The sequence below is a fragment of the Momordica charantia genome (assembly GCF_013281855.1).
Source record: "Momordica charantia cultivar OHB3-1 chromosome 6 unlocalized genomic scaffold, Mcharantia_2.0 BLBB01000006.1, whole genome shotgun sequence".
Classification (NCBI taxonomy): Eukaryota; Viridiplantae; Streptophyta; class Magnoliopsida; order Cucurbitales; family Cucurbitaceae; genus Momordica; species Momordica charantia.
This window is the reverse complement of record NW_028275164.1, coordinates 23,906,789-23,977,188: the sequence shown is the minus strand read 5'-3', so window position 1 is coordinate 23,977,188 and position 70,400 is coordinate 23,906,789. Positions and strand designations below refer to the sequence as shown.

The following is a 70,400-nucleotide window of genomic DNA, read 5'->3' as shown; positions in this document are numbered from 1 at the left end:
CGCCTGGAGCATGTCGTCCTTCTCCTTCAGGAGCTGGAACTTCTCCTTCTCCAAGCCCCTGGTGATAGCGTGGGCAGCTCGGAGTTGGGCCTTGCACCTGTCCTCTTCCTTCTTCAGCAGCTCGGCCTGGGACTCCACCTCGGCCTTCAAAATCTCCACCTCAGAGTGAGTCTTCAGCAGCTCATCCTCCGTGGTGGAGGAAGCAACCTCCAAGGCAGCAAAGAACTCCTCTTTCTCCCTCGCTGCCAGAACTTCCCTCCCATCCAGCTCGGCCTTTACAGCTAGAGCCGATTGAATGGAAGCAACGAACGCCTGAGAAACGGTACAAGGAAAAAGTTAGACCGAGTTACCTGTTAGGCGAAATTAAGCAAAAATGGGGACACTAGTCTTACCTCGGCGGCGTAGTCGATGGTCCTCTGCAGAACGGACCCAGGGTCGCTCACAAATTTGGACGCCCTCCTTAGGTAGCGGTCCAAACTTGCAGCTGAGATGCGGGACACCTGGTCCCTCACCCCGGAACTTGACGGTTCAACTCTGAACCGTGCCTCACGTCGGACGTCCCGCCCATCCTGGCCGCAGGGTCGTCCGCCCGATCTGCGAAACTTGCAGGCAAGACCCTGCAAGCTCCGACCTCCGAGGGGGAGGTCGCCTTCTTTTTCTTCCTTCTTCGCTTCAGAGGGGCTTCCTCCCTCACCTCCTCGCCCAAAGGCGGGGCGTCCACCGCCTCGGTCTAATCCCTGGGGCGCTTCTCCCTCGAGGGACCCTCAGAAGACTCCAGCTCGATCACTGGGGCTGGATCTTCCGAGGCAGGCCCTGCCACGGCAGGGGTGGTAGGTTCCGAACTCTGAGCGGCCTCAAGAGCATGGGCTTGGCCCTTGGACTTGCGCTTCACGCTGCTTGCAAATCCGCAAACCATGGCTGCAAAATAAAAACAGGGGTCATCGCAAGGTTAGAAGGAAAAGGGCTGAGGCAAGCTCGGCATACCAAGTTCAGAGTTCGGCCTTGAGGATTCAATGGAACGAACTGCAGGGTTGTAATCTAGCAGCCCGGACTCAAGCAGCAGCTCGTCGGTGACCAGGGTTCCGACCTTCTTACCCCTCGGAAAGCGCTCCTTGTAGTATTTCAGCGTGTCGAAGGAGGCTTGCGTAAGCTCGGGGACTGGTCGGATTGAAACTGTACAAAGACAAAACTTGAGTTAGTCCTGAACGACAGAAAAGAAAATTACAAAAAAGCAAGAACTACTCCGTACCTAGGTTCCCAAACCTAGTGGGGACGTCAAAGAAGGAACGACCTGACTCGTCCTTTGCGAGCCATTCCCCAGAAGCGTAGAACCACTTCCTCACCCATCCCTTGATGGAGGTCGGCCCCTTAACTATACCGCCAGCGCCTTTCCTTGCGCACATATAAAAACGACCAGGCTTCTTAGCTATCCTTTTCGCTTCGAAGCACGCGAGGAGCTGGTCTACGTCCAACAGCTCGGCCTCCTCACTATCCCGAGCTCGTAGCCAAAAAAGGATGGCCAAAGCGAAAATGACACCCCACCCATTGGGGGCCACTTGAGCCGGAGCCAACCCAGTCCGGAAGAGAAATTCTTGGACAAAAGGGTGAAGGGGAAGCCTGAGGCCGTACTCAAACATTTTGAAGTAGAGAGTGACCCATCCTTCTGGAGGATTGTCAGCTCTCTCCCCCTCCTCCGAAAGCCTGAGGAGGATGTTCTCAGGGATGGCGAACCCCCTACGAAGGGATCCGAGGTAGTGCTCAGGTATCTTAGAAGGGTATTCCAAGCCCTGACCTGAAGTGGAGGCGTCACTATCCTCCCCGTCATCGGAGAATCTAAAGTTTTCTATCTCCTCGAGCTCGGACTCTAACCTACGAGCTAAGTCCTCATCGGATCCTAAGTTACTGCTAAAAGAGGACGACATGGCAACTACGTTAGAAAGAGAAAGTGAGGGAAGAGACCGACCTACCAAGGGTTCGAGCTGCCTTCAGATCGAACTCCAAGAATTCAGGGAACGTAAGGTATGACCTGAAGGATTGGGGGCATTTATAGCCCGTCGGAAGAATTTCCCCACCGTACACGTGTAATCAACGAGCGGCTAGGATCCTCCCTGAGATCCGAAGCGTCGGAATATTTGAATATTCCGACAATAAATCTTCCGCGACGGTTATATTTCCCCACGAATAGAAAGTCGCCACGTGTCCAAAGCAAGTCGAATGAACTTCTCTGCCAGGTCGAGATCGGACCAGACAGAGAGGGGGCCAATGTTTGGGGAAGGGAATACCCTGGACACGTGGAGGACCCCTATTGGTGCTCCAAGATGGCTCATGAGTCACGCCCAGCTCGGATAGCCGAGATGGCCGCCACTAAACGTCGGAAACTGTTAAGTATGAGGGCCGAGGTGAACCTGGCCCAGGTCCGGCCTACTGGGGAGCTCGGTAGGGGCTGATGTGAGCAACTGTCAGCGGCGTGATTATCGGGCGTAACCGTCGGTCCCGAGATTACCGGGTGTAACCGACGGTCCCGAGATTATCGAATGTAACCGTCGCGAGATTAGCGGGACCACCACTCATAAGTAGAGGGCCACACTCCACGATCAGGTACGATGATTTCTAACCTCGAACTAAACTGGGAATCCGACCTATACTGACTTGATCGTCGGAGTGCTCACCTTTTTGTGCAGGTCCGCCCAAGTATCCAGATCGGTCCGGAGGCCGAGTTCGAGCTGCAATCTGAAATACAATGTTGTGCATATCTTTGGATAAACAAATAATATAACAATAAAATAAATTAAAAATTTTGTTATTGTAATTAAAAAAAAGTAGCAGTAATAACAAAATATTTCTAATTGCAAGAGCAATCCAGGATCTAACTAATATTTTTCCCCTTCTACGATTATGAGCAAGTCACAGTTCTATTAATGAAATAAAAGAAATACGAGATAGAGATAGAAACAAACACTAGAAAATATATTGGTTCACTCCAAGCTTGTAGCTACGTCCAGTCTTCTACGATATGCAGGTTCCACTATAATGGAAAGATTATAATAAGTCTCACTTTCACTAAAACGCTCTCTAGATACTAAAACAATAGTCACCTAGTTTCTAAATACTACAACAATAGTTACTTAGAAATACAGAATGAAAAATCTCACAAGAATCGTGAAAATGGACTATCGACGACACCCAGATCTCGTTTTTCTCTCTTCCTCTGCTGGCAAAAATTGCCGCCACCAACCTCCCTCTTTTGCTTCTGTTTTTCTCTCGGGTGAAAACTAAAAAGTCTTAGTTCCTGTATATAATAATGGAGGTAAATATTTAACAAAGAAGCCAAACAAAAAGTTGGTCTTTGAAAAAGGATTTTTCTTGGTTTAATAACCTGTGCAGCATTTATTACCTCCATTTTTTTGTCTCCACTTTTCCTAACATAGTTGGTAGACGAACGTTGTGGTCTCAGTAGGTAAGTTAGGGGCAAGCAATGGTTAAATATTCGAGAATAATTAAGAAAGATAAAACGTGAATAATTTTTATAATTTAGCATTGAAGGAAAATACTTAAATTATTACCGATAAAAATATATCTTTACTAACTACCATTAAATATTGGGGAATAATTAAGAAAGATATGCACAAATAAATTTTTTTTTTCTGAAAAAATAATGAGTTTTCTTACTAATAAAAGAACTATGTATTTTTCAAGATTGAAGACCATAAATTGGCCAATTACTACCTCTCTCTCTCTCTATATTTTTTTGACAATTACTACCTATATAATTTGGTAAACATTAAATACTTGGAATTAGTCAACTACTTGTATAATTTTGGTAAACATTAAATAACATTGAAATTAGCTAACTACTATATGAGAAGATATATATTTTTGTCAAAACAAGTACAGTTCTGTGATAATTGACATATATCCATAACTAGTTCAGGTATACTTTTAACATGTTACTTTAAGATGATAGCTATTTTTCGCTCACTATTTTTAGTACCATATCAGTTTCATCTCAAAATCAACTCGAAATAAATGAGCAACAAGTAGAAGTTGTTAGTATAGTTTTTCTTAATGAAAATTATTGATATCGAAAGGAAACACTTAGGGTACAATTACTAAAGGTAAATCACACCTTCAACTTCAAGCTACTGATAGAGAGATAAGTCAGCCAATCTTGGCGTGGGAATTGCAACAAGAGGCGTCTTCTTCTTCAACACAGTCCCAAAATTCTCGAAAATATCCATATTCTCCCCTCTTTCCAATTTCCAATCGAACGAGTGCAACATCGTAGCAACCAAATACAGAACCATCCTCTCGGCCATGGCCGTCCCTGCACACATTCTTCTGCCGTATCCGAACGGAATGTAAGAGAGATCACTCCCATTGTAATCCCAATTATTGTTCAGAAACCTCTCTGGCTTGAACTCCAATGGCTTCTCCCATGAGTACGGGTCTCGGTGAATCGCCCACGCGTTGATTAAAACTTGAGATCCCTTTGGGATTGTGTAGCCGGAGACGACGGTGCTCTTGCTGGGGCTGTGGGGGGCGAGCAGCGGCAACGCCGGGTGAATGCGTAGGGTTTCTTTCATTATGGCTCGGAGATATGGTAGATTTTGGATGTGGGATTCTTCTACAACATTCTCTTCTCCAACCACAGCAGATAATTCTTGTTGAGCCTTTTTTAGAACTTGCGGGTTCTTCATTATCTCTGCCATTGCAAACTCTATTGTACTTGACGGTGCATCTGTCCCGCCGAAAATCATGTCCTGTCCGCATTGTAGAATTGTATCATTCATTGTATGAAGTTAACCAAGTGGTAATTGATAGACCTATTTTGAATCTCTCTCTCTACCTGCTGAAAAAAAAATACATTTTTTATATATATATCTTTTTCAATATTTCTCTCATGTCAAAAAAAAATATATATATAATAAGTAATTTTAGGTAACATTGTAAAACAATTTTTCAGACGGTAAATGATTAAATTTATCTAATGCATAGACTTTAAACTTTTAGGTTCGTTAGTGATTTAACATGTTCGTAAAATGGTACAAGAGTAGTGAATCGAGATTCTAGTTTAATTTGACTATTACTCTTTTCGTGAATTAGTAATTTTGATATCAACTCTTATAATTTTGATACAGTTTTACTTTTTATTGCGTTTGGAAGGAAAATAAAATGAAACATAATAGTCACTTACCTACCTAGATTAAAATTATGTTAAAAAATACATATCTTAAAGATGAATAAATCACTATTCAACCCCTCTCCTCTAAAATAGAGACATGACGTGATACCATCTCATCTTAAGATGAATAAACCACCATCCATCCAAAATCCAAAAATTTAAGCTTATGGATTGGATAAATTTAATTCATGAATATCTCAGCGAACATATAATCTCTTAAGTTTCATTTAGTTGTTGAATAACAATTTAATTCCTATATTTTAAAATTAAAAACAATTTAGTCTCTATCGTTAAATATTCGGTTAGACCTGATAGAAATCTGAACTCGCTGCTACCTAAACTGACTTGAATACTAATGTCATGAAAAAAAATCATAATTCACTTTAAAAATTCCATGGGTCACAATTTATCTTTCTCAATTTTTTAAAAACTTCCAATTATGATGTGTATTGATTACCATGAGCAGAGCTTTGAGATGGTTGATCGTGAACGGCACTTTGAAATCCCCTTCATCTTTGTGCTGGAGCAAGAACTGCAAGGAATCATTTTTCTCTCCATTTCCATTGTCAATTTCCAGTCTTTTATCGATCAAATTATCAAAGAATTCGTCAAATCTTTGGCAGTACTCTCGCATTCGCTTCTCTATGCCTTGAAAATCAAAGCGTGCCAATTTGGGAAAAAAATCGGAGATATTGGGCACCATCAATAGGTGTACCATCTCCGCCGCCGTCTCTCTCAGCTCCGCCGCGCCGGCACCAATGCTCTCCCTCGATTCTCCGTCCACCGCCGCCCCGCCCCACATCATGGCGGTGATGACATTGAGTATCGTCACGAAACCTTGCTCTCCCACATCGACGGAAGACCCAACTTGAGTATACAAGTAACGCACCCTGTTTCTGACCTCTCTTCGCCGGATTTCATAGGCGGCGACGGCGTCCAAGGCGGCGGTTCCAAGCATTTTGAGAACACTTATTTTGCGCAACATCCGCCACTCGGCTCCATATGGACTCCAAAGTATGTCACGGCCACCGTACGAGGAGGCCTTGCCAGCGATGGGAACGTCACGGTTGGCGAATGTGACGTCATGGTCCTTGAGAACCTCACGTGCCACGCTGGCCGAGTTGATGACTATGCAGATTTTGTGGCCGAGTTGGAGCTTTACGATTGGGCGTACTTTTGACCGAGCTCGGTGAAGTAAGTGTGAAGCTGTGGTTTCATAGAAGGGAGATTTCCGAGTAGTGGAACGCCACGTGGACCCGGCGGAAGAGGGAAGCGCCGCGGCCGCCGTCGAATTTTGAGGAACAAAAGAAGTAGAAAAGCTGCGATGAAGAAGGTGGAAAGAAGGCGCGGTTGGTGTTGGTTATCTCCATTATTGATATTGTTAATCCACCGCCATGGGAGCAAGAAATTCAGAGAATCTATGGGATTTTGAAGGAAATTGGAGCTGGGTTCCATGGTGGCACTATGGCACTTTATCTTATATATAGGCATTCAATAGATATTTGGAGACGAAGAAACATGTGGCTGCGCACTGGACAGCAGGGCGTACTTGGTGTGAATAATTGCAAATATATATATATATATTTGGATAGAATTGTGAATATCTTTTCAAGAAAATACTTGGCTGATTAATTATATTGTATTGAAATTTTTTTTATAAAAAGTCTGTTTTTCATTAATCTCTTGAGTGCCAAATATTCAATAAATTTTACTGCATCTCAATTTTCTAACAACTAGAGTTTTGATAGGAGAAAAATGAAGAATGAAGGATATTATATATATATATATATATATATATGACAAGTAAAGAGATGTCTTTTTTTCCTTAGTAATGGTCAGTTGTACGATGGATGTTGACTTACTTAGATTATGTCCTATCTTATATGTATTGTCATTGGAAAATTGACCCTTCGTTATTTTTATTTTTAAAAATGATTTATTAATTGTAGAACATTTTTTTTACAATTGTACCTACTATTATTTTATTATAAAAATTAAGTCCATTTTTTTTTTTGGGTACGTTTCACAATCTTTCCCCGTTTGCAACTACTAGAATGAGTTCGAAGCCCTAAAGGTAGAGATTGCATTAAAAGTTTCTGCCACCTTTTTTAGGGGAACGATGAGAAATACTTAGAGTTAGTTCGGTAACGTCTTTGTTTTTTTTTTTTTTCAATTTTATTGGGGGCAAAAATATATATGATCTAACACGTGACAAGATATGACCAATCTACTAAGGCTACCTACCACTAAGCTCATGAGCTCAACCATGATTAAGCTCCTAAGCTCATTCATCACCGTGCTACTAAGCTCATCCATATGAAAGGATGAATAGTCGACCTCAATCATTGTTGACCTATGACCTGACAGTTCGTAATCATCCAACCGATTTGTTGTAACGTTCATAACTGACGTGTGCCTTTACTCTACCTATAAAAGGACCTTCATTCCTCTTACTCAAGTATGCAATTATGCTCCAAGAACGACCACCTACTTGAGCTCGCGCCTATACTGACTTGAGTGTCGAAGTGTTTGTTTTTTTTTTTTTAAGTCCTTCCTTGCATGAGCTTGCACCTCATTAGCTCGGCTAGTTGCCACATAGTCAGTCTCGGTAGCTTGAAAAAATTTTGCATCAACAGTTGGCACCGCCTATGAGGATCGAAAATTTTTATGTCATTCATACCAAACAAAGCTACATAATTTCTCAAAACTCTAGTACTCCTGGCAATCATTGGACCTCCAAAGCTCCTCAAGATCTTCCTGTTTAAGATCTTCCCAATAGAAAGACCTTGTCATCGCGAATGATTTTTCCCTTTGTTGGGTGTGGTTGCCATAAACTCGTAGTTTGTATTTATGTAAAAACAAATTTATATTCAATCAGTTTGTTGTTGAATTCATAACATTGCAATTATCTAATCCAATAAACTAAACATCCAAGTTTATTGTCATGTAACTGGGACAGTATATGTATTGGGTATATATTTTATATACTCTTGATATACAAGTGGATAATGTATACATTTGATATAGCCCCGATCCAGATCGTTCATGTGGAGACATGTGAGTGGGGGTATCCTATACAATGAGTTTGTATAAGACCGGACCACAAAATAGCCAATCTTTAGATGTAGCACCACTGACTCACAGATTGCTATTTTATAGAATAACCAGACAACTCATTCTCAATCCTGAGTGAGTTATGGCTCTTGTCCATGATGACTCGTTCTTTGATCTTTATGGGTGAGAATGGCCTGAGTCGCCGACTCAACATTCCTACCATTTTGGGGACGAGACTGAGTGTGGAGCTGGGAACATAACTTCATAATATGGAATTCACTCCTCCCCGACTTTAAGGGATCGAAGTAGATGAGTGTTCTCTTAAATGCTGACTCCGGGACTTGAACAAGGGGTCTCACCCTCTCACTGGCCCAAGAGGGACTTCCGATTATTGGTCAGACCATAATTGGGTTGTTCATTAGAGAAGCAGTGATATTTAAGGAGTAAGATGTAACTTAGGGATAAAACGGTAATTTGACCCAGCTTGAGTTATGAGCACTCGTGAAGGATTGACTTGACATTAATGGTCGTATATCCGTGGACATGAAAACATTCTACAGCGAGAAGAGTGCAGCTGCGGGTCATTAGTGGAGTGACCCGTAGTTAACGAATGTTGATTAACTCGGTTAATGAGTTTAACCGATTAATCTCGTATCGTTAGAGCTTCTGATATGTAGGTCCATTAGGTCCCCTTGCTAGCTCACAATAAGCAAAACGAGGTTCAAGTTTTTTTTGAAGAATTTGGAATGTTCAAATTAATCAAGGGATGAAGTATATATATGTATATGTTGATACATTATAATATATAGTTAATTCTAATTAAAACTATATATTATGAGATAAATTATTTGAATGAGATTCAAATAAAAGTACTATAAATATGATTCATATTAAAACAATAGGTTAAAAATAATGTGCATAGAATGTACATTACAACTATAGGTTATACGAAAGAAATGCTTTTAGAATATGATTCTATTTTGATAATAGATAATTAAGTATTAATTAATTATTTAGTTAATATATATATATAATTATTAATTAGATTATTTATTTATTAATCAATAAGATTAATTAATTGATTATATATATTAATTATTGATATTATTATAATTAATATAATATTACAATTAAAACACTCCCCAGCAATTGTGCAGGGAGGGGAGAAGTTTAATGATACCCCACGTCATGTTGGTTTGTTTTGGTTGCAGAATTGTTCTACAAAAGAAAAACAAAACAAAAAAATTATTTCTAAGCTTCTCTCTTATTGAAAAATCTCTCTCTCACACAATCCCTTTTTCGGTTTCCTTTACTCCGACAAGCAAGATCTTCGTTCCCAGAGAATAACGGGAAGATCGATGGTGCTAAAACGGATTGGTGTTCGTTGGTGACTCCTTGAAGAACAGTTCTTCAAAAATGAGTTTTTATTTTTCCCTGTATTTCTCTTTTTCTCTAGTGGTTTTGTTCTTAAAAATTCAAGAACAAAATTGTCATTTCTGCCGTGGGATTTACATCCCATCACCCTCGAGGATGATCTTCCCCTCAAGGAAGACTTTGACAGGATGACTATTATCATTTCAAGGATGACCTTCTTTTGGGACTTCCCCTTAACGATTTTTCCTCCAAGAAGACCTACTCCAAGAGAAATATTTTATTATTTTATTATCGCAGATGACCTTTCTCTCGAGGAAGACTTTCCCTCTTAAAACTAATTAAAATCATGAGTTTAGGGGCTAAGAGTCAAGCAAGGACATACAGACTTGATTCTGTTTCCACAATCGGTTGAGAGTTGTGGAGGAGGAGGAATCGTCGAGAGAGAAAAAACTGAAAAAAAAGTATCTAGCGACATTTTGTCGACATGTCGACATTTTCCCCACTTTGTCGACGTCGACCCCCCTGACACGTCGACATTAACGTGTCGATCGACTTTCCGTACCCTAATTATAACATTTATTTTTTAAGAAAGTTTAAAATCATTTTAAATTTATTTTTAAGATTCCACTTGACAGATTTTGGAAAATCAACTATGCTTAAAATATTTTTTCAAAATCCCTATTTGGACCATGACCCCTGACATAATCTTAAATTACTTTTTAAAAGTTATTCTTCGTACACCATGAGTCCTAACGGGAAAATTTGCCACCGTATGAAAAGTTTCCCTACTCCCTCCCTTTAAAGTGTGCCATGTGTCTATTATTATACAAATAAAAATTATATATTTTTGTAAGTGGGGTCTACATATTTATATCTAAATTACTCTACACCATTCTAGTTCTCTCCCCTGTTTAATAAAACATTATATCTTATTTATTATGAATTCTTATTTTTTTTCAATATTTTATATTTCATTATTCTCCCTTCAAAACAGGTATTTTTTTCTTCGTTTTCCTTTTTTCATTATTAATATTTAAATTTTTGGGGACATTTCCACTTTCTTCTCTTCCTTTAAACCATTAAAATTTGTACTTGAACAAATTTTAATTTTATATAGTATATCTCTAAAATAAGGAAAAATGTTTATTTATTTTATTTGTAATTTTAATTTTTAAATAATTAAATAATTATTTTCTCACATTTAATCGATTGTAATTAGATTTTATTTGTATCATGCAGAGTAATTTAGTTATAAATATTTAGACCCCACTTAAAAATAAATAAATACATATATATATATATATAATCTCTATTGGTATAATAATAGACACATAACACACTCTAAATGGAGGGAGTAAGAAATTTACATACTAGAAGAGAGAATAGGAAATTTTTCCTTCCTAAACTAATAATAATAAATGAGATTTTGCCAAACACGTAATATCGAGGAGAGAGAACCCGAATAAATGTGAGAAAGAAAATAGAGATATTAGAAGCTAAGGATTTTTACGCCATATTTAATAGATACCTAGGAAAGAAAAGTTAAAAGGGTTGAATTTTAGTAGGTGTAATTGTAACCATTATTATAGTTGATGACTGGTGTGTGAAATTTTCTTTTAGTTTAATTGTTAAATTTCATAGAAAGAAGCAAAAGATAGGACTAATAAATCATATAGTTAGGTTAAAACTTAGGAGTAACGACACATATACCAAAAATTTGGACGTATTGGGAGGATAATTGGATGGAAGCTTTTGAACTTGCCACATTTACTTACAAGAAATCAAAATGAGAACTAATTGCAATGAAAATCAATTGAAATGAAATCAATCGAAATAAAAATGTTATTTACTAAAAATTTGTTGGAATTGGATACATAAATTGTTTGATGTTGTTTACTAAAGTTGGTTGGAATCTAAACATGAATTAGATACGTATATAAGAATAATTACGGTATTACTCATTCCTTCTTTTTAGCTAATTAAAAATATATTATTGTGCTAATTTTTTAATTAAAATAATAATAAATTTTAATTTATTTTATTACTATTTTATTAATATTAATATTTTTTTATAACATTTTATTTAATATTAACAAATAATAAATAACTAAAATTAAATTAAATTAACTAAAATAATTATTTATTAGAAGAACTATCCTTTAATATAAAATATTAATACAATTCTTTATTATAATATTTAATAATAATGATTTAAAAAACATGTTGATATTGATTAATAATAACAAAGTAAAATTAATTAATTAAAAAATTAACTATAAATTTATAATATTTTATAATAAAATTTCCTCAACTAATAAAAGTCGTATAAAATTTTATTAGAAGAAAAATTGTTATTGGTATAGAAACAATAAAAATGTAAAATAATTAGTTAAAAGTAATGAGTCTCATTAACAGTTGAGAGAAAGGATAAAAGTTGTAAATTAATCATTATAAACCCAGGAGTAAGAGAGGAATGAGATTACATTCTTGAAATTACAAAATTTGAGGTAGATCATATTAACATTCATTGGGTTCCATATCAAAATCAATTGGCAATGAGAGGAGTAGTCCAGGAGTATTATGATTATTATAAACCCATCCTTGTTAAGTCCCTTTTCTTTTCAATGTAGGATCCTTAACATGCCCCCTCAAGATCGTGGCTCTTTTGGCTCATGGATCTTAGCTGGATCTCATTTTTAGACCGGTTGCTCGTTTGAGCGTTTTGGGCTCTGAACCATATTAACAGTCATGGGTTCCATCTCAAAATCAATTGGTAATGAGAGGAGTAGTCCATGACTATTATGACTATTATAAACCTACCCTTGTTAAGTCTATTTTCTTTTCAATGTGGGATCCTTAATAGATCCTATCAATTCATTTCATTAATACCATTTAGTAAATACGAGGGAATAAAATTTTGATTTCCATATTCCCTAATGTAAAATACTTTGCAGTAAACGGACCTCCCTCGTATAAGTTTTTGTAATTCAAGGAATGTGTTTAATTTTTAGTGACTACAAAGCTTATTACATAAAACCACATACGAAAGTAGATAGAAGTTTATTTCCTAATGAAAATTATTGTAACTAGTGATAATTCATCATGCAATTGATCCAACTTAAAAGGAACATTGTATATAGTATTGAAGGATTGATTAAATTTAGTGGCACCATAATTGGTGGCACTAATTAGAAAGTGAGATAATGGATAGTGGCACAAATTATGGTGGCACTAAGTTAGTGGGATGATGAATTCTAAATTTAGGGAACACTACATTAGTGGAGTTAGTGGCATGTTATTTTTGTTATGATTGTAATCCTATATAAAAGCACAACATCATCCTTTTTCACAGGAATCAAACTAAGCATTTGATATTCTTATCGTATTAGTTTGCCTCTGTTTCTATTTTGTGCATAGTTGTTCCAATCTTTGTTCCAAACAAATTTGGTATCAGAACTAGGTTTGAGAGAGTGAGTCGAGTGTAAACACGTGAGTTAGAGTGTAAACACAAAGAGAGGTCGATGGGCAGCATACGACAATGCAATAAATGCGGCACAACCACTCATTCCCATCTTCAAAGGAGAATGATACGAATTCTGGAGCATTTGTATGAAGACTCTACTCAAATCTCAAGACTTATGGGAGTTGGTGGAATAAGGCTATGCAGATCCCGACGACGATCAAGGCAGGTTGCGGGAGAACAGGAAGAAGGATTCTAAGGCGTTGGTCATCATTCAACAGGTGGTCCATGACAACGTCTTCTCAAGAATCGCAGCGGCAGCAACGTCGAAGCAGGCGTTGTCTATTTTGTAGAAGAAGTTTCAAGGCAATTCGAAAGTCCTTGTGGTGAGATTGCAATAACTCAGGTGTGACTCTGAGGCCTTGATGATGAAGAATGGAGAATTGGTCGCTGATTTTTTGTCAAGAGCAACGAAAATAGTCAGTCAAATGCGGTCCTATGGCAAAACGATTATTGACCAGACCATTGTTGAAAAGGTACTTAAAAGTTTGACTCCAAAAATTGATCATGTAGTAGCTGCCATAAAAGAATCAATGGATTTGTCGGTTTTTACATTTGGTGAACTAATGAGGTCTCTTCAAGCTCATGAGTCGAGGATTAACAGATCGCTAGATAAAACCGAAGAAAAAGCATTTCAGATGAAAGAGGCAGCCTTCAAATTCAGAGAAGGTGATCATTCAGTGAATTGAGGCCGCAGAAGAGGCGGATTTCGTGGTCGAGGTCGTGGTTTCGGAAGAGGCAAAGGAAGATTCGAAGGACAAAGGCAGTTCTACGAGCAAACAAGCAACAAAAATGTAGTTCGGTGTTACCACTGAAAAAGATATGGGCACATAAAGGCAAACTGTTGGTACAATAATCAGAAAGCCAATTTTGCAGAGAATGAAATATCGACGAATACTGGAGATAGTAAGCTTTTTATGACTCATGTAGAAACTAACCAAAAGACAAGTGATATCTGGGTTGTAGATAGTGGTTGCTCAAATCACATGACAGGCACAAAAGTCTTCAGAGAACTTGATGAGGCAGAAAAGATGAAGGTGCAACTCGGAAACGGCAAGGATCTACAAGTTGAAGGCAAAGGTACGGTTGGTATTGAAATTAGCCATGGTAAACTCAAGCTCCTTCATAATGTTCAATTTGTACCCGATTTAGGATACAGTTTATTGAGTGTTGGACAACTGATGACTAGTAGATATTCCATAATATTTGATGATGATGCCTGTGTAATCAAAGATAAGCAGACAGGTCAAGAGATGGTTCAGGTTAAGATGACCCAAAGCAAAATTTTTTCATTGGAAGTCTCAAAGTTTTGTTCTTGTTGCTAAAGGAAAAGATGACTCGAAGTTATGGAACTTGCTGTTGAGAAAAAAATGCAACCTACACTTAAAAGGATTAAATAAAATAATCGAAAACTTCTAAGTAACAAGAACGATAAATAGATTAGGGAGAAGAAAATTAAACGCCGGATTTATACTGGTTCACCCAATGTGGGCTATGTCCAGTTCTCTGCTACCGTTGCAGGTTCTACTAAAATGTCAAAAAGAATCTCTCAAAGAGTTTACAAGCCCCTTACAATGATTTCTCTCAGTTTTCCCTCACATAGAAAACACTCACGAATCACTCTACAAGTCTTTCAAACTCTCGAACGGATACACAAGTATTTAGCTCTCAAATTCTCTCTTCTTGGAGAATTTCACACGACTCTCTATTTGTGCACAACAATCAAATGACTTATCTATCTCTATTTATAATAGATGGTATGACAAAAACTAAAAGGGAATGGGAAAATAAAAAAGCCCAAACTAAATAGGACAAGGAAAAATTTAAATGGACCTTTTCCTTATAGAAAAAAAAATTTCTTCTTGGTTTGGCTCCATAATCCCAATAATCACCCACTTGGAGACAAAACAAGCAGTATGCCTCTTCTGCAACGGTAGCGACTCCTCTCTAGTCGTGGAAAAGTTCAACTGAAGTTGCACACAACTTCAATTTATCAACAGGAACGACCTTGGTAAACATATCCGCTGGATTCTGACAACTTAGAATCTTTTCAAGTAACAACATTCCTTCTTCCAAAGCTGATATGATAAAATGGTATCTTATTTGTATGTGTTTCGTTCTCGAATGAAACACTGGATTCTTTGCTAAATGAATAGCGCTCTGACTGTCACAATGCAAAGTCATTTTTCTCAATCTCAAGCCAAGTTCTTCCAAGAGAGACTGAAGTCATATCATTTCTTTTCTTTGCTTTCTTTGCTTGAGACCTAGCTAATCGCAGTATTACCCAACGTAAAAACATACCCGGTAGTACTCTTTCTACAATCTGTATCCCCTGCCATATCTACATCTACATATCCCTACAGTTTAAAATCTGATCTTTTAAAGTGCAGAGCATAATCAGTCGTCTTCTTCAAGTATCTGAATATCCACTTTACAGCCTCCCAATGTTGCTTTCCTAGGTTACTCATATACTTGTTGACAACTCCCACTGCATGTGCAATATCGGGTCTTGTACAAACCATGACATACATCAAGCTTCCTATAGCTGAAGCATATGACACTCTAGCCATATGATCTCTTTCTTGCTCAGTAGTTGGTGAGTGCTCTTTAGATAATTTAAAATGACTAGCTAAAGGAGTACTTACAGGTTTTGCATTTCCCATGTTAAACTTGTTCAATACTTTATTAACATACTCTTTGTGTGACAGTGTCAAAATACCATTTTTCTTTCTATCCTCATCCCTAGGATTTCTTTAGTAGCTCCCAAATCTTTCATGTCAAATTCTTTAGATAATTCAGCCTTTATCTTCAAAATTTCCTCTTTGTTTGGTCTTGCTATTAACATGTCATCAACATATAACAATAAAATGATGAATGAGTTACCCTGAGTTTTTATGTAACAACAATGATCTGCGTGACACTTCTGAAATCCACTGCTACACGTAAAACTGTCAAACTTCTTATACCATTGCCTGAGAACTTGTTTGAGACTATACAGGCTTCTCTGAAGTTTGCATACCATTTTCTCTTGCCCATGTACTATAAATCCCTGTGGATGCACCATGTAAATTTCTTCCTCCAAATCACCATGAAGAAAAACTGTTTTTACATCCATTTGTTCCATCAACAAATCTTCTTCTGCCACTATCTATAGAACAGTCCTAATAGTAGTTAATTTAACTACAGGAGAGAAAATCTCATTAAAGTCAATACTTTCCTTTTGTTGAAAGCCTTTGACTACAAGCCTTGCTTTGTACCTTTTGCTGCCGTCGGGCTCTTGTTTGATTCTATATACCTATTTATTCTGCAAAACTTTCTTACCTATTGGTAACTCAGCAAGTTGTCATGTCTGATTGATCATTAGAGAATTCATTTCATCTTTCATGACTAACTCTCATTTAACATAGTCTTCCAGCTGAATCGCCTCTTCATAACATTCAGGTTCACCTCTGTCAGTCAGTAAAATGTAATTCAATGTAGGGGAATACCTCTGTGGTGGTCTGATTGTTCTGCTAAATCTTCTAACTGTTGGTCGTGGTGTTCTATGAACCTGATCAGTTTCCACAATTGGTTCATCAGATCCTACAGCTGTTTCTTCAGGAGTAATTGTATTCTGATCTTCAATCTCTGTTGTTTTAGTCTCAACCCAGAAGGACTTATATACTGAGTATTCTCTGTGCTTCCATCTAACTCTTTCTTTCCTGAATCAACTTTATTTCTGTCTTTGTATAAGACTTTCTCATTGAAGATCACGTTCTTGCTTCTGATAATCTTCTTGTTTTGGTCATCCCAAAATCTGTAACCTATCTCAACTCCATCATACCCAATAAAGAAATATTTCTTAGATTTGACATCTAATTTACTTCGGTCTACAACATCAATGTGTAGGTAAGATACACAGCCAAAAACCTTTAGATGGGAAAGGTTTACCGGTTTACCAGTCTGGACTTCTTCGGGCAATTTGAAGTCTAGTGATGTGGTCGGGCTCCTATTGATCAGATAGGTCGCACAATTGATTGCCTCTGTCCAAAACATCTTAGGCAATTCTGCATGTATTCTCATGCTTCTAGCACGCTCATTCAGCGTCCTGTTCATTCTCTCTGCCACACCGTTCTGCTGTGGTGTCCCTGGAAGAGTCTTTACCATCACAATTCCACTGTCTTCACAATATTTCTTGAATTCCCTACTAACATACTCACCACCATTATCTGACCTCAAACTTTTGATTTTCAGGCTTGTCTCATTCTCTACCATAGCCTTCCATGTTTTGAAAACAGAAAACACATCAGACTTATGTTTAATAAAATAAGTTCATACCTTCCTGCTTGAGTCGTCTATGAAAGTTACATAGTATCTAGAACCTCCAATGGAAGAAACTTTAGAAGGCCTCCACACATCAGTGTGAACCAACTCCAATTTTGTAAACTTTGGCGTTGAACCTGTCTTTAAGAAACTGACACGACTCTGTTTCCCAAATATGCATCCTTCGCATAACTTGTGTTCCACTGCCTTAAGTCCTTCTAGCTTCCCTATAGAGTGAAGAATTTTCTCACTCATATGTCCCAGCCTACTGTGCCATAATTGGGTTTGACTCGAATGATCTACAACAACTATCATATCTTTGTCGTTGTCGTTAACATACAAAGTTCCTAACTTTCTTCCTCGAGCAATCACCATCGAACCCTTTGTAACTTTCTAGTTTCCTTGACCGAAGGATATTTCACATCCTTCATTATCTAGCTGCCCCACAGAAATCAGGTTCTTCATCATATTCTGAACATGACGTACCTTGCGAATATTCCAGACTGAACCGTTCGCCATTTTTAAATTAACGTCACCAATCCCAATGATGTCCAAAGGCTCTCCATCAGCAGGATACACCTTTCCATGATTTCCTACAACATAATTCTCAAGAATGTCACGTTGTCCTATAATGTGAAAAATGCACCTGAATCCACCACCCATGTGTTATGAGCGCCCTCAAATGCAAGAACTAGAGCATCATGTATTTCTTCAGCAACAACATTTGCACCAGCTTCTTTCCCCTCAGCTCTCTTTGGAGCTTTGCAGTTCCTCTTCAGATGTTCTGTCTTACCACAATTCCAACATTCTAGTCTGTTGTTTCTAGACTTGCTTCTGTTGTTTCTTGACTTTCCACGTTTTTCGTGGTCTTTATTATTATTTCTTCCTCTGTCCACATTCAATCTTGTACCAGAAGTAGACGCAATACCAGAATCCTTTCTGCGAATCTCCTCTCCAAGAGTTGCATCTCTGACATCTGCGAAGTTTAAACTCTACAGGATCATCAAACGAATCACCGTCAAGAAGTTTAGATCCTTGTCTGACATTTATGAATCTTGTCAGTTTGCTTTGATGATTTCAGATCCAATGTGCTATGAAGAAGCAACAGAAAAGAAAGAATGGCAGAAAGCGATGGTGGAAGAATTGGCATCGATTAAGAAGAATGCAACTTGGGAGATGGTGAACTTACCGGAAGGAAAAAGTGCAATTGGCTTGAACTGGGTGTTTAAGACAAAGTTCGTCGTAGATGGAAGCATCCAGAAGCACAAAGCACGACTTGTGGCTAAAGGATATGCGCAGAAACACGGTATTGACTTTGAAGAATCTTTTTCTCCGATAGGTCGGTTTGAAACTGTGAGAATAGTTCTAGCATTGGCGGCACAACTGCAGTGGCCGGTTTATCAGTTTGATGTGAAGTCAGCATACCTAAATGGAGATTTACAAGAAGAGGTCTAAGTGGTGCAACCATAAGGTTTCATAAAAGAAGGCAAAGAAGAGAAGGTGTACAAGTTGAAGAAGGCTTTGTACGTGTTGAAGCAAGCTCCTCGGGTGTGGTATAGCAGGATTCATGGTTATTTTCAACAAAATGGGTTCATAAGAAGTGCAAACGAGCCCACCTTGTATGTGAAAAAGTGAGGTAAAAATGACTTCATCATTGTTTGTCTTTACCTTGATGATATCATTTATACTAGTTCCTCTGGATCCCTTATCGTTGAATTTAAGTCACATATGAAGAATGAGTTCGAGATGTCAGATATGGGTTTATTGTACTTCTTTCTTTGTCTTGAAGTTCATCAAGTTGAAGGAGGAATTTTCATCTCGCAAAGAAAGTATGCCAAGGATCTTCTCAACAAGTTCAGTATGCTTAATTGCAAGCCTGCAAATACACCGATGAATATGGAGCTGAGATGACAGAAGCTACAAAATTCAGGAGTCTCATTGGAGGCTTAATTTATCTTACCCACACTCGACTCGATATTGCATTTTCTGTTGGTGTTATTTCCAGGTTTATGAAACACCCATCAAAGAATCACTTTGGAACAGCGAAACGAGTTCTTCGATACATTGCTGGAACAATGGAGTATACAATTTGGTACTCAGTACTCAATTTAAAGCTATGCAGATTCATGGATAGCGATTAGACGAGTTCATTGGATGACAGGCGAAGCGTATCAGCAAATGTGTTTACTCTAGGATCGGGAGTAATCACCTGGAGTTCAAAGAAACAAGTCACGGCGGCATTGTCGTCTTCGGAAGCAGAGTACGTCGCAGCAACTTCAGCCGCAGGTCAAGAAATTTGGCTAAGAAGAATATTAGTGGAGCTTCAACAGGAGCAAGAGGGAGCAACAAAGATATTCTGAGACAACAAAGCAACGATCTCAATGACGAAGAATCCAACATTTCATAGCAGGACAAAGCACATTGATATACGTTTCCATTTCATCCATGATTAGTTACGAAGGGAGACATTGCTCTGAAGTATTGTAGCACGTACGAACAATGGGTCGACATACTTACGAAGTCTTTGTCAAAGGAGAAATTTTGTTACTTTAGAGTGTTGCTTGGAGTTTGCAAATTTGAATCAAGAAGGAGTATTGAAGGATTGACTCAAATTTAGTGGCACTAATTGGGAAGTGAGATAATGGATAGTGGCACAAATTATGGTGGCACTAAGTTAGTGGGATGATGGATTCTAAGTTTAGGGAACACTACATTAGTGGAGTTAGTGGCATGCTATTTTTGTGATGGTTATAAGCCTATATAAAGACACAACATCATCCCTTTTCACAGGAATCAAACTATGCATTTGGTATTCTCATTGTATTAGTTTGCCTCTATTTTTATTTTGTGCATAGTTGTTCCATTCTTTGTTCCCAATATATAGGGATAGAAGCGAACCAAATCACACCAACCTGGACTTATATCAGCAGTAATTGAGATTTGTTTCTGTCTTTTATTAAGACGTCGTGAGTTGGAATTCTTCGACCTTACTTGTAGCCAAATCACGTAATCTACTTATAGGGAGACAAGTCAGCAAATCTCTGCGTCGGAACGGCAACAAGGGCGTCTTCTTCTTCAAAACAATTCCAAACTTTTCAGAAACATCCATTTTCTCACCTTCTTTCAGCTTCCAATCAAATGAATGCAATAGCGTAGTAAGAAAATACAAAACCATCATTTTCGCTTGGCAATCCCTGCACTTATTCTTCTGCCAGATCCGAATGGAATGTAAAAGAGATCACCCCCACTATAATCCCAATCGTTGTTAAGAGACCTCTCTGGCTTGAACTCTAATGACATCTCCCAATAGCACGAGTCCTGATGAATTGCCCACGTGTTGATTACAACTCGAGACTCCTTTGGGATTGTGTAGTTGTAAATGGCAGTGGGCTCGCTGGGGCTATGAGGCGTGAGCAACGACAGAGCAGGATGCAAACACAGAGTTTCTTTCACTATGGCTTGGAGATATGACAAACTATGTACGTGAGATCCTTCGACGATATCTCTTCTCCCACTATGGTATATCTAGTTCTTGTTGTGCTTGCTTTAGAACTTATGGGTTCTTCATCATCTCCGCCATAGCAAACTCTATGGTGTTTGACGATGCGTCAGTCTCACCAATCACCATATCCTGTTAACAATCAGCATTTCATAATTTATCAATTTTGGAAACTTGAGTAAACTTTCAATTCTTAACTATGCTATGGTGTTGACTTGTTGAAAGTATTTTTCGAACTCAATTCAAACAATACACTTATTTAAATTAATGAACCAAACCCACTCCAATCGAATCTTGAAATATTTGAGCTGGATCATTCATTCAAAATATTGTGTAACAGAAAAGAAAAGAAAAAAAAAAGTAAATGCTAATGTGACACCTGAGTAGAGAAGATGGGTACATGAATGGATCAGTACAATCATGAGATCATGGAAGCATGATTAAGAAAGGTTTAAAAAAATGATAGATGTACTATACTACCCATACATGCACCTTACTTTTCAATGACTCATCTTATAAACTTTCAAGTTAAGTGTGCTTGGCTTAGTAAAGCAATATTAGGTTGAGTGACCTCCTAAAAAATTTTCATTTATTTCAATACAACCTAATCCAATCAAGTTTATTGTAACCTAACTCAAAGTAGTTTGTACGAGTCAAGTCAAGTTAGGTTGGTTGAGTTTCTTGCGTCATCAGGTATTTTCAACACTCGTGATCCATGCAATTCATTAATTATTACATGGAAAAATACTTGGCTTCTTAACTTGTCATCACCTTATTGAAAAATTGACAACTCATTAATTTTTATAAAAATGATCTATTTTTATATTTTTCTCTAGAAAATATTTAACTCCCTGGTGAAACCAATGAAAATTTAACAACTCATTGTTTTTTAAAGAAGTCCATGCTTTTCTTATAATATTTGATTTTGCAAACAACAATTTTGTAAGATTATGTTGTTGATTGGTTACCATGAGCAAGACTTTAAGATGGTTGATTGTGAAAGGTATTTCAGAATCCCGTTCGTGGTCTTCCAACTCGAGCATAAATTGCAAGAAATCCATTTTTTGATCATCGGCAGCTTCTAATAGTCTTTGATCAATGATTCTACTAAATATTTTGTCAAACCTTCGTACCAGCTTATTCATTTGCCTCCTTATGCCTTGGATATCAAAGCTGACCAATCTCAGAAAGAAATCATAAATATTGGGCACCATCAGTAGGCGTAACATCTCCGCCGCCACCTCTCTCAACTTCGCCCCTTCTCCCTCCACCGCCGTTCCACCCCACAACATGGCAGTGATCACATTCAGAACCGTCACAAAACCTTGGTCTCCCACGTCAATGGCAGATCTAGCTTCAACTTGGATATACAAGTAACGCACCGCGTTTCTCACCTCTCTCCGACGAAATTCATAGACTGGAGTTTAGGGCGGCGCCGCCCAGCATCTTGAGCTTGCTTATTTTTCTCAACATCTGCAACTCGACTCCATACGGCGTCTAGGCAATATCGTAGCCGTCGTACGCGGAGGCTTTGGTGGAGAAAGAAATGTCACGGTTTGCGAACGTGACATCATGGTCCTTGAGCACCTCGCGTGCCATGTTGGCTGAGTTGATGACTATGCCAATTTTTTTGCCCAGTTGGAGGTTTACGATTTGGCCGTATTTTTTGCCCCAGCTCTGCAAAGTGTGGAGCTATGATTTTATAAAAGGAAGATTTTCGAGTACTAGAATGCCACGTGGACCCGGCGGAAGCCGGGAGCGCCACGGAAGTTGGAAGTACATAACGAGTAGGAAAGCGAGGAAAAAGGTGAAAAGAAAGTGCGGTTGGTGTTGATCCACCGCCATGGGAGCAAGAAATTCACAGAATTCATGAGAGATTGAAGGCAATTGGAAGTGGATTCCATGGCTGAGCCTTCAATTGAATTATGGTGTGTGACTTTCATATGTATATAAAAGAAACATGTGGTGTGGTCGGAGATGATAAGAAATACGTGGTCGAGTATTAAACACCCAGATGTATATATTTCTTACTCAATTAAGCTTTATTCGAGTTGAATGGTATATCTTTTAATTTAAGTCAAAGCGAGCACTCAGCTATAATTAGTATATATCTCTAATTAAGAGATTGTGAGTTGAATCTTCCATCCCCACATGTTGTATTAAAAAAAATGAGACTGTTTTCTTTACTTTTTCTTTTGGATAATCATTTTCAAGGGCATAAATTATTAAAATAAATTTTTTATATTTTAATAATCTATCAAGTGTTTTTTTTTTTAAATTAGCAACTAGGAGAATGTTTCCAAAGCTCGTAAAGGGAAAGATTAGATTGGAGTTGTCATTTTTTGTTTCAAATTCTGGTTGGAATTACGAGAGTAACGTTTAAGATTTAAGTCTTAATTTGTAGTGTAATGGTAGCAATTTTGAAAGAAAGTAGATGTCTTTACCGAGCGACACTTGCACAAAAAGCCAATAATTTCAACGTATTGCCAATTTGCTATTGCCCAAAAGTTGTATAGATATGGATATGAAAACTGAAACCAGCGTAAACCGACAAGTGTTTTTCGTTTCCAAAAAATTAATAATTATTCGAAACATTATAAAAAATAGATGTCCAATTTTAGGTGTAAAAAAGAAAGATACATTAATAAGTCCTAACTCATGGGAAAATGACATAAATAACCCTCCTAAAGAAACTTGTTGCTCAAATAACCCCGCCTAAAAAATTGTTTTGAATGACCCACCATATTATTTTAATAAACTTTAAAAATGATAAAATTACGTTTATGCCCTCAATTAAAAAACAACCGTTGTGCTTCTAAGTTTCCCTCTCTTCATCTTTCTCATGCTTTTCAACTTCTTCCCCTTCTTCCTCTCTTCATCTTTCTTGGCCATGCCACTTCAAGTTCTTCTTCCTTCTTCCTCCCTCTCTTCATCTTTCTAGATCGTGCGCTTCTTCCTTTTTCGTTTCCCCCTTTTTCTCTTATTGTGCGTGCGATTCAACACCTTCTTCGTGGATTGTTTAACGCCTTCGCCTGCGCCTCGCCCGCAAAATCAAGGTTAGGATTTCACTAAACTTACACGTAATCACTGTGGTGTTCTTGTTTAATTTCTTTGTGGAGTTCTTGTTCGAAGTTGTGGGTTTAGGGTTTACGTTTTAACATTTATGTGAAAGATTTATGGGTTTCAGGCGATTTAGGGCGAATTGATTAGGTTTTTGAAATTATTTAGGGCAAATTGGTTTGGATCTGACAAGTTTAAGGGCGAATTCTGGTTTCTGGGTTTCATTTCTCGTAAAAATTTCTCAGGGTATCTCGAGCGTGATTCAACGAGAAATGAATATCGAAGCATCTCGTTTGAGGTACCCCGAGAAATTCAGATGTGCTGTATTGTTTCAGTTAAATTTCTCTGGGTATTCTCAGTGAAGATAACTCGAGAAATTTAACAGAAATAATATTTCTGTCGCATGCTTTCTCGTTTTATCTCGCTCGCTAAGTTTTATATGTTATATCTCGGGAGGTATCTCGCCCTGGATTGGCACGAGAAATTGAATATTCATCTATGGTTTTTTTTTGGCACGAGAAATTGAAGTTAACCAGATATCGATCGAGATGCCCCCGAGAATTAAGAGAGAACATTGCTTGACCACTGTTTTTTTTTCTTTCTTGTTTATGTTTGTATGGCTATCGTATTCAATTATGTTTTTACTCATATTTAGGTTTGAAGTATGGAAATGAGACTGGAAATTGACCCTAAAATCTACGCCTCTGCAAACGCGACCTGTCTATCTCACCTAGCAAGACAGACAATGATATTAAGGAAAAACTTACCCCTATACAGCTAGCCATGTTTAGGAAAACTATTTTCGGTCATCTGCTCGATGTGGACCTCGTTTTCAACGGACCGTTGATACACAATATCTTACTTAGGGAGGTTGAGGATAGTACACCAAACACGATTAGTTTCAACCTTTTTGGGAGGAGGGTGTCGTTTGGACGGAGGGAGTTTGACCTTATTAGTGGCCTACACTATGACAGGAGCCCAGTTAGGAAAGTTACACATTCTCATAAACTTAGAACCTTGTACTTTAATGATAGGACGAACGATGTCTTGAGTGATTTTGTAAAACTGTACATAGCCGCCCTGTTTAAAGATGACTTCGATGTGATCAAGGTATCGATTATTTACATGGTAGAACTGGTATTGCTAGGGAGAGAGACAACTATGAAGTTTGACCAAATACTATTAGGAGTAGTGGATGATTGGGAGCTTTGTTGCAACCATGACTTGGCGTCCCTGTCGTTCGATAAGACGATACGTAGTCTTCATCGTGGCCCGACAAACATGGCAAAAGACTTCGGGTTGAGGAAATCATATAGCTTGTATGGTTTCCCATGGGTGTTCCAGGCATAGACATAAATATATTTTTTGTTATTCTGGGCCGTTGATATCAATTATGGTTTATAATGCAAATCGCTTATTCGTACAGGTGTGGACATATGAGGTGATATCTTCCCTATAAGGCCGGGTTGCATATAAAGTTCTCGAGGAAGCAGTGCCACGTATCCTTCGGTGGAGGTGCAGCCATTCGACTACATGGCATGTTCTCGATCGGGAGATTTTTCGGTCTACAACTGTAAGTTTGATTTGAATGTTTGTCGCGTTGCAAATTATTTCTCATATTTATCCCGGTGCTACCTTACTATTGACTCAGAGAAGAACGCGAAGATTAGAGGCAACTGATGCAGAGACGAACTTCATGAGGCGAACCTTCGAACCACCTGAACCAGAGGATGATGATGTCAGAGATTTTGATGCTGGTCCATCGACTGTACGTGAGGGCACACAGAATCCTGATGTGGGCCGAGGTGATGATGCTGGACCATCGGCTGTACGTGAGGGACCATTCAATTGTGTGGACGTTTAGATGGTTGAGAAAGACCGTGATTTGGACAATGAGGAATCCAAAGGTAAGAAAAAAGTTTGCATGTCTAGTGTGCAATTGAAGAAGGTTGAGAAGCGCTTGAGGATGATGGAGCAGCGTATGGATGAGAGTATGGGTGGCATAGAAGCTGATTTGAAAGCAATTACAAAGTTTCTTCGACAAATTGTTAGGGTACACAAATTTAGACAATTATGATTTTTATTTGTTTTGTTTTGTTTTTCGTTTGTTAATTTGTCACTAAATATGTAGGGTTTACCTGTTGACGCGAACAACATGAGGAAGTGAAAAGGTACCGAGTCGGGGGATGTTGTCGGCTTGGGGGATGGCGCCAGGCCAGGGTCGGGAGATGTAGTCGGGTTGAGAGATGGTGTCGGGCGGTAGATGGTGTCGAGCCGGGTGATGGTGCAAATGGTACCGATCGCGGAGTGGGTCGCGAGCTGGGATGCAATACCCCAGCGGGAGATTGTGCTAGGATGGGAGTTGTTACCGAGCTGGTAGATGTTACCTAGCTGGTTGATGTTGTGAAGGTAGATGTTGGTGACGTCGAGGATGGGATGGACATAGATCCTGTGAAGGTACGTTTGATATACTTCGCCCTGGGATCATTTAACGAAGTACCGTTGGATGCTACTAATTTGGTAATGCAGGAACATGGTGACGAGGTCGTTGTCCTTGACAACAAAGCGCTTTATAGTGATCGCGACTGGTCCATCCTCGAACCCAACGTAGTAAAACTTCAGACGCCTGAACGATCAATACGTATGTGTTACGTCATTATACGTATTCAATCTCCAAATTAGTGATGACTAAGGTTGCATATGTCATTTTTTTTGCAGCAACATGCACAGAGCTTGTCGTTAAATGAAGCTGCCACAGAGAATGTTTAAGAAGACGTGGATGCAACACCGATAGAGCATATTATGATTGCCTCGCAACAGATCTATCCATCCACAAACAAGGTATGTAGCTGGTTTTACCGTCATCCTAGTAAGCAAATATTTATTATTCTAACAATAACACTCTAGGAACATTGTGCGGACGATTTCTCCGACTCTGAAGTGGAAGAAGGGAGAGATGTTAAATCACAGACAGCTGCGGATATGTCTGGTACGTCACACAGGGACATGAACGAGGTTTGTGTGTTATCGCAGCCAATAGATCCGCCAAAGCCCCGACGAGGATCTCGTAAGAGGAACGTATCGTGGAAGCTCTACGGATCATTCATAGTAATGGAGAACAGTAAGAAGAAGAAGGTGCTCAGGTATGATCCACTTATACGACTCCCCTCTGAGGAGGTCACCAAGTTTCGTGCATGGATGAACAACCCTACCACAAAACATGCGACTCGAAAATCGTGCTACGATAATAAGGACAGGACGTGGTTTCGTGACCTTTTAACCACAGACAAGTTGTTGACCAGTGAGGTACGGGATTGATTGGTCATGTTCACCCTCATATCTCTTTAATTTTTCGTACGCATGTCTATAATAATATCGGTGCATACAGGTGGTTGATTCATTGGTAATATTCATGCGCAACAAGTTGGAGCAGCGTCCGGACTTGTGTTCTCGGAGGTTCACGGTGACATAGTGCTTGCGGTATGATCTATTATCATGTAGTTTTATTGGGTTTAATAATCTTTTTGATGTGTTGTATTGTCAACTGTAGAACTTCTTCCGACGGACGGATGGTATATACCAACGCTTAATAGCTCCAAACGTCATTCCAGCAACAGTGTCAGCAGAATACGATTGGGAGGGCAAGTATAAAACGGTGCTCAGCTATGTCGACAGGACTTACACGAGCTATGGGACACAGTGGCTAGAACCCGACACTGTGTACTTGTCATACAACATCGGTGGAAACCATTGGATCATGGTGTGCGTCGACATGCAGGAGGGTGAGATCATTGTGTGGGATTCCCTGATGGCGATCATACCACCACCTATTCTAGAGGACGAGTTGAAGCCGATTAGCGTCATCCTCCCGACGTTGATGTGTAGGGCCAGAGTTAGTGTAGTTAAGCGAACCTTACCTATTGTACCATGGCGCATCCGTCGAGTAACCGGGGTTTCGCAGCAAACTAGTTCGAGTGATTGTGGTATATTCTGCATAGAATATTTTGAATATGATATAACAGGATCAAATCTAGCAACATTAACTCAAGATAGGATCCCATTTTTTAGGGAGAAACTGGCCGTTGAAGTTTGGGAGAACAAGTGTATTTTTTGAATAGTCGTTGTATTTTTCCAGACTGCTAGTTTTTGTATTTTGATTATTCATTGTATTTGTACATTTAAGTTATGTCAAACAGTTTATAAAAATTTCCACTTCAACTACCAATTAATTTGCAATGGCAAATGCAAAATATATGTAAGGTATGATATTAATCAATGTAATTCTTTGAAAACAAGGGGTTACAAAATAGACCAACAAAAATTTCCTCTTGAACTACCACTCTCGATGATATTTCTCGACCGTGATAATCCTGATCTCGTCCAAGAGAAAGATCAAATTCATGGACATATTCTGTATAATTTAACGGGCGAGACACTGTGTCTTCACGGCTGGAAAACTATACTGACTCAAAGTTACACATCAGATATTTCACGCTCGAAGTTGTTGATGTTTCGCCCGAGAAAATCACCAGAGTTATAACACCCCCCTTGTATTTTCGGCAAAACTAGATGATGCATCCACGCCTGCACACAGAAAATTCTCAACACGTGCATTTAATTTTTAGTCGTTCATGAGGGACACATACTTTTCAACATACTAATGCATATAATTCTCAGTCGTTCATAAGAGACACATACTTTTCAACAGACTAATGCATATAATCCAAGTTTAAACTACACATATAGGTATGCATCTAATCTTAGTCGTTCGCAGCGATTGACGATAAGTTTTTCTATTGTGACCCTACATTCCACACCTACTGCACTTGTGTATTTGTTGAGGCTCCCCGTTAAATGGTATTCGTACGGTTTGTCTCTGCCTTACTCTCAGAACGAACTAGACTTGATGGTGAATTCAATAAAGTCATTCGGTAAAAACTAAATCCTCCTCATCACCTAACGGAAATATTGACTCGGAATAGGTAGTAATAAGGGTCTCCAGTTTATACTTTGACGAACATAATGTGTATATATTGACATTACGATGCATGACCACTGCAAGTGAGCATGGAATCTAGTAGTAGTCAAACTGCTTGCACATACAAGTCTTAATGTTTAGATTGACACGCACTTTACTACTATCGTCGTGTACCTCGTACTCAAATTTGTCGATAGGTTTAACGAGATGTCGTCGGGCCTGCTTTACAGCTTCCTTAAGAATATTTCCAGCATAGTTGGTTCCAGTAATACTTGAACGTAGACTTCTTGAACGCCTTAGCTGCTTGAATGTACAGCCCCTCCACATCTTCGATCCTACACTTGAACTTATCGTTCAAGTTCATCTTTATATGATGCATGCATGTAACATGTTTCGTGTTGAGGAAGACAGCAGCTACAGAGTGATTAATGGTTTGGTGTCGGTGGGACACAAAAACCAATCCATTAATGTGTCCAATACAAATCTTCACATGCTCCAAAAACCAAGTTCATGAGTTGTCCGTTCCCTTGTCTACAATTCCAAATGCTAGTGGATATATCTGATTATTCTCATCGATAGAAGAGGCTATAAGTATCACACCTTTATACTTTCTCTTCAGATGTGCACCGTCAATGACAAGCACAAATCGAATGCAACTTCTAAAGCCTCTTATTAAGCAGTCCAGAGCTATGAATGCATACTGAAAGTATTTATCATCTTCTAGCTTCATGGAAAAAACCGTGCTCGGGTTCACCAATTTCAACGTCTCGTCATATTTACGCAGGAGCGTATAGGACTCCTTCAGCGATCTCATTAGTAGGTCTAATGCTCTTTCTCTCGCACGCCAAGCCTTTTCATATCGGATTTTTACGTCATAATTTTTCTACATGTCATTAACGATATCATTTGGACGATAACAACGACTTACATCCTCGAGGTTGGATTTTATGAGCTGACCCACGACATGACTACGAGCTTGTCGGTGGTCATGTATCATCACCTCACGTGTGCAACTATGCAACTCATGAAACGTAGAGATAAGGAAAGTATCCGAACCTTTAATCGTCCTTGCACGTAGGTTCCATTTGCATCCATCCTCCAAGCATCCAACAGTATACAAGCTCTTATTAGATTTCTTCACACGATATTCAAAATTCAATCTCATTGCAAACACAGATAGTTTGAACTGTAATTCTTCTTTTGATCGAAAGGTAGTCCCTACCGCAATGTCCTCAGTTGACAGACCAACTTCATTATCCTCACCTATCCGAGTGAGTACCCTTGAGCAAGAAGCTTGACCAGTTTCACACGGTGCATTCGTACTAACCATGTGCACTTCGATCAAGGGGTCCAAAGATGGAGCAGCTACATCCTCGAGGTCTACTTCATGTTCGTTCTCAATATCAGCATCGTTCTCTAACTCATTATCATGGTTCTCATATCGTTATCGAACTCCGTATTGTGGTTTTCATCATCCCCACCTTCATACTCCACGTGATTGTCATCATTGTCGTCCCATTGACCGCAACAGTTTGTTTCATCATCATCTAGGTTACATGATGGACCAGCATCTAAGAGCGTGGAATTCAAAAGAACTGATGGCACATAATGCCCTATCTGGTCCGAAACTGAATGGAATGCTTTAGTCTTTGGAACGATATGATTCTGTGAAGTGCTTCCACTACCGTGTCTTTCCTTCGTCAGATACGTACAATGAGACTTCAGAGGGAGGTGGAGGCCATCTTAAAAAAATTTGATGCTATGATCATCGAATATATAATACTGTGAGACTTGATACTGGGGCTTCAATAGGTATACACAACGTATCAAGAGTTTGAACTGGTCCCGATCAATTCTGGTAAGCATGAACATGGCACTTATGAGCTCATCGTACGTTATATTATCGTCCACATCTAAACCTCTCATAATCCCACCTTCATATACAGATTGAGACTCATTCCACATATCACCATAGCTAATAAAGAGATAAGTCATCCTGCATTACGAACGAACAAGTTAATTCAAGGCGAAATTACGAGAATTCACAGGCGAAAACATGTAAATTCTCGGTCGTGATGCTCATACATCTCGTGTGTGAATGCTATTATTTTCGCCCGAGAATGGTTCAAAAATGGCCCAGAAACAGTTAGAAAAACCAGAACAAACAAATTGTTTCACCCATATCCACACTACGTTTCAACAGAAGATGAAAGCTAAAAAAAATAAAGTCATACAAAAGCTAGAGATGCAAATGTGCGAGTTCATAAATGAAAACAAAACATGTTCTTCAAAATAAATAACATCTACCTTGTTCATGTAGAAAAATATCACTTTTAGATGGAAAAGTTCGAGGTAATTTGCAGGTACGTAATTCTTTTTGTCGTCTGAGAGCTGAGTACAAGATGCCCTAATGAAAAGTAAAGTCGTTCGTGGGAATGTTTTCAGTTAGGTGTTTCCTTTATTGAAAAACTTCAATTCACGGGCAAGATAGAGGCATTTCACGGACGTTAAATTAATTTAGGTCAACCACATAACTTCATTTCTCGGGCGGGATAACTGTAGTTCACGACCAGGAAATTAGTGTAGGTCAGCCCATTTCTCGCGGAAGTCTCGCCCATAAATGTCATTATCTTGTTATTTTTCTCAGGTTTCGCTCGAGGGTAGTTGGGTACATTTACTTCCACTGACACTTTAGAAAAGTCACTAGTGGGCTATTGAAAACATTTTTTGAGGGGTGGGTTATCTGAGCAAAAAGTTTTCTTGAAAAGGTCATTTCAATCATTTTTCCTAACTCATGTGTCAAAATTTTCCATTTACTTAGTGTCTCATGACAAATGTGCATGTGTCTAATCCCCAAATATCCATATGCTCAAAATCTAAATGATCCATGTGTCTAGTAGATACACAATTTTGGTGGGAAATTCCATTTAAAATTTTGTGTATTTCTTTTATAATTTTGAGTGATTTTGGTGTGATTTTGTCCATTTGTATTTTCTCCTGTTGCCCGTGTACTCGTAGTGTCTTGTTTTGTTCTTAAATTTGATAACAAAAATTAGTTTGTGTGGGTGGCCCTGTGCGTTGGACTTTTGTTATAAATAAATAAATGTTATCAGCAGTAGAATATAAATTCCTAAATAATTTTTAAGGTTCCGTTTATAACCATTTCTATTTTTGCTTTTTTGCTTTTTGGTTTTTTTGTTTTTTGTTTTTTGTTTTTAGTTTTCTATTAAAAAAAACCATATATGTTGGATAACTATTTTTTGTTTTTTATTTTTGAAAAACAGAAAATCAAACCGGTTTGGTAATCGTTTTTAGTTTTCTGTTTTAAAAAGTTATAAAATTGAAAATATATATTAGAGAGAGAAAATTCTATGTAAAGTAGAGATATGAATGGTGGAACGGGAGTGAGAATGTCCTCTCTCATTCTTGTGCTCATGAAAAATTTTAGTCATCGTCTCCACTTTGTTTTTCGGTTCGGGAATCGAGCTCCAAGTTAAAGAATCTTTATTTGGGAACGGGGATATTCGTGAGAAAAATTACCGGTTTTATAATTAATTTTAATTATTTTTAGAATTTAAAAAGTGTAATAAATATATATTAATTATTTTTAGAATTATTATTTATTATTAGTTTTGTCCCCAAGGTATAACTTGGATGGCATGGAACCTCACCTTGAGATCTTGAGTTTAAACCACATAGGACGTACCTTCTAAAAGAAATTTGTTAGATTTAAATGTAAAAGAAAAATAAAAGAAATTTGTTAGATTTAAATATGTAAAAGAAAAAAAAATTAACTATTAGAAGGTAAAATGAAATTTTGAAAAACAGAAATCTATTTTTAAAAATTACATTTTCTTTTGTTTTTGAAATTTACGTAGAATTTCAAAATGATTTTTAAAAAATAAAAAAAATAACAGAAAATTAAATTGATTATCAAACACCCTTATTTTTTTCAAAAATTAAAAACAGGAAATGAAATGATTATCGAACGGACCCTAAATGTTTTAATCTATTGTCTTTAATTTGTCTCTGAATTTAACACATAAGGAGGTTGTCTCTTCAAAAAACAAATATTGTCACGCTGTTATTTTGTTTTCTTTTTTTTTCTCTATCTTTTTTAATTCAGTGCATATTGAAAGTAGTTATATTAATTAATTTATTTTCAAATCTTAAAATAAAAAAGCTGCCAAAGAAAATTTTAGTTATTGATATATAGATTTATCGTGTAATAAAAGTTGAAAGGAAAAACGAAATGCAGATCTGTGTCAACCGTGAAGTAAATGAAAGAATGATAAATTACCAAAAATATTTTTAACTTTGTATTTTGCTTAAAAAATACCTCAGTCTTTACCTAAATTTTTCAAAAATACTGTTTGAGTAAATATCCATTCATATTTTGATCGAAAAGTTGACACGGCAAAATTTGAAACGACATGCCAATTAAGATGGAAGTCTTCTACATTTTCTCCGTTTTCATACTTAATTTTACCCTAAAAGTTTTTTTCTTCCGTTGTCAACGTTGTTTCCATAATCGTCTTGTTGCCCTAAACCTTTTTCTTTCACATCATTTCATATTATGCCCCATCATCATTCCATTCAAAATATGAGGTGCATTTTTTAAACTTTTGAAATAAGATTTTATTATTATTATATATATATATTTTTTTTGTAATTTAGCAAGAAAACAATTAGGCTACATATTCTTATTCTTTATTTATTTAGATTCTAAATGATTTTCATCAATTTTCTTGGCGTGAAATTATGAAATTTTCTAATTTGTTAGGTTCTAAAAATCTAAATTTAAAAAGAAATGGAGAAATTGTTGAAACGGATGTTTCTTCTAGACCCAATACCTTTTATTTTAGCATGGATAGAAAATAAGCCTAAAAAAACAAAATCCGAACTCTTTATTTTAATTTTTTATAAAAAATAAAAGAAAGAAAAAGAAAACCTCTTTATTTTAAATTTTCAATACTTTACATTTGAATAAGAAAATCTCTTTATTTTAAATTTTCAATATTTTACATTTTTTAAATTGTTTTTTTTTTCTTTTCCCAAAGGATCAAACTATCATTTATCCGACCTAACCCAACCTATTAAGTGAAATTACTTATCTATTCCCTTGGAGAGAGCCTTCTATCAGTAGTTGATTTAACAATAAAAGCTATTAAATAACAATTAAATTAAAAAAGAAAAAGTAAACTACTATGTACATTTATGGAGTATTTAGTCATTTAGTAATCAACTTTATCAAATAACAAATAAAAATAATATAAGTCAAATCGAGTATAGCTCAAGTGGTTAAGATGCTTAAATTAAAAAATAGAGGAGATAATTAATTTTATTGATGATTTTAAGCAACAACAAGGCTCAATCAATTCGAGTTAGCCCAATCTCTAAAGGGTTGTCATAATTTCATTCATGGGCCTACTCTACGATTTTGTTAACGGGTCAACCCACTCATTAAATGGGAGTCTATAGGGAAACCGATCGCTAGGGTTGAATCTAACATTGAGTTGGAAAAATCCAACTCAATTAAGATTTTGATTTTTCTATATTTTTTTTGTCCATAGTATAAACAAAATAAAAGTAAATTAATTAATCAATTAAAAAAAACCCGGCAACAAAACCTGACCCAACCCGAATTTATTAGGTTGGATTGGGTTGGGTTGGCCATCATTTTACAACCCGACGGTTCCCACAAATTCCCAACCCGAAAATTCGGGTTGGTCCCAAAAATATCCCCAACCCGATCCGTGAACACCACTGGTATTTTGTATAGAAGACCAAATTTGAATTTCTGAAAATTATGAAAAGGGCAATTCCCTTTTTATCCCACCCACATCCACTGTTTATGGGAACTGACACTTGCATCATTTGACAATTTTACCCGCCCACATTTCAGGCGCCAAAAATTCTATTTCAAACTCAAAATTAAATCTCTAAAATCTCTGCCTTACATGAATGGAAAATAAAATTTAAACTAATCTAGATCATGTTTCCAAATTAAATCAATTTCTCTCAACCCAATTAGGATTTAACTCATTTGTCCATGAACTTTATTTGTCGCCAACTTGGCTCGCTAATATTCTATTCCATTGTATGGGTCCTCTAGGTAACCTTCATCGTGCATCAATCTTGATTTCCATGGAAATTCCTCTACAATAAGTTAAATTCTAGAGCGGTTTTGGCCTTACCTGGGGTTACAAAGTGCCACATATGAGAGTGAATTTGATGGCAGTGAGTGAAAATGAGGGAAGGATAAACAAAATAGTATACCAATTATCTCCCATTTCTAGGCTATGCACAATGTGTCAACTCTTTATTAATAGCAAATCTACTTTTGATCTTTTCCCTACTTTTGTGACTCATCTAAATTGGGAGCAGACATTTAACATTTGGGTAGAATAAAAAATAAATTCAAATTTTTTTTAGTACAACATATAGTGGTGGGGATCGAACTCACAACCTCTTGGAGATATATGCCAATTATCGTTAGCTATGCTCTCCTTGACAAACAAATTCAAATTTAAAGAGTAGCCCAATTATCATAAAACTAAAATAAAAAAATTTAAATATTTGAGGTTTCGTAATAGTATTTGTTTTCAAGCCAAAAGATAAAAAGAGAGAGCATGGGCCAAAACAAAATCTATATCTTTTCTTACCTTTATTATGTGAATTGGGTTTCATTGCTTTTCAAAAAAGTAATCAATTTCGGCCATTTTTTAATGCATTTGCACATTTAAAACACAACCCAATTTCGATCAAAATTAAAAAGGGTTCACAATTATTAATAAACATTAATTCTACTCGCTCTCCTTTATTTATTTTATTTTATTTTATTTTTTGAGGCCACCATTCCAAATAGCACTTAGGAATGAGAGAATCTTAGTTGTGGTGTCCCTCTCCAACTCAAAATTCAAAAATCTTTTGGCATGCTTCTCCCTTAATTAATAATGGGTCCTTTTCCATTTGTAAAGTGTTCATTATAATGGACCAACTTAATTGTAATGTTGGTGAATTAATTATATTATCTCTAACCTTTTTTCTTATTCGAAAGAAATATCATGTTTGTTTATGATGAATTGATGTAAGAAAATCCAACAGCCTTTAAACACAATTACTAACATTTTAGTATCTTAGTCATAAAAAGAAGGAAATAAATATGTTTAATTAAGGGTGCTTTTTTAGGTAGGTTGGGAAATAATATTTTAGGATATAGAAAAATTGAGGGAATTAAGAAATTGAAATAATTGTGGTTAAAGTGCAACAAAGTTAGTGATGAAAATCGAATAGAAAGCTGCTTCCTTGTGCCCCTCTTTGCTATCTCATTTCAAGAAGCACAGTTTTTTCTTTCTTTTCTGGGGACAGGTATGATATAAAAAATATGTCTACCTAATTTTTTTGTGGGCTCTTTATTGCATAATATTTAAATTTTTTATCTATCTATTATTTTCAAATCATTGATGGGTTAATCTGAGTATGCATTTATTTATGATAATAAAATATAATAAATCTTTTTTATTACAAAAATTTATAAGAAATAGGGGTTTGACTGAGAGATAAATACTAATTACCTTTAAACTAAGTTCATACCAGCAATATTTAAAAAATTTATGTATAGGTATATATTTAGGCTCTCGTAATATCGATAAAAAAAATAGTTAGTTTTACTTGGAATTGGTGACAACTCATGGATCATTACAAGTAAACTTTAAAATTGTCTTTTTAAATAAATGAATTTGTAAAACGATTTAGATATGATAAAATTATTTCCTTAAACGATTCATTCTAAGCCTAAAATTATTTTCAAACCAACTTTAGGAATTATATATAATTATCGCCTTACATTGTGGGAAAAAAAAATATCCTAACAAGCACTAACCCATAAGGAAGAAAATTTTGAACTTAAAAAATAAAAATCTTAAATAAATTGGAAATTTTATCAGCCAATAATTCCATCAATAATTAAACTAAAAATATATATTGCTTTAAATCTCACCCTGGAAACCATATTATATTTAAAAAGCACTTTTCTTTTTAGTAAAGAGTGCACTTCTTTTGTAAGAAAGATGGACAAACAGGCAACATGGGGTAAAACTAATTAGTAATTATTAATGATCATATATAAATATATATATACACAAAAGAAACATTATGGTGGCCACTTTGTATAAAAATACTCACAGTACACCAGAAAAAGATTAAAAACTTGAAACTTTCTCCATGTTCAGACCATATAAGGGATGAGATAAGAACAGATTTCCAAACGGTCGAGATTATTCAAGAAAACACACACACAAAAAGAAGAAATAACAAAAGAAACGAGTAAAAACCTTATCTTCTTCTCTCTCTCTTTTCTTTATTATTTCCAGAATAAATACAAGGTTTACAGGAGTTGAAAGGGCCTGCTAAGAGCCAAATATACATAAATAAAAACATGGTATCTGTTCTTTCTCTCTCTAGATCTTACACAAGCTTACAAATGTTTGTTGAGAGAGAAACCAAAAACAATATCACATGTTAATTATGACCAGGTTTCTTGATGTCACTGTACCCTTTTCTTTCTTTTTTTTTTTTTTTTGAATTGTTCATGTTTTCTAAAGCCCACTTTTTTCTACCCATAATCACATAAATTACCCCAAGAATAAACACAATTTACCCCAAAGTTCATGTACATGGTACTTTGTAACATGTGCACATTAATTAATTAACTTCGACAAAGGAAATTTAATCTCATGTACTTTTTTACTATGGTCTTTTTTTCTTCTCTCTCTCTAGTGCTTTCCTTCCATTTCTGTTGTGTTGATGGCGTTATTTGATTCAAAATCATTAAAAAAGTCGAAACCAAAATCATGGATACCGAAATCCTCGCAATCCAGAAGCCATGAGCAATTATTTTCCTCCCACACAAAATTATTGGCTCCATTTGCTGCTGGTGGGTTGTGGTTGTTCCAAAGCGCTTCTTCCTCAATCCAAAAGTTGCTGCTTGTGTTGTAGAGATTTTCTAGAAGAAGGGAGTCGTCGGTGGCGGCGGAGCTGCTGTTCTCCGTCGCCGGCGAGGAGCTTGAGTTCTCCAAAACGCTGTCGTTTTCCCCGGAATTTTCCTTCTTGGCGTTGTTGGTGTTGGCCTTTGGGGACTGATCAGTGGTCTCCTCTGGCTGTTTTTTGATGGGCTCATGAGTGACAGGATCAATCCCCATTTTGAGAAGCTTCTTCTTTATGTGTGTGTTCCAGTGATTCTTTATCTCGTTGTCCGTTCTTCCCGGCAATCTAGCCGCAATCTTGGACCATCTGAGGAAAGAATCATTATAATCAAAATTTAATCTTTTATAGATATTTTAATTACGATGATGATTAAAGGATTTTGACTGGGATAGAAAGCGACATGAAATATGAAACGGACATGGGGAAGGATATACATAGTATTTGAAGGCCAAGATGCAAAATTTGGATTAGAAGCTGACGTTTCTGCTGTCCCCAAATTGAATGCTTTAGACTGAAGTTTGTCTTCTTCCCATACATTACTTCAAAATGCAAATCATCTTCTCAACTTAATGTTCAAGAAATTGGAGGTGGTTGAGAAGGAGCTTTAATTTGGAACTCAAAGCCAGCAAAATTGGTAGGAACAAAATTAAAAGAAAATCAAAACTTTTTTTTTTCTCTTTTGATAATTTTAATTGCACCAAACGGATGATCCAAAAGTAAAATACTAAGATATGGAAAATATTTCCAAACCATTCAAAATAAATATAACCCACTTAGAAAGTTAGTAGGAGCTTCTATTGTCTCGCGACGGACACGAAAACACGAACCTGTTTCCGAGACGGGCGTGAAGATCGATGACCAATTGCTCTTCGGCTTCGGTGAGGAGGCCTCGCTTAAGGTCGGGGCGGAGATAGTTGGTCCAGCGGAGGCGACAGCTCTTACCGCAGCGGCGGAGGCCTGCGAGCTTGGGGACGGCCCGCCAGCAGCACTGACCATTGGTGAGAATAAAATTGATGAGCTTCTTGTCCTCTTCGGCCGTCCAGGGACCCTTTTTAACTCCAAGTTTGTCGCAGCAAGGTTGCCTCCCCATGTGAATAATGACAATAGAGCAGCGGTAGAAATGGCTCAGGCCTTTTAACAAACAGTTGGTGATCAATTTGGTTGTGTTGTTTGAAGTTTGAAGAGCCCCACAAGGCCACAAAGCTTATATAAAGCCCTGTTGAGTTTGTTGTTGCTGGGCTTACGTTCCCCAGCTTAATTAATATATACTACACGCACACACTCACGAAATGGGAGATTAATAAGAAGGGAACAAGATTCTGGGGTCCACCCATTTTTGCCATGAAAATGACTGAGGAACTACAATGGCAGGGTTCTGCTGCGGTTGCCTCCACAAAATGGAGATGCCTCAGCTGAATATGGAGCTTACACATGTAACTACCCATAAAAACTCTTCCCATTTCTTTCTCTAGTCATAAAAAAAACATCATAGATACCAAAAAAATAAAAATAAAAAATAAAAATTACTCGTTAACAAGTTTCTAAATTGAAAAATATTTGGCTCCTGGACACGATAAATTTCGTCCTTACTACCATTAAATATTTGACAAGCAAGAAAGACAAATACCTTTTATATGAATTGTAAATTTTTTTGAGGTAATGAGGACAAGATTTGGTCATCACCGTTAAAGAATCAAGTATAGGAAAAATACTGACTCCATGAAATGTAAAAACAAATATATATATATATATATATATTTGTCAATTTTTCAAGGGTGGTTAAAACAATCTCTTCATTAAAAAGTTAAGTATCGGGAAAAATAATACTTATTTACCTAGTGACTTGTTGGGCTCATTAGATTTCTTGCAAGTGTTATTTTTTGAAAATTTAAAAAGTCTCTCTTTTCTGCATTTAACACGTGGTGGCCAATAGGAAGTATCTTCCATGTCTAATAAATTCTTAAATTTTAGAAAAGTGTTTAACAAATATCTCTTTTTAACTTATGTCTAATATATCCACAAAGTGTATAATTATTTTTTTGAACTTTTAATTTTACCTCTAATGGGTCTAATATATCTATCAAATACCTTTTTAAAGTTTAAAGATTTGATATTAGACACAAAATAAAAAATTCAATTATCACAAATCAATTAAACACTTTTGAAGTTTAGAAATTTATATGAGAAACAAAATTGGAAATTCGATAATTTATTGAACAGTACCATTCTAAACGTAGAAGACTAAACTTGTAATTTAACCCTAAAAAAATTAAGAAAGAAAAAAAAAAAGAGTTACAGTGAAAAACAAAAGTAGCTTTTGGGTAATTGAAAATTTACTCAACCATATAGCATATACATCACCCATTTCGTCATCTCCACGTCTACGTGTCCTTTGCCAAAGCAGCGAGATTAATAAGGTGTTGCCATTTGCCATTGGAGGGGCCAGGCTTTAATATTGCACACAACCTGTTTGACGAATGGCCACACACAAGAGTACCGCAGGATCTTGCCTTTCAAACGCCCAAGTTTCAGCTGTCCATAATGTCTTCATCAACTCCTTTTTTTTTTCTTCTTTAATAATAATTATGGAAATCTTTCTACATTCTTTTTTTTCTTTTTTGGTTTTCTGTTCATTAATTCAAGTGGGGAATCATGACTGCGCCAGATATATTGTAGGAACGATGATGAAAAATTTTGATTTTTTTTCTCTTTTGTTTCACTGTTGTTGAACTTGAAAGTGCCCGTGCCATGCGAAGCTTTAGTGGGAATCGTTTTCTTCTGCGCGCGGTTGCAATTTTTCGACTCTATTTGAATATGATGTTCATCATTTATCCACAAAAAGAAATCTTTTAAACTACATTAGTTTATAAGGAATTTTTTTTTTTTTGTTTCTCTAAATGAGGCTGACTTGGGACAGTTTTATTAGGCAGTAATTTTAAGGTTAAACAGAAATTGTACATTGTGATCATAAAGGTAAGGATAACTCATAAATTAGTTTGAAAAATGGAATTTACTTGAATAGAATCATACGTTTAAAGGGGAATTTTAGACATAATATTCGAAATAGCAGACTTGGGATTCTATTTGATTTCTTCGCCTTCTACTTTTTTTAAAAAATTTTAAATACTATTTTTCATCCATCTACTTTTTAAAATCTTTATTATTTATTCTTTTCTTCTTTATTTCTTTTTAATTTAGAATTAATGTTGTGTGATTTTGCTAGTTGGATTCTTATAATCGAGAGGTGTCAACGACTATCTAACATTGTAATCGACGTTGCGGGACTCGCCCTCAAATAGGGGTGGGGAAAGCTCCGACTACGCGTTCCACGAGGCTCGAATGGAGGAGGGGTATCCTCATTCAACTACGCCACCATCCGCGAAACTAATTCATTGAAACTAACCTTTTTTTTTTAGTTTGTTTATCTCATAAACAACTTTTAGAAAGTAAAATACAAAATTTAGAATAATATATTTATTTCCCAATAGATTCTAAACTATTTATCATACTTGTCTCAGCTGAATGATGTTGTCATTTGGCAATAAGCTAAATTTGGTGCAAGTACGCATACAAATTAATACAATATTACATCGCTTAAAAGAGCATTAAAAATAAATAACAGATCGCTTTAAAAGGTTAAGTCTTGGATCTTCTCATTGCAATTTGCAGTCGCACTGTTGAAATAAGATAATTTAAAAATCAATCTGCACAATCTCATCATTAACTTGAACTTGATCCTTTTTTATAAAGTTCTCCATTACATCATTGTAATATAAACTCTAAGTTCAAGTGATTAAACTTTTTCTCTCATTTATAAACTCAACACATCCATACATACTTCTTCAAATAAGCATATACAAATCTATATATATCCTCTCGTTGTGGGAGCTATTTTTTGGTCGAATTAGAAAGAAAGATGTTAAAAAATACTTTTAGTCCCTGTACTTTCACCAAAGTAACGATTTAGTCCCTCAACTTTAATTTGTAACGATTTAGTCATTGTACTTTCAAATTGACAACAATTTAGTTCTCGAACTTTAATACGTAACAATTTAGTCCTTGTAATTTAAAGTTTGTAACGATTTAGTCTTATTGTGAATTTTTTTGCTAAGTTCCTTATATATATAGATTGATAAACTAATTGAAGGGGAACCAAATATGTTTATAAATTAGAAATATTAAATTGTTATATGATAAGATTTTACACTTAATTTTAATAATTTTTTTACGATAGAGACTAAATTATTACAAAGTTTAAACTATAGAGACTAAATTATTAAAAACTAAATTTTATGGACTAAATTATTACTTTAATAAAAGTACAAGGACTAAATTATTACAGACTAAAATTTAGGGATTAAATTATTATTTTAGTGAAAGTAAAAGACCAAAATATTTTTTTTAATCAAAGAAATAATAGATCTTTGCAGATATCTCCAACTTTGTGATGACATCATAGTCTTAACATCATCTTGGTCTTCCAAATCTAACCTATTTTGTAATTACGATGTTTGCTCGCTTAATCGGAGTGCTTTCATATATCTCTCATTTGGTATGTTCCAGCTCGCACATTTTTTAATGAAATAGTTATGGTATCTCTTAATATATATATATAGCATTTTTTTACCTTTAAAAACACAAAAAACTTACATCTAAAAAAGTTGTGTTTTCAACTTTGAGAAGGAAAAAGAAAAGGCCTAAAGTCTACTGTGGCTATAAAAAGAGATTTTTTTAAGTTTAGGGTTCTTTCCATTTTCTTGTATTGATCAAATATTATCGACAACCGCTATTTTTGAACTCTTGTAGCGATCTTTCCATAAAGATTTTTGAAAATTTTACATGTGTCTTCTCTCCTTTCGATTATTTTAATCTCATTTGTTGATAATATGGCACAAAAACCATATGGGTGGTTGAATATACAGATCTCCACTTTTGTTGGGTTTTGACTTGTGTCTCTCTTGGCTTTGGCTTAGGTTGGTGGATATGACGAACATCGACCCTTTACCCTACAAGTCTTCATAATCTTGACGAGAGAGACAGAGAGAGAGAGAGAGAGAGAGAGAGAGAGAAATATACAAAACTTGGAAAATACGAAAATGTGTACGATTACACTTTAAGCATTCAGTACAATATCTTGTTTGAGTATTTTTAAGAAACAAGAGAGTTCAAATAGTCATTTTCTTGGGACAATTTAGGACAACAAGTTGATTAATTCACATGCCATTGCCAAGTGTCCAAAGAGCAAAAAACAATATATAAAACATAAAAAAAGAAAAAAAAATTACTTTGAAGACACTACAAAACAAGTATCATTTGACCAGGTATAAAATAAAAGACAACGATCCTTTGAAATAAAACTTTGCAGCTCAACTACAAAAATAACACTTGCTAAGTTCCTACGGTGTCCCATCTGTCTTAACTATGCAAAACCAACCACGTAAGAGTTTTGATTGTTGGGGTTTTTCCCAAAACATTTCATTGTTTCATTATATAATTCTTTTTTTTTTTTTTTTTATAATTTTAAGGATATGGATAAGGTGGAGAAGTTGAAGAGATGAATGTTGCAATTGTAAGTTAGGGTTAATTTTGTCGAGGGGAGAGGTGGCTTAGGAAAGCTTTTAATTTTATTATTGCTTGTATCACTTGAGAATATTCATTTCTTAAGGTTTCGGATATTCAATTTTTGGGTCTATTTTAACTTCTTTTTTAAAAGGAAAAAAAGAAAAACAAATTACTGGTTGTAATTCCAACCATTTTTTTTTTTTTTAGAAAAGTGGGTTTTTATATTAACTCTGGGTTAAAATACTAGTTTGATCTCTATAATTTCAACTTTGGTTCATTTTGGTCTTTGTACTTTCAATTTTGATTCATTTTAGTCCCTATACTTTCAAAATATTCATTTTGGTCCAATAATGTTATTTTTAATCTCGTTTTTCTATCACAATTTCAACATGACATTACAATCCATATATTTTTTAACGTAATTTAAACGTTATTTTATACTAAAGGATTTCCGTTATGTGTAAAGTTTGTGTTAAAAAATTGTAAAGAGTAACTAAAATGATCTCTTTTTAAAAGTAAATGGATCAAAATGAACATTTTCAAAGTACATGAACTAAAATGAACCAAAACTAAAGATATAAAGACCAAAATGAATATTTTCAAAGTACATGGACTAAAATAAACCAAGACTCAAAGTACCGGGGACTAAAATAACATTTTAACCTTAATGTATAATTAGTTTAGATTTTGTTTTGATATCATAAACATTTGAATGTTTTTAATACATAAACAATGTATATAGAAAACCCATTTAAAAATTTTTTCATTAGGAATCATCCAACACATAAATTTAACATGGCACGTTTCCTTTTTTGGTTATTTTGTCAATTTATCTACACAAAGATATATCACATATGAAAATTGTTTGAGGCCAAAATTAATCCTTTAGAGTTAAGGACTAAAATAAAACATTTGATCATAAGTATTATGTTTAATTATATGTCCGATGATGAATAGCTATTCGAAACAACTTTACCATTCAATTTATTCAAGTTTCATTTAAAAAATCTTCGTTAAAAAAATGGTGTCTTTGTTGTCACTTGCTGTTTTTATGTACTGAGAGCTATGTATAGGCACAACTTTTTTTATTGCAATTTTTGGGGTATAACTTATAAGTGAGTTGCTTCTCGATGCTTATTTGTGAATGATCAAATCATAACCGACTAAAATAAACTCCAAATATAAATGGTTCTTTTTTTTATATATATATATTTTAAAATTAGATAAATTCTACTTGGTTTCGTTTGGATACTTTTTTTTCCATTTCTTGCTCTTACCATAATACTTGAGTATCCCCTAATTTCTTTATTTGTACATGCTCTGATATCATGCCTTCTTACACATTTTCCATTTTTTTTCCCTTAGTCAAAACCCCCCTTTTAAAATCTCGTCTTATAATATATTTTGGTATTTTTATCTCCCAACTAATTTCCAACAATTAGTTGGTATTTTTGATGTCTTGTCCTCCAAATTTCAAATTCTTTTAAATTATGATATATCTATCGTCCCTCAAAATTTAATTGATTAATATCTTTTTATGTAATTCGTATGTTCTTCCCTTATCTTCTTCCAGTTTTATTTTACATATATTACAAATAAATGAGAGAAATTCAAAAGTTAATTATAAGGCGTAAAGAAAAACCAATATCTGACTACTCAGGTTATGTAACACTTTTGAAGGAACTACATTGATTTAATTTTGTCCGACCTAAAACTAGGTGCCATACTTTAAAAATCAAGCAATCCCCAATAGGAATTGTGGATATATCTTTCTAGCTATATGAGAGAGAAGGAAAGGAAACACAAAAAGGCATCTTGCATTGAATTGGATAACACACCAAAATAAAAATAATAATAGGAAACTTTTTTAATACAAAAAAGTGCATAGAGATTATATTAAAGAGCATTTCTTAGTATACTTTTCTATTTTCTTTTGTTAATTTTGTTTAAGAATATGGCATGAATTATTTTACCCCTAAAAAATTACAAACTTTCCCACCCACCATCCCACTTATGTTAATGATGAAGTATTCAATTTCAAAGTACATTGGCGTCATCTTTAGCTCAAACACCATTAACCCACATCAAAAAGCGACCCTTCAGCTACCAAATTGAATTTCTTTTTTTTTTTCTTTCTCATTAACAAATTATTAACTTAGGGCAACTATTTATGCTCTACTTTTTTATTTTTAAATGAGTAAAATCCACTTTCATTGATTATGTCTTTAACTACGCCATTAGTGGGTAATGCAATCGTCATTAATCTCACTTGGTTTTCTAATTTTTATTCTTCGATTATTATGGTCCATACTTAGCAAAATTATATACATATAATGGGAAGGCCGACAAGAACTTTGAAATTAGAATTTCGAAACAGCTAAGAATTGAACATAATCAATTATGGTATGTGGGAATTGGAAATCAATCAATTCAATTTAAAATTTTTGAGGAAGCAAATTGGAAAAGACATTCCTAGGGGTGGATTCTTGGGATTTTAATTGCATTGATTTTCAAGGAAAAGTACATATCAACTTGGAGTTTAAATGTTTATATGATTGTTGGTGGGAAAACAACACCACAGTGTGATGAATTTAATTTTAGAGGTCTTTTCTTTGGTGGACTGAAAAAGAGATATTCAGAGAATCTAATTCAATTAATCATCAAATAAATCAAGCAGGTGAAACCCTAGTTTGAAATTGTTTCTTATTTTCTCAAATTTCTTCTTTAAAAAAATGCCCTTTTTTCTTGCATTTCTTGAAGTTGGTTTTGGTTTTGGTTTGAAACTTTTGCCATCATAACTCGAAATTCAATTTAATATGATCAAGAACCCCACCGGCCATCCCAAAAACATTAAATGCTAATAGTTTTGATTTTGGCTTTAATTTAATGTTTTTTCAAAAAAAAAATAATAATAATAAGTTAACAAGTTTGATGTATAAAAGTTGTAAATTTGAATGAATCTAAAGATCGAGGATATGTAGGTGAAGTTTTAACCTAACGTATAAGTCCAAAAATTGGAAAGTTTGAGCTTTCCATAACTAGTGTTTGAGTTCGTATTGTGAATGAGTACCAAAAACCAAAATTTTATAAAATGTATTTGGCTCTTAAACTTGAGTTTATATGACCTATAGAGATAATACACATATGTTAATTTAAGATAAGTAAATTTTTATGATAAATATGGGTTCGACTTCTTTTTTAACTTTCCGTTGATCGAAACTAAAATTGGTAGGTCAAAATGATTTTAAAACGAAGGATAGCAGAATCATATTTTAGATGGAAATAAAGATTAATAAATCATGTTTGAACATTTAAGGGTAAAAAAAAATTAAGAGATTGGTGGTGTTGTTATGGAAAGATGAAGAAAAAATAAGGAGTGGTCAATGGGCGTGTTGACTAGAGGTTTTGAGTTGAGTAAGAGTTGGCTGTGAGGGAGAAGGATAGATCACCAACGAGGTTTGATTGGACGTGTGAAGAGAAGGTCAACTTCTGGTGTTCAGTTTTTTCTACGCAAAGAAGAGATTTGATTGGAGGGCAAGTCCGAGATGGGTGACTCGTCATTTTCTCAAGGTCACGCCTGGTCTTACCTCAACTCAATGTATAAATCACATCGTTTTGAACATAGTTCGACTAGTTAAGACATATATCATCGATAAAAAATCAAATTTATATAAATTATTACCTTATTTGACATGTTTTTTATTCTACGCGTGGTAATGAGATTGGTGTTTTTTGTTTAGTTAACTAAGTTACTTAACTTTATTAAGATCTAGAGCTCATTGAAAAAAAAAATAAGGGAACAGGGTGGCTTTTCAAGTGAAAAAAAAAATGGTTTGGAAACTAGCGTCAGGTTTAACCAAATTCATAGGGATCAAATATAAATTCGAAAGACCAAATTGAGATTAAATTCAAGCTATTGAACAAAATTGAAACTTTTTAGATTATATGGAGCCAATTAAAATTAAGTCCAAAATATAGAGAAGGGAATATCGATAATGATTTTTTCACTAATTAAATTTGTATTTTGTTTGAAATAATAAGATTGGAATATTTTTGAGAAGTAAGGTTGTTTAGCTTCCTTCATTATAGTATATTATATCTTTAGAATGGAGTCTGGAAAACAAGACAGAACAAGATAATAAAAATGCAGCTAAAAACGAGCATAACTTAGTGATAATTGATATATATCTTCAACTAAGTGGTTATCAATTTGATCTTCCACCCTCATATGTTGTACTAAAAAACGGTAATAAAATGTATCACATATCATATTACAACATATTTTAGATGGATTTATGATATATATTTGCAGATTTTGTCATTCATTTAAATATGGAGATATGAATTGCAAAATTTTCAAATTAAAAATTCACAATTATACCAAACACAAAAATTAAAAAAATAATTAAAAAAAAACGATATGATTAGCCTATGGAGACTTTATTAACCAACTTAAACAACTTCCTTGACTTATGCTCAATCAAAATTTGACTTAGATTTGACATGAGGTGTGATTGACAAGCTAAGCCATTCAATACGACTATTTTCCTCAATGATTTGTGACAACAAATAAAAATATATAAAATTAAAATCCTATATATTCTATCCAATTCAATCTATAATAAACTTATTTAGGTATCTTTAATGGGATCTTTTTCTCTAAATAAATATAATTTTGAGCTATTGTAATAGGTTAAAATATGTATTGAAGCGAATCATTATCAGTTTTAAATTATAAATAATAAATTGTTTCAAATTAAAGTTTAGAGACTAAATTGTTATTAAAATAAAAGTACAAATACCAAATGTGTTTTTTAACTTAATTCTGTTTTATTTATAATAAAGTTACTTATGCTTATATTTTTTTTAACTTCATTTTTCTTCAATAACAACTCTAAATTTTTAGAAAATAAATTTCTAAGTTTTAAAGACACATAACATGACTCGAGGTACTTATCTAAATTTAGTATTCATAGATAGATAAGTAGGTATTCAAGGTACTAATTTTCATGTCAATATGTGTGTAATTCAGTGGAATTTTTATGTTGCAGATTTAATCTTCCATCTAAATATTTGTTGTAGTTTAAATAGTACTACCTATTTACCATTTTTATTCAAAATTGATGATTAAAAATTTCGTTTCGGATACACTGAATTGCTAATTTATTATTATTATTACATTGCATAATAAAAAGGAATACATTTGTGAAAAAGTTTTAACAAGAGCGGGGCAATTTTGTAAAGTGGATTCGTTGAAAGGTTAGTTGTGAAAGAAATTCAGTAAAGAAATAGTACGACCCAGGCCCACGTCCATCGTTAGAACTCGTTAGAAGGTTCTGCTTAAACCTAGGCCCAGGCCCATAAATATACCAACAAAAAGAAAAAGAAAAAGAAAACAGTTAAAAACTATCCATTTATTCCAATAGTTGAGCTTAATTTATGTTTATTTTTGGGTTTCTGCTTAGTGCTATAACAAACCTTATTCCCTTCTAGCTCCCGACCATTGATACGTATATGATTTGTTGGAAATTTATTTTCATAATTGAATTGTTAGGTTGTATCTCATTTATAAAGTTTGTAGTGTTTTTTTTTTATGTTTATTTATTTTAGATGCTGAATGTTTCTGTTATCTTATTGATAGGTTTGTTTGTCTCGTATCTTTTCCGTTTCTTTCAATGCTTCGACCCAAAGCAATAGCTTAATGCTAGTTCTGTGAATAAAGTGGCAATGGCTGCACTCGAACTCACTCAAGAATGGGACGACAATGGTTTGTCGACTAAGTTCATGCTGATTTTGGATGTTGTACATTAGAATCCTTAAGCACTACCATGAATACTATCGTGCTAACTGTTGGGATTGGTGGAGTCAAAACAACGTCGGAACGACCTAGGAAAGAGTCGGGATCGAGCTGGGATGCGTCGCATGATGAAAACAGGGAAGAAGCGAGCGCTGTAGGCCACTCGGGCCGAGGAGGTAGCGTCGCGACACTGTCCAGATGGTGAACATGGGCGAACTTTTTCGTCCGTAGCACCATGGCGCTGTTTCGATATTTATAAATATGCAGCCTCAGGTTTTAGGGTTTTACCAGTTGAAAAAGGGTTATTGTCCAGTCGATTTTGAGCCGTTTTTCAGAGGGTTTCGTGGCAGTTTCAAGGGGGAGGCTCGGGCATTGGCAGAGGCATTAAGGCTCATTTAGATCAACGCATTCGGGCTAATTAGATCTTGATTATTGTGAGTTTTTCATTCCTGTTCCTAAGTATTAATTGTGTAAAATACTTAGAAGCTATGAGGTTTTTGTTGAGACCTCTAGAGGATATTCTGGGAGAATTATTGTATCAAATTTTAAACTATATTTGTGAATTACTCACATCTAAGTGGAAGACTAGATGTAACCTTTAATGATAAACCAATATAATTTGCTGTATCTTATTCTTGTTCTTTAGTTGTGTTGGATATTTTATATGGAATAAGAAATTATTTAGGTCAATCAATTTCCCAACATGATCGACATGTTGTTATCCTCCCTTAAAGCACTTGCAACATATCTAGCTTCCTACCTATAGACGGTTCCTTATTCTCAGATTATGAGATGATATCTTTTTCTTGCAACATACAAATATAGAAAGCAAATAGTGTACTCAACCTAACTAAATTTATAATTTAACGAAGTCTGGACGGTTACGATTCCCGCCAGGGCGAGCTTGGTGCGGTTCCATTCGGATAACGCAGAGTGAGAGGAGGGCCAGAAACCAGCGGCTGAGAACTCCGACTTTTCATTTTCTCTATTTTGCAGCCCCCGTCAATGGCCGCTCTGAGTCTCGGCCTAACGGCCACCAGAATACGTGTTTCCACCAGTTCGATTCCCGCCCGCTCTCGTCCCAACACCATAACCTGCGTCTCATGGGTACCTTATCTTTCTAATGTTCTCTCTTTTTTCTTTTCACAATTTCAGCAATTTTCCTTTTGTTATGGGAAATTTTGTTCGATTCAGGACCCAGAAGGCCTATTCGGACGGCCTCAGACCGGCCACATCGCTCGAATGGAGTTCAAGAGGCGACTGGAGAAGGACGCCGAAGCTCGCGAGGCCTTCGAGCGCCAAGTCCGGGAAGAGAAAGAGCGCCGCAGAGCGCTTCGAGAGGTGTTTCTACCAATTGGGTTTTTCAATTTCATGCTTTTTCTCAATTGGGTTTTGTTTATTTCAAAATTTTAGTGTTCCCTGCTTGCGAGTACCGATTGTGGTTGTTATCTGTTTTCTGAATAGTCTCGTGAAATTCCGGACAATTTGGCCGACCTGGTCGAGTATTTTCTCGATACTGAAGCTCAGGATATTGAATTTGAAATTGCCAGGTTGAGGCCCAGGTTAGTGATTGAAAGACGAATTCTAATTTTTTTTTCTCTTTTTTCCCCAGTTCAGTAAGCTTGAATCTGATCTTGTTATTTGAATTTGAAATGAATTGATGATGCAAATTGACCAATTAATTGTATCAAACTTTCTGATGTGTTTGTGGAATTGAAGCTCTGTTTTCATTTTGACATGCATTATATGGCAGACTGACCGAGGAGTTTTTTTCACACTTGAAATTTGAGCTGGGTCAGCTTAGATTTTCTGTTTCAAAAACTGAGGTTTATTCTTTAACATGTTTTTCTATTTCCTATAATCTAGCGCACAAATAACGAATCAATTCTGAATCTCTGATGGTTGTTTTAGGCTATGGAAGATAGAGAGATAGAGTTGGAAGCACTACAGAAAGCACTTGAAGAAGGAACAGGTTTGTTTGAGACCTTCAATTTTTGTCCTAGAACGATGCCAATATAAAACTTAGTAACTTACATACTTCATTTTCTGTTACAGAAGCCTATGATAAAATGCAAGGTGAACTGGTAAAAGCAAGGCAAAGCTTAACCAAAATTTTAACATCAAAGGATGTAAAAGCTACCGTATGTACTTTGTTTCTCTTTCCATTCTGCTGTTTCTCGAGTTCTGCCTCAGAATAACAGATTCTGCAACCAAAATGCTAATGTCGACGCTTTTTCGTTTGCAGTTGTTAGACATGGTCGAGCGAAACGAGCTCAATAGATCGTTACTGGCCCTTCTCGACGAAAATATAGTGAATGCACAAAGGGGTGACCAGGTAATTCCAAGAACCTTTAAATTCATTTCTTAGTCATTTTGATCTCTGGCTTACAAAACAAAGTGAAGAGAGGAGGGGCATTGCTCCCCTAGTATAATTCAAGATGAGTTTAAAAGTGTTGAGAATTCATATATATGAATTAAATTTACCAATCCGTTAAGTTTTTGGATTAAGTGGTGATTGTTTCACCAAATACGTTTGAATCTTCATTAACAATCTACAGAAGGAAGCTGCTGCTTTCATGGAGAAGATCCGAGGGGCTGTTCTAAAGTACATGACAACTTAGAAGTCCTGAGGTACAGATTTAGAACTCTCCCTGTTTCTTCTCCTCAATCTTTGATTTTGTCGGGGAATAATTCTAAAAATTAGTCTCCAATATTTACTAAAATCATAGAAAAAGTCCATGTTCATTACATGATGTTGTAAATTGTTTGAAATATAAAAATATTTATGCTTTACTGAAGATTTGTGGTATTTTCTACTCTATTTGTGTTTGTGTCAAAGAAGGTGAAGCAACAGTCTTAAGGGTCGTTTGGCCCATGGGTTTGACATCCTAAGCCGAACCCATGTTTGCCCCTAAGGTATCGGTTTCCAAATTTTAACCCATGGGTTGAATAGTATTTATTATTCAACTCCATGGCATAAGGGAGGTGGGCCTTATGCCTCTCATCCTCCCTCTTCAGCAGCTCGGCTTTGGCTTCAACCTCGGCCCTCAGTATATCCACCTCGCTCCGAGCCTTCAGCAGCTCGCCCTTGAGCGTAGTGGCAGCCTCCAAGGCAGCAGAGGAGTTCTCCCTCTCCTTCGCTGCCAAGGCCTCCCTTCCATCCAGCTCGGCCTTGATCATGACTGCTGAATGGATGGAGGCAGTGAACGCCTGCAAGACATAAAAGGCAAGTTCAGGTCAGATCGAGCTATAATACGAGAAAATAAAAGTGTAGGGGTAGATCTTACCTCAACAGCGTGGTCGATGGTCCGTTGCAGCACGGACCCCGGATCACTTACAAACTTGGACGCTCTCCTGAGACAGCGATCCAAGCATGAAGCCGAGATGCGTGACACTTGGTCCTTCACCCCGGAGCTCGACGGTTCCACTCTGAACCGCATCTTCACGTCGGAAGTTCCCCCCATCCGAGCTTCAGGGTCGTCTACGAGGTCGGCGTGGCTTGAAGGCAGGGGGCCACGAGGTCCAACCTCCAAGGAGGAGGTGGTCTTCTTCTTTTTCTTCGTCCTCTTCAGAGGAGAGCCCTCTCTCACCTCACGAAGAGGTGACACGTCCAAGGCCTCGGACTCGCTCCTCGAACGCTTCTCCCTGGAGCGCTCCCCGGTAGAATCCAACTCAATCACCGGAGTTGGAGCTGCAGAAGATGGACCTGCCTGGTCCTCAGCTGCATTCTGATCTACAGCAGGAGTAACTGGGTCAGAGCTTTGGACTGTCTTAAGGGCGTGAGCACGGCCCTTAGACTTACGTTTCACGCTGCTCGTGAATCCACACACCATGATTGCAGTACGAATAAGAAGAAATGTTAGAATTAAAAAACTTGAAGCAAAAATTGAGATTGAGATCGAACACGACTTATCGAGCTCGGAGTTTGGCCTCGAAGCTTCAATTGGACGAACTAAAGGATTGTATAGTCCAATAGCCCTGATTCTAGCAGCAGCTTGTCGGTGACCAAGGTCCCGATCTTCCGGCCCCTTGGGAAGTTATCCTTGTAGAATTTGAGGGTGTCGAAGGTGGCTTGAGCGAGCTCGGGAATCGGCTTGATCGATACTGCACAAAATAAACAAAAGTTCGAGTTAGATGTGAATACCAAGAAATGAAAAGAAAAAGAAAATAAGAAGAACTCCATACCTAGGTTCCCAAACCTAGCAGGCACGTCAAAGAAGGGACGACCTGATTCGTCCTTTGCCAACCATTCTCCAGAGGCAAAGAACCACTTGCCTACCCATCCTTTGATGGAGGTCGGCCCCTTAACTATACCACCCGCGCCCTTCCTTGCGCACATATAGTACCGACCTGGTTTTTTGGCTATCCTCTTGGCCTCAAAACACCCAAGGAGCTGATCAACACTTAGCAGCTCGGCCTCATCCTCATCCCGAGCTCGCAACCAAAAAAGAATGGCTAAAGCAAAAATGACACCCCACCCATTGGGGGCCACTTGAGCAGGAACCAGTCCAGTTCGGTTTAAGAACTCCTGAGCAAAGGGATGAAGAGGAAGTCTGAGGCCGTACTCAAACATTTTCAAATAAAGAGTGACCCATCCCTCTGGAGGATTGTCAGCTCTTTCCCCTTCCTCCGGAATCCTAAGGAGGATGTCATTCGGAATGTTAAACCCCCTACGAAGGGGTCCAAGATAGTGCTCGGTCATCCTAGAGGGGTACTCCAGACCCTGGCCCGAGGTGGAGGTATCGCTATCCTTTCCATCATTTGAGAACCTAAAGTTCTCTATTTCTTCAAGCTCGGACTCTAACCTACGAGCTAAGACCTCCCTAGAGTCACTTGGTTTGGGGGGCGAACTGCTTATCGTCCGACCTAAACTACCCAAGCTATCGCTACTGGAGGGGGAAGACAAGAAAACTACCATGTCTAAAAGTAGAGTAAAAGCAAAGAAAAGCGACTGACCTACAGAAAGGGTTCGAGCTGCTTTCAGATCGAACTCCAGAAATTCAGGAAACGTAAGGTTTGACCTGAAGTTTCGGGACTATTTATAGCTGATCGGAAAAACCTCCGCGCCGTACACGTGTAATCAACGAGCGGCTGGGATCTTCTCGGGATACGCAACGACGAAACGCTTGAGTGCTCCGACAACCTGGCAGGTCGAAACGTATTCCGCAACGGTCATATTCCCTCTACAAATGAAAAGTCGCCACGTGTCCAAAATAGATTCGAATAAACTTCTCTGCCAGGTCGAGATCGAACCTGACAGAGAGGGGGCCAATGTTTGGGGGTAAACATACCCGGGACACGTGGATGACCCTTATTAGTATTTGAAGAAACCGAATAAAAAGGATTGCTTTGGTCCACCTCGGCCCCGCCGAGGAGACCAAGTTTACCCGCTATAAAAGACTAAGTATGGGCACCAAAGTTCGACCTGACTGGGGTCCGACCTGCTCGGAACCCGACAGGTCCGACATGAGAAAAGACATGTAACCGCTGGTCGTGTGTGCTGTCGGATCCGTCACCTATAAATAGAGGGCTTCATTTCACGCTCAGGTATCGAATCTCACCTCGAACTAAATAAGGAGTTCGATCTATACTGACTTGAGCGTCGGAGTGCTTACCCTCTTGTGCAGGTCCACTCTAGTGTTCAGGTCGGAACCGGAGACCGGGTTCGAGCTCGATTCGTGAAGAACCGTTGTGCAAATTCTTGCATAAACACTATTAATATTATATTAATAGTAATATAATATTTTAATATGAAATAGTAATGCCAACCACATGTAAAAATGAAATCATTTAATCATATCAAGATATTAAATTAAACCTTGCCAATAAGATTAAAAAAGAAAAAACTTGTAAACAAATACTTGAAAAAACTTAAAGTCGAATATTTTGTAACAAAAATAATTCATATGTTTACTTTTTTCTTCTAATGCAACCTCTTACTTGCTTAATTTTTTTTAACATCTTTTGATTGAAGAAAAAACCTCACAAACAAAAGCACAATAAGGAAACTTTAAAAAAATTACAAAAATGTTTTAAAAAATACTAAAGAGAAATTTTAAATATATAAAAAAATTGTATTATGCTTGAATGATAGTTCAAAAAATGTTTGTAGAAGAGAGACGAAAAAAAAGTAATTTAGTTGAACGACTATTTGCTTATGAGGTCATGTTTGAAGATTATCTGAATGAATGTAGGGTAAATTTGGAATTAGACACTTTTTAATTTCAAATCCTGACAAATCCAAACTACTTAGAATGAAAAATTTTGGGACTTAAAAGGTGATTTCAAATCTATTGTGATTTCAAACCTATTGTGATTTCAAACTCATTTTTTCCCTTTCCAAACAACATGTGAAATAATTTCAAAAATCATTTATGATTTGAGAATCCTTCACATCCTTGTTCCAAACATAAGGTTAAGCTAATGATTGACTGGAAAATATTTGAATATTTTAAGATTTTTCTTAAACTCTTACCTTTGGAAAGGACGCGAGGAAAATTTTGGTTGTTTGGCAAACCTAATCCCACTTTCCCTCCCAAACCCTACACATTTTCAAATGCTAAATTCAACCCCAAAAAAAAACTTTTTATTTAAAAATACATCTTTCAAAAGTTTCAATACTATTTTGATCTTTTATAAACAATTAAAAAATATGAAAAATTTCTATTAATATCTTGATAGAAAGTTGACGTGACATAGTTTGGAATGACATAACAATAAACATGAAAGTATTAAGTTTGAAAAAAAAGAGATATAGTAGAGGAAAACTATTGATTTTAAAAGGAAAACAATCCAATTATACCAAATTTCATTGAAATTCCACTTTTAGAAACGATAAGTTCTTTCATATCTTATCTCTTTTTATTCGTAACTTAGACAAGCTTCACGTTAATTGTCACATCATTTCGAATTCTACCACGTCAATTTTTTGTTCAATATAGAACGTTGGCTCAAATAGTATTTTTGAAACGTGTATAAAAATTGAATGATAATATTGAAATTTACAAAGAATACGAATATTTTTCCAAAAAAGGGGCAAAATTCAATGATTTTGATTTTATAATTCAACCTATTTTCAAATGCAAGTTGATATAAATGGCAGACAAGGACGCCGAGAAAAGAGTGTTTGGGTTGAAGGAAAAAGGGAGGAAATAATAATAATAATAATAATAAATAAATAAATAAATAAATAAATAAATAATAAACACCGTTAAATAATGCAGTAAAAAAGGAAGACGAAAGGGACCTCTACCCCTTTCAAGAAATCACGTGGGACGTGTCAGCTTTTTTATTCATTATCTACCAGAACCTAACCAACTTTTGTCCTTTTTCTTTTTACATCCTAAAAAATACATAAATAATTTCACAAATTAAATGCCATCTTAAAAGTTGAGACAAAAATAAATAAATAGATTTGTTAAGTTAGAGCAAAATATACCACTTACTTTATTTTATCTTAATTCATAAAGATGGAGAGTATCTAAATTCTGAACATATAACCGATATCCCAGGAAAAAGATTTCAACCAACTTATAAAGAGAAATTGATGTTTAAAATTACCTGAAGTATGTTTATATCAGTGGAATAAATTAATGTGTTTGTATTATAACAACTTAGAGAAGGGAGGAAGAAATTCTACTAGGCGTTTAGTTAGGGGAAAGTAAAAATGAGTACATAAATAAAAATATTCAAGGTTAAATTATAATTTTGGTCAACTTTCAAATCTTCAAATTGCAAAAATGTTTAAATTTTTAATATGGGATCTAAAAACTTTTTAAAGTTATTCATAATTTATTATATACAAACTTAAAATGTCAAAGAATTTATTACACAAATATCCTGAGTGAGATCTTTCTTAAAATTTAGAAATGTAGACATAATCTAAAAAAACTCACGGGACCAATAATTTAATCTTGGTAACTTTTATTTTATTTTACCAAAATTAAAATGGCAAGGTTTAGTAAACATCTTATTAAATTTGAATTTTGGTAATCTCTTTTATCCTTTATAGGGGAAAATAAGAATGACAACTTTTTCTTTTTTTAAACAAATGCGGATTTGAGGATTTGAACCCCAATTACATGCCCATTAATTGAATGGTCCTCCAATAAGCTCAAATCGAATTGAAATACTTTTTAATTTGGTTGCTTAACGGGGTGAGGACCAAATCTAAATCTTGTCTTTACATATCATTAATTTTTATGAAAAATCTCTATATAATAACACTTCCCACATCTTTTGTTTCGCACCCAATGGTTTCATCCCTCAAAAGCAATGGCAAGGCTCAAGATTTCACTCCCATTTGCATTTCTCATCCTTGCAGTCCTCCACAATGCCGCCGCCGCAGACTCAGCCTCCTCCCCCACGAGCTTCATCGAGTCATCCTGCCGAGTGACACGCTACCCGACGCTGTGCGTTGAATCCCTGTCGGGCTACGCCAGCGCCATCCGGCAGAGCGGGCGGCAGCTGGCCCAGACGGCCCTGTCGGTGAGCCTGAGCAGGGCCCGGCAAGCCGCAACGTTCGTGGCCGGGCTCGGGAAGCGCAGGGGGCCAATGAGAGGCCTCGAGTACCAGGCGGTGAAGGACTGCATAGAGAACATGGGCGACAGCGTGGACAGCCTCCGACGGTCCGTGAAGGAGCTCGGGGACTTACGTCGAACAGCTGGTGGGGATTTCTTGTGGCACATGAGTAACGTCCAGACGTGGGTCAGCGCCGCCCTCACCGATGAAACCACTTGCCTCGACGGCTTCGCCGGCCGCCGTACGGACGGCCAAGTGAAGGCCAGCATTAGGAAAAAAGTCACCCTTGTGGCTCAAGTCACCAGTAATGCGCTCGCTTTGGTTAATCACTTTGCTGACAAAAACCACGTCGCGCGCGCCCCTCTCCCTCTGGCTAAGCCTTAGATCTGCCTTTGGTTTTTGGTTTGCCTTGTTTTGTTTGTATATCATCTGAGTTTGTTTGTTGTAATTTTAACCACACCAGTGTAAATTTTTTGCGCTTGTATCCTAGGTTTTTGGCTCTGTTTTGTGCTTAAATTTGCGTGAGCGTTAAGAATTACATGTTAAAAATATAGCTCATTGCTAATTGAATTTAGATAACTTAAAAACCCAAACAACAGTCCGTTTTCTCTTTGGTTGGCGTGGGACGGGTGGATGTTGCCATGACAGAGACTTTTAATTATGTTTAGAAATTTGTTCCTTCTAGTCATTAATTGATTGACCTTGAGCCACGATGTGGGCTTGATTTATGCCATTATAAAACTAAGGGAAGGAAATTAGATTAAAGTTGCTGTCTACTTTAGCCGACTGCAGATTTTTGCCTTTCAATGGTAGGTTGGGACACAAGCATGAGGTAGGTATTAGCTACTCAATTAAAAATAGATTGGCCTCGAACTTTCTGCAGATTTGCTTTGATTTAGTTTACATTTTAATTACTATTACAGTTTGTTATCTCATACACTGTCTAAATATCTCAATAATTACATCATTCAATTTCTAATTTTGTGTTTAATAGATCATTTTGACATCATACTCATTGTTGGGTTGAACTTCAAGTTTCGGACTAATTTTGAGAATGCTTTGGCAGTGAATTGTTGAAATTGACAACAATTTCCGATCACACCTAAAGTTCTTAGAGACTAAGATAAATATTTAAATGATATTTAAACTTATTTTTATTATATGTTTTTCTTAAAGTTAAAGTAGGGTTAAGTTTTAAAATAATGACATTTTAAAAAGAAATTACAAAAATAATGTTAATTTAAAAATAATAACTAAATAAATGTAAATTAAATAAATAAATACAAAAGTAACTTAGGTTTTTGAAACTATTGACAAAAATAGGTTAGGTCAAAGGAGGGGTCAAAACTCACATACAATGGACCTTCTTCCGTGCAACGTGTATTGTTTATGTGGCGGGTGGGTTGTCGTTGACGTGGAAGTTGCGTACGATGGACGCGACTTCCGTTTGGAAGTCGCAGGCGATGTATGCGACTTCCAAACGGAAATCGCAGACGATGTACGCGACTTCCTCTTATTGAAGTCGCATGCAACGCAAGCGACTTCCACATATTTTCCTTTTTTTTTCCGCTGAAATCGCAGCCGTTGGCTACACATGGAGCCACGTCAAATCGAAGTCGCAGCCGTTCCTAGGACTGCGATTTCGTCCTAAATCGCAGTCGACGGCCACGATTTCGTAGATTTACCTACCATATTTTTGGAATTAGTTTTGATCCTAGCCTACCTTTGTCATTTGTTTTTAAAAAGTAATTATTTAAAAAAAAATCCGTTAAAATATGACTCTATATTTATATAATAAAAATTCCTTTCATTTAAAGTCATCATTAAATTTCAAGAAATATAACAGGTAAGTGTCTTGGCTAAATTACAATAGAAGAAATAAAAATGTTAACTTTGTAGAAGTGTAATCACCCAAACAAATCTTTTAAAAGCACAAGAATTAAAATGAGAAAAAAAATGTATATAAATCAAATAAAGACAAAAATGAACCATAATTGAAAGTACAGAGACAAAATAGTATTTTAAATTAATATAGCAGCAAATATCTTTGATTATTCCTGTCTTTCTAACCCACACCTTATAAATCTAAAAACATAATGTTTTAGCCTCTTTTTTTTTTTTTTTCCGAAGATCTTGATTCTTTAAATAAAAAAGAATGAACAGTTATTTGCAGCATTGTTATATTAATGCAAAATCCGGTTTCGTTTTTGTCTATTAAATTATTTGTCCCTCCCATTCATATCTGTCTCCTACTCTTTTTCAAAAGCTTATAGATAAAGGAAAAAGGAAAAAGGAAAAAAAAAACAGAGAGAGAAAAAAAAAAGAAATTCCATTCACCAAAGCATTTGAAGGAGAAGAAGATCGCGTCCTAAGTTTAGAGTAATAAAAATGACAACTTTATTTAAAAAAATATCTAACAGTTTAGTCTGATTTCCAAAGCCAACCAAATGGATCAATTTGAGCCCTATAGTAAGCCTCCCACTAGATCTCCACCATTCAAATAGTCCCAATTTTTTTTAGTTGAATTGATGAAAAATTTTCAATAAATTAATGTCTCTTCGATGCCACTCTCATATTTTGAACTAAATCGAACTAATCTTGATCTAGTTAAGAGACAGATAATTGTCTCAAAAGAATCCATCGTAAAGTTGTGAATGAAATGAAGAGAACAAAAAAAGAAAAAAGGGATGTTCCAAGTTCCAATCCTTTCAATAATTCAGAAGAAGAAATTTGGGGCAAGGAGATTTCAGATGTGGGGAGGCAAATAAGCAAGGTGAAAGCCAAAGAGCAATTAATAGGGGTAGAGGAAGAAGGATGATGAGTCATGGTGGTGCATCTCAAAAATTTATAAAATGGGATATGATTTGGCACTGAGGTCTCACAAAGGCCACATGGCCCTTGTTGGAACCCACAATTTTATTCATATATTTCTTATCCATGCTGCCACCCACTGACCCATATGGCCTCCCTTTCCTTTTCCTTGTTTTATATTATAATTTCACTCACCATTTCTAAACTATGTCTAGTCTTTACTCAACAACTGTAACTGCCCCCAAAACCCCCCAATTATTTTTCCATGTATGCTTAGATTATGTTCATGCTCGATTCTGAACTATCGTGAGAACGTGTGTGAATATCACATAAGACCGAGCTATCAGAGCGAGTCATGTGAGGAAAGACCTGCTCGAGAAAAATAAACATTTTAATGCTACATCGTGTCCTTGGTGATTTCATTATTTGACAACTTTTTCTATGCGGTGGTTTTCTATTTGGAAATTGTGTCAGTGGATTGTATTAATGTTTAGAGTTGAGTAATAAAATAAAAGAAAATAGGTGTCTTTTTTGCACGGGTAAAATAAAATTTAGGGACCTCTAACCAAATAATAGGAATGAAAGTCAAATCAAACCCAAACCATAATGGCCAAATTAAAACTTTTAAAATTATAGGATTGAATTGGAACTAATTCCAAACATAGGACCTTTTGAAACTCTAAAAACCAAATTAAAACTTTGTCTAGAGACCCCTATGTTATTTACATCTTTTGTCCCCTCATCTTATTCTTGGTTTATGAATTTTTCTTTTTTAAAAATATACGTGGGAATGGAAATTTAAATGCAGAGCCTGAAGTAGGGGTATTCACTGGTTGGGTTGGGTCGGGTTAGGGGTATTTTTGGGACCAACCCAAATTTTCGGATTGACCATATATGAGAACCGACGGGTCTAAAATCGATGGCCAACCCAACCCAACTCAACCCAAAATTTTCGGGTTGGGTCGGGTTGGGTTGTCGGGTTGTTTTTTTTTCATATATTTTTCTAACCTCAAAGGTACAAAACGACTCACATAGAAGAATCAAACCCTCATTCACCGAGGCTCCTTTCGTGATAATGTCGGATGGCAGAGAGGGTAAGGCTGGCGGCGATGACGACGGGCTGAGACAGCGACATGAGCTCCAAATGCGAGCGACGACGGAAGCTGCAAAGGACGATGGCGATGGGAAGCTTAAGTGAGGGAAGAAAATGGAAGAGAGAAACTCGAGAGATATAAGAAAATGGAGGAAAGAAGCTTGAGAGAGGGAAGAAAATGGAGGAGAGAGGCTTGAGAGAAAGGAGGAAAAGTGAGATTGAAAAGATGAAAACAATTCTAACCTTGGTTAGGATTAAAAGTAATGGAGGGTTGGGATTAAAGATAAAAAAAATATTATATATTTATAAAGATATTATTATATTATTTATAATTAAAAAAACATATATAATATGCCTAAATTCGGGTTGGGTTGGGTTGACTCGAATTTTTTAAAGGTTGAACCCGAGACCCAACCCAACCCGATCGGGTTGGGAAAATTTCAACCCAACCCAATCCAAACTTTCATCTAATCCAACCCAATCCTTACGGTTTGGGTTGGGTTCATCAGGTTCGTCGGGTTGTCGGGTTTTTTGAACAACCCTAGCCTCAAGGAAGAAATGAACTGTTGGAAAAAAAATTATTGATTGTATGGTTAGTATTGTGCCAGATGGATTTGATTTGTTATTTTTTGTGTTTTCTATTTGTTTGTTAATTAATATAGGATGAGGAAGAAATAGGAAAATTTTCTAAACTAAAACCAAATCGTTTGGTACTAAGTGATTTTAGCCTGATAAAAAAGTTGCCGCAGGTAAAGATTTGCCCAAGAATTAGTGATTTTAGTCTGATAAAAAAAGTTGTGGCACGTAAAGATTTGCCCAAGAATTAGAAGTATTAAAAAAAAATCGACAATCAAATGAACTCAAACCAAATCGTAAGGGTTGGGTTGGATTAGATAAAGACTCGGTTTGGATTGGGTTGTAGATTTTGCAAACCGAACGGTTTGGTTCGATTCGCAGGTTCACTCTTTCAAAAACCGATTCTACCCGAACCGAACCAAAATCATTAATATATATCTATATATTTATTCATTTTTTAAAATTATATAGTCACTTTAAAGCTCAACCATCAACTTGCTTTTAATCTCAATCATTTGTTTCCTTTCCATCTTATCTTATTCTTAGGGTTTCTAACATTTTGTTTAGCTGTTTCTTCTTTCATCCTTCACGTTTTCTCCTCCCCACCTTTTATCTTTTTCATGTTTTCTCCTTCCATTAGGGGTGTTCAAAAAAACTGACAATCCGAAGAATCCAACCCAAACCGTAAGGGTTGGGTTGGATTAGATAAAAACTTGGTTCGGGTTGGGTTGCAAAGTTTGCGAATCGAATGGTTTGATTTGATTCGTAGGTTCACTCTTTAAAAAATTGGTTCAACCGAACGGAATCGAAATCATTATATATATATATATATATATATATATATATATATATATTTTGTTGGAGGCGAATCCTGGCTTGCCACGTGTCATGATCGAAAAGGTGGGTTGGTTAAACGTAAGGGCGAAATGAAGTGAACAGCTCCAAAATACTCAGGTCGGCAGTCAGGGTAGGACCTATGATGCCGAGCTGAGTTGATACAAAGTCCGTAACAGTGTCTCTTCCGTACCCGACAACACGCCGTGATTTTAGGATGTGTCAGAATCCCTGTCGGGCCCAGTTTCTATAAATAGAAACCCTTGCCTTAAATGCAAGGTACGCAATCTTAAGTAGACTCGGACTAGAACTAACTTGCTCGTCGGAGTGCTAACTTTGTTTTGCAGGTCTCAAGAACTGTTCAAGGGAGGTGCAGGACTATTGGCTATAGCTCGCCCTGAGCACACCGATCTGAATCGTGTCCGAGCTCAATCAATTTTGGGCTCAAACATATATATATATTCATTTTTTTAAAATTATATAATCACTTTCAATCTCATCATCTATTTGCTTTTAATCTCAACCCTTCATTTCCTTTCCATCTTATCTTATTTTTATGTTTCTAACATTTTGTTTGGCCGTTTCTTCTTTCATCCTTCACGTTTTCTCCTCCCCACCTTTCATCTTCTTCTTTCCTCTTTTTCACGTTTTCTCCTCCCCACTTTTCATCTTCTTCTCCCCTTTCAGATCTTTAAATCTAAATCTAATATATTCGTGATCATTTTCCACAAATCTACTCGTCGTCCATAGTCGTGATATCTACGTCTTTGCCGTGAAGTTCACCATACGCAATCGCCGCCGCAGTGAAGTTCTTCATCCACGTTCATTGCCACCGTGAAGATCTATACTGCTCGTCGCCCATAGCCGTGACTCATAGATCTGCTCATCACCGTTGTAACCCACAGATCCACTCGTCGCCACCGTGAAGCAAATTCAGATCTACTCGAGACACACAGATCTACATCTATCCCCGACAACCCAACCCGAGTTAACCTGAAATTTTTAGATTGGGTTGGCCATGGAAATCAGTTTCCTTGGTTCCGTGATCTGGCCAACCCGAAAATTTGGGGTTGTCACAACCCAAACCGTGAACACCCTTACCAAAAATTAAAGAATATAGGTTATTTAACTTAATTTTATACATTCTTTTAAATATTTGTATCGCACCATTCTCTGGACAGGGAAGAAATAGATTTATTCAACAATTTTTTTTAGTATAAATGTAATTGTATTATAAATAAGGGTGAAAGATTAGATAGAGTCGAATATTTATTCAAGAATTATTTCATACTTCTTTTTTTAATACAACATGTGAAATGGGAGATTCAACTTGAATTATGTTTGTTTTGACTGTCGTTGCTGAAGGAACTTTGGCTAAATGAAAAAGAAAATTAATCAAAAAAAATTTTAAAACTGTATTTTATTATACTCTTCACAACTACAAGTGGATTCGAAAACTTTTTATTCGAAAAAACGAAATACAAAATAATAACCTTTCAAATATATATTTTTTGAAAAGAAAAAAATTGACCAAATTTCCAAAAATAATTGAGGTTTTTTTAATGCATTGAAGTTTACAGTGGTTTTAAAATCGTTGGCATCCAATTTTTTTTAACACAAAAAAAAAAAAAAGAACACATTTAACATATGAGAAATTGATCATTTAAAAGACAATTTTGATTTTGATATTCCATGAATGAGAAATTTTATTGAAATCATTTTCGAGCTCAATTTTTTTTTACATCAAGCTCAAATAACTTAAATTGTCATTAAATAATCAAATTTATTGGTAACTTAAGATGTAAATATAAAAAATAAAATAAAAATTGCTACCCACCTTAATGAATTATGTAACCACGCTCATCATTTATTTAAAGCTTGTAAGACAAAATTATAGAAATTGACTATGCAACTAACCTAGGATGTACTTGCCAACAATCTCTTTAATATATAGTTTGATCTTCTTTTCATGGATTCTAATTAATAAGAACAATTCAATTTTTATAGACGTGGCAGATCTAATTAATGGAATTAACCGTACTAAATAAGTTGCAAATATAGATATTATTAGATGTAGTAATTTTGATTTCGGTCTCTTTAATCCTAAGTCTTACACTTTAATCATACAAAGTGTGCTTTAGCTATTCTTGTTAGGTGTGTGCCCCATTAGCAATTGGCATCCTTTTTCACATATAATTTTTTTTAAATAGATATGGTGTGTTTGTTAATATATTAATCTCATGACAATTTTTGGTTCTATACGTAAACTTCATATATAGTTTAATATATTAATTATGTATTCTCATTTCCTTTGATGATGTTTACTAAATTGCAGGAATAAAATCAATTGGTGGGACTCACTTCAAACTTGAAAAGCATTCCTTGTTGATCTCATTCACTCCTGCAACTTAATTTATCTAATTATCATTCCTTATCCCACATATTTTCAATAATTTTTTTGAAACCACCGAAGCGAAATTTTATTAGACAAAAGAAGTTGCCACATGGGCTATAGTGTATAGCGTATGACTGAAATTCAGTCATATTAGATTTGTGAGTGTAAAGACAGGACACCAACAAGGGTCAAGTGTCGTGACCCTAGGATGACGGGTAGGAAATTCAAATCTTCCCTTCGATACTGGACTTCACAACTCATACTCAACCATAATTGAGAATTTCCTTTATACACTCTCCTTGAGTGTAAATTCTTGTATATTTCTTGTATAAGTTTCCTTGTTTATAATATTCTATAATGTCTTTATATACCAGGAATAAAATCACTTGGAAATCATTGAGAGAGCCATATTTTATTTTTCGTTCTTTCCTCAAATTTATCTTGGTATCAAAGCCAAACAAAGGTCTTTTTTTTTTTTTTTTTTTTTAATTATCATGGGCACCAAGAGTTCATCCTCCACACCAATAACTACAGCCCAAACCACTTTACCCATTGTTGTACAAACTTTAATCTCAAACACGTCATTTGGAAACCCTCTCAACACTGTTCTTACAGTGAAACTTGACGAGAAAAAACTACCTATTATGGAAATTGATGGTGTTGGCCGTGGTAAAAAATTAGAAGGATATGTTCTAGGCACAATAATCCAGCCTCAACCATTTGTCCAACCAATTCAAGCAGAAGGCACAAGCACGAGAGTGTTAGTATCCAATCCAGCCTATGAATCATGTGGGTAAGAGCGGACCAATCACTTCTAGCTTGGTTGTATGGCTCAATGACTCCCTCTATAGCGTGTGACATCTTGAATCTTCCAACTTCAAGAGACGTATGAAAGACACTTGACGACCTGTATGGAGTTGCAAACAAACTCGCGTGAATCAACTGAAGCGAAGCCTGCAGACAACAAGGAAAAATCAACTCAAAATGAGTGATTATTTATTTACCATGAAAAAAATAGTTGATGGACTCGCCCTTGCAGGAGAAACAATCAGCAAAACTTCATTGATGTCAAGTGTCTTAGCTGGACGTGACGTCTTCTAGTTTCATGTCAAATAAATGGGCGGAGTTTCATGCCACCCTCGTCACTTATGAGAATACTCTTCTCCATCTCAATATGGTAAGTATTAGCCCCGATCTATCCAATGTATCAGCTAACTATGCTTTCAATAGGAATTTTCATCAAAACTTCAAGGGACAAAACACAAACCAAGGTAAAGGTGATGCACGAAATCAAAAAGAATATGGTAGAGGAAGAGGAAATGGACAAAGAAATAACAATCGACCTACTTGTCATCAAGTTTGTGGCAAATTTGGCCACTCAACTGCAATCTGTTACCATCGCTTTAATAAATCATACACTGGAAACTCCTCACTAGCACAAGAAGGAAATAAGAACATTGTTGCAGCCTACTTTGCAACACCTGAGATAGTAACAGATCCAAGTCGGCTCATGGATAATGGTGCTACAAATCATACAACTAAAGATATTATGAATCTTGGGTAGAAAATGGAGTATAATGGAGGTGAAACTCTTGCAGTAGGTAATGGCTCTAAACTCCAAATAACTCATATCGGATCATCTATGTTTGATACAAAATATCATGGAAATACTCCTATTTGTCTGAACAATATCTTGCGTGTACCTACAATTAAAAGAAACTTGATTAGTATATCCAAGTTAACTGTTGATAATCATGTTGTGGTTGAATTTGATTCAAATTATTGTTGTGTCAAGGACAAGGAGTCAGGGAAATCCTAATGGAAGGGAGGCTTAATCAAGGGTTATACCAACGGTACCTTCCCAAGCCAAGAAGTTCAAAACCATCCACGAATCCAATAATCAAAAGTTTGGTATCTCAGTCCAAAGTCTGTCAAGTTCCTCAATTTTCTGTTCATTCAACAATAAAATGTAAATATCTGAGCACGCTATGGCACCAGATTGGGTCATGCGTCTAGCAAAGTCCTAAGTATTGTGTCACCGTCTTGTAAAACAAAATTTGCTACTAATGACATAGAATTTTGCGGTGCTTGTCAATATAGAAAATCTCACTCACTACAACAATTATTGGATTCAGCGACGAAAGCAAGTGACGAATTTTTTTCGTCGCATTATAAGCGATGCAAATGGCTTTCGTCGCTATTAAATACGACGCAAAAAATTTTCGTCACTTAAAAATGCGACGAAAAGACGTTTGTGTCGCTATTAACGACGAAAGATTATTTTCGTCGCTTATTGTAGCGACGAAAATAGTTTCGTCGCTACGAACGACGTCGTTTGGCCAGGATTTTAAAGCCGAACGACGTCGTTGGCTGAGCGACGAAATAAATTTTTTCGTCACTCAGCCATTGTCCTAAATCGGGCACAACCCCTCTTCCCCACATTTTTCCCCAAAACAAAATTGTTGCTGCCCCCGCGGCCGCTGCCGTGCTGCTCCCGTTTGCCGTCGCCGCGCCGTCGCCTAGCGCCCTAAACCGAGCGCCCCCCAGCCCTTTCTTCCCCACATTTCTCTTCTTCCCCACCTTTCTGTTTTCCCCAAAATCACTGCGAATCGAACCCCCCTCTACTGCCCCCTCTACTGCCGCCGCCGCTCCCTTCGTGCGTCGCCGCACCGCCGCTGCTCCAGTCGCCGCTCCTAAGGCAAGTAAGCCATTTGGTTGCTCATAAGGTCTTTTCATTTCAATTCAATTCTAGTTTATTTGAGTTAATTGGATCAAGATTACAAGTTGGAAAATACATTGAAGAATATATTCGTATGTATGCGCTTTTGTAATTTCCTTTTGACAGAGGAAACGATTAAGCATTAGACTCTTTTATCTAGGCCAACACTCCCTCAATCACCTAAGAATAAAATTTAAAATAAGTTAAAAAACAAAGAAAGAAGAAAACTTGAACTAGAATAATAAAATAACTCTGCAAACCCTCTGAAATTAATAACTTAAATTTAAAATGCTGTCATTTTATAAGGAAAAGTATAACTTAATCTGAAGTTAAAAAAAAAAAATCTTGCTAGGACTTTTTGTTTTATATTTTCTCCAAGTTTTCTTTATTTTGTACCATAAAAAACAGGAAGGATCTTTTAGGAAGGAAGATAAAAACATCGATATAATGTCTGGACGGTAGAAACAAAAAGGACAAGAGAGCTGCCAATAGCGCCAAGGGAGGAGAAAGTCGGGGAGTTAAGAGAGTGAAAACCACCAAAAAAAAAAAAGGCCACAAAGACAGAAAAAGAAAACGAAAACCAATTCCAAGGGTTTCTTTGAGTTCGTGGTTTTTTTTTTTTTTTTTTTGATCAAAGAGTTTGTGGTTAGTTTGGAAAAGAAATTAAACCATAAGGTAACTAATATATTTTGAAAAGCCTAGTATTAAAATTGAAATGGTTTATTGATCCAACCTAAGAAAATCATAAAGAGGGTGAATAGGAATAACAAAAATATGGTAACTATTTAAGTTTATGTTATCAGCTTATGTTATGAGTTTATGTGTTATGATTGTTATTTTATTATAAGTTTGTACTTGCACTTGTTTAATTATGTTTATAATTATTTGTATTATTACTTTTGAATAGGAAGAATTATGGATAAAAGTTGGATAAGAAATCCGGATAGGTTAAGCAAAGAATATACCGAAGGAATTAGGTCATTTGTTCAATTAGCAAAGAAGCATCTCGATAAAAGAGGGTTCACACGTTGCCCATGTAGGAAATGTCGAAATTTCCAATGGAAACGACCATGTGATGTCGAAGGTCATTTGTACTCGTATGGAATGTATCCTTATTATAGGATATGGACTTTCCATGGTGAAACTAGACAACTGCATTCTAAGAGAATACGTACAAACGTGGACCAAAACATAGGTCAGGAACAAGGAATTAGTGAAATGTTAAATGATTTGACAAATGAGAGATACACTGAGTCTAATGAAGAAGGGCAGTCAGTTAGGGGTGAATCAAGTAATCACAATAGACAAGCTCAAAATACCAAGTTTCAATCCATGCTTAATGAATTTGACCAAGAATTATACCCTGGATGTACGAAATTTTCGATACTAACTTTCATGGTTAAGTTAATGCATATCAAAGTACTTAATCTATGGAGTAATAAGTTATTTGATATGTTGTTGCAATTACTTAAAGAAGCCCTTCCTAATGACTGTAAAATTCCAGAGTCGTATTATGGTGCAAAGAAGATGTTACGCGATTTGGGCTTAGGATATGAAAAAATACATGCTTGCAAGAATGATTGTATCTTATTTTGGAAAGATAATGAGCAAGTTGATGTTTGTCCACGATGTAACGAACCTCGTTACAAAACAGACAAGGGGAAAGGAAAAAAGATTCCACACAAAGTTCTAAGGCATTTCCTGTTGATACCTCGATTGCAAAGATTATATCTGTCTAAGCATACGTCAAATGAAATGAGATGGCATAAAAAAAGAAGACTAGACGTAGAAGGGGTTTTACGACATCCAGCTGATGGTGAGGCGTGGAAGGAGTTTGATAAACAATATTCTTGGTTTGCCAGGGATTCAAGGAATGTAAGATTGGCCTTGGCCACTGATGGATTTAATCCATTTGGAAACATGAATGTATCATATAGTACATGGCCAGTAATATTAATTCCATATAACTTGCCCCCGTGGAAATGCATGAAGGAATCGTTTTGGTTCATGTCATTACTCATACCAGGTCCAAAAGCTCCAGGAAAGGATATAGACGTTTATTTGCAACCATTGATAAACGAATTGAAAGAATTATGGTCTACCGGTGTTGATACGTATGATGTATGAAGTAGTCAG

The 70,400-nt window shown here is 36.2% G+C and overlaps 7 protein-coding genes and 2 pseudogenes across 11 annotated transcripts in view; 5 read left to right on the top strand and 4 right to left on the bottom strand.

The window, feature by feature from the left end:
• The window catches only part of LOC148210993 (uncharacterized), a 3,911-nt gene extending 511 nt beyond the window's left edge, over window positions 1-3,400 (bottom strand). The window contains exons 1-3 of the mRNA XM_088125266.1: window positions 3,377-3,400; window positions 393-737; window positions 1-312 (exon numbers count right to left, since the gene is read on the bottom strand). The exon at window positions 1-312 is cut by the window's left edge and continues 511 nt beyond it. Of these exons, the coding sequence (XP_087981392.1) occupies window positions 1-312; window positions 393-737; window positions 3,377-3,400 (681 nt within the window). The remainder of the gene's footprint in view (window positions 313-392; window positions 738-3,376) is intronic.
• Window positions 2,785-6,695, bottom strand: LOC111023354 (geraniol 8-hydroxylase-like). 3 transcript variants are annotated; one of them, XR_015791246.1, is made up of 4 exons: window positions 5,640-6,695; window positions 4,127-4,760; window positions 3,153-3,289; window positions 2,785-3,025 (listed from the first exon to the last, which is right to left on the bottom strand). XR_015791246.1 is itself a non-coding variant. In XM_088124775.1 (3 exons), the coding sequence occupies exons 1-2, from the start codon at window positions 6,165-6,167 to the stop codon at window positions 4,140-4,142; spliced, it is 1,149 nt and encodes a 382-aa protein (XP_087980901.1). In that variant the 5' UTR covers window positions 6,168-6,695; the 3' UTR covers window positions 2,785-3,025; window positions 4,127-4,139. The 3 variants fall into 3 exon arrangements, 2 of the variants coding, with proteins under 2 accessions (XP_087980901.1, XP_087980900.1); XM_088124775.1 differs by lacking the exon at window positions 3,153-3,289; XM_088124774.1 differs by lacking the exons at window positions 2,785-3,025; window positions 3,153-3,289 and having other exon boundaries at window positions 4,013-4,760; window positions 5,640-6,693.
• A 6,863-nt stretch (window positions 6,696-13,558) lies between these two features.
• LOC148210992 (uncharacterized) lies at window positions 13,559-14,708 on the top strand. The gene is made up of 3 exons (XM_088125265.1): window positions 13,559-13,799; window positions 14,007-14,392; window positions 14,652-14,708. Exons 1-3 carry the CDS (start codon window positions 13,559-13,561, stop codon window positions 14,706-14,708), a joined length of 684 nt encoding a protein of 227 aa, XP_087981391.1.
• A 4,896-nt stretch (window positions 14,709-19,604) lies between these two features.
• LOC148210991 (flavonoid 3'-monooxygenase CYP75B137-like) lies at window positions 19,605-23,019 on the bottom strand (annotated as a pseudogene). Its single transcript, XR_015791802.1, has 2 exons — window positions 21,900-23,019; window positions 19,605-21,063 (listed from the first exon to the last, which is right to left on the bottom strand). The product of XR_015791802.1 is annotated as a flavonoid 3'-monooxygenase CYP75B137-like (transcript).
• A 1,755-nt stretch (window positions 23,020-24,774) lies between these two features.
• On the top strand, window positions 24,775-25,341 carry LOC111023353 (uncharacterized). Its single transcript, XM_022300773.2, has one exon. The coding sequence runs from the start codon at window positions 24,775-24,777 to the stop codon at window positions 25,339-25,341; it is 567 nt and encodes a 188-aa protein (XP_022156465.2).
• An 11,957-nt stretch (window positions 25,342-37,298) lies between these two features.
• On the bottom strand, window positions 37,299-39,215 carry LOC111023340 (MYB-like transcription factor ODO1). 2 transcript variants are annotated; one of them, XM_022300758.2, is made up of 3 exons: window positions 38,785-39,215; window positions 38,392-38,496; window positions 37,299-38,263 (listed from the first exon to the last, which is right to left on the bottom strand). In XM_022300758.2, the coding sequence occupies exons 1-3, from the start codon at window positions 39,045-39,047 to the stop codon at window positions 37,747-37,749; spliced, it is 885 nt and encodes a 294-aa protein (XP_022156450.1). In that variant the 5' UTR covers window positions 39,048-39,215; the 3' UTR covers window positions 37,299-37,746. The 2 variants fall into 2 exon arrangements, with proteins under 2 accessions (XP_022156450.1, XP_022156451.1); XM_022300759.2 differs by lacking the exon at window positions 38,392-38,496.
• A 10,945-nt stretch (window positions 39,216-50,160) lies between these two features.
• Window positions 50,161-52,114, top strand: LOC111023335 (dimethylallyl, adenosine tRNA methylthiotransferase). Its single transcript, XM_022300750.2, has 8 exons — window positions 50,161-50,423; window positions 50,511-50,657; window positions 50,781-50,878; window positions 51,070-51,142; window positions 51,228-51,288; window positions 51,372-51,457; window positions 51,562-51,651; window positions 51,875-52,114. Exons 1-8 carry the CDS (start codon window positions 50,322-50,324, stop codon window positions 51,935-51,937), a joined length of 720 nt encoding a protein of 239 aa, XP_022156442.1. The 5' UTR covers window positions 50,161-50,321; the 3' UTR covers window positions 51,938-52,114.
• On the top strand, window positions 51,875-58,352 carry LOC111023336 (Plant invertase/pectin methylesterase inhibitor superfamily protein). Its single transcript, XM_022300752.2, has 2 exons — window positions 51,875-51,947; window positions 57,589-58,352. The coding sequence occupies exon 2, from the start codon at window positions 57,591-57,593 to the stop codon at window positions 58,218-58,220; it is 630 nt and encodes a 209-aa protein (XP_022156444.1). The 5' UTR covers window positions 51,875-51,947; window positions 57,589-57,590; the 3' UTR covers window positions 58,221-58,352.
• Window positions 58,353-69,121: 10,769 nt separating this feature from the next.
• Window positions 69,122-70,400, top strand: part of LOC148210990 (uncharacterized) — a 5,493-nt pseudogene continuing 4,214 nt past the window's right edge.

What these genes read in the sequence shown, in the direction of transcription:
- LOC111023335 (XM_022300750.2), top strand. Translation starts at nt 50,322, where the DNA reads ATGGCCGCTCTGAGTCTCGGCCTAACGGCCACCAGAATACGTGTTTCC. An exon ending in CAAAGGATGTAAAAGCTACC is followed by an intron (nt 51,458 to 51,561) that starts GTATGTACTTTG and finishes TTTCGTTTGCAG; the next exon opens with TTGTTAGACATGGTCGAGCG. An exon ending in ATGCACAAAGGGGTGACCAG is followed by an intron (nt 51,652 to 51,874) that starts GTAATTCCAAGA and finishes AACAATCTACAG; the next exon opens with AAGGAAGCTGCTGCTTTCAT.
- LOC111023353 (XM_022300773.2), top strand. Translation starts at nt 24,775, where the DNA reads ATGTTTAGGAAAACTATTTTCGGTCATCTGCTCGATGTGGACCTCGTT.
- LOC111023340 (XM_022300758.2), bottom strand. Translation starts at nt 39,047, where the DNA reads ATGGGGAGGCAACCTTGCTGCGACAAACTTGGAGTTAAAAAGGGTCCC. An exon ending in CACGCCCGTCTCGGAAACAG is followed by an intron (nt 38,497 to 38,784) that starts GTTCGTGTTTTC and finishes TGCATTTTGAAG; the next exon opens with TAATGTATGGGAAGAAGACA. An exon ending in TCTTGGCCTTCAAATACTAT is followed by an intron (nt 38,264 to 38,391) that starts GTATATCCTTCC and finishes TTCTTTCCTCAG; the next exon opens with ATGGTCCAAGATTGCGGCTA.
- LOC111023354 (XM_088124775.1), bottom strand. Translation starts at nt 6,167, where the DNA reads ATGTTGCGCAAAATAAGTGTTCTCAAAATGCTTGGAACCGCCGCCTTG. An exon ending in ATCTCAAAGCTCTGCTCATG is followed by an intron (nt 4,761 to 5,639) that starts GTAATCAATACA and finishes CAATGCGGACAG; the next exon opens with GACATGATTTTCGGCGGGAC.
- LOC111023336 (XM_022300752.2), top strand. Translation starts at nt 57,591, where the DNA reads ATGGCAAGGCTCAAGATTTCACTCCCATTTGCATTTCTCATCCTTGCA.
- LOC148210992 (XM_088125265.1), top strand. Translation starts at nt 13,559, where the DNA reads ATGCGGTCCTATGGCAAAACGATTATTGACCAGACCATTGTTGAAAAG. An exon ending in AGCCTTCAAATTCAGAGAAG is followed by an intron (nt 13,800 to 14,006) that starts GTGATCATTCAG and finishes CCAATTTTGCAG; the next exon opens with AGAATGAAATATCGACGAAT. An exon ending in CAGGTCAAGAGATGGTTCAG is followed by an intron (nt 14,393 to 14,651) that starts GTTAAGATGACC and finishes CTACCGTTGCAG; the next exon opens with GTTCTACTAAAATGTCAAAA.